The 72,089-nt window shown below is 43.5% G+C and overlaps 2 protein-coding genes across 2 annotated transcripts; one reads left to right on the forward strand and one right to left on the reverse strand.

The window, feature by feature from the left end:
• Positions 1 to 16,868: 16,868 nt before the first annotated feature.
• Positions 16,869 to 26,495, forward strand: RPL7L1 (ribosomal protein L7 like 1). The gene is made up of 7 exons (XM_053257731.1): positions 16,869 to 17,023; positions 17,657 to 17,765; positions 21,881 to 22,044; positions 22,717 to 22,854; positions 24,596 to 24,705; positions 24,853 to 25,067; positions 25,790 to 26,495. Exons 1-6 carry the CDS (start codon positions 17,010 to 17,012, stop codon positions 25,059 to 25,061), a joined length of 744 nt encoding a protein of 247 aa, XP_053113706.1. The 5' UTR covers positions 16,869 to 17,009; the 3' UTR covers positions 25,062 to 25,067; positions 25,790 to 26,495.
• Positions 26,496 to 30,653: 4,158 nt separating this feature from the next.
• Positions 30,654 to 42,543, reverse strand: MAD2L1 (mitotic arrest deficient 2 like 1). Its single transcript, XM_053254365.1, has 5 exons — positions 42,258 to 42,543; positions 41,286 to 41,432; positions 36,714 to 36,834; positions 31,983 to 32,086; positions 30,654 to 31,686 (listed from the first exon to the last, which is right to left on the reverse strand). Exons 1-5 carry the CDS (start codon positions 42,328 to 42,330, stop codon positions 31,514 to 31,516), a joined length of 618 nt encoding a protein of 205 aa, XP_053110340.1. The 5' UTR covers positions 42,331 to 42,543; the 3' UTR covers positions 30,654 to 31,513.
• Positions 42,544 to 72,089: the final 29,546 nt, after the last annotated feature.

A 72,089-nucleotide genomic window follows, 5' to 3' on the forward strand; every position in this document is an offset into this window, starting at 1 on the left:
ATTCTGATGTGGGATATTCTAGGAAGAAAAAAGCCTTGCGGACTCCATTTATACCCACTTTTGGTTATTAGGAAAGGCAAGTTTATATAATTTGGAAGGAGATTTACTGACAGCTATATACACAGTGGATTAATTGAAAGGAAGGCTGGGAGGTCCACATCTCTGTTTACAAGAAGAAAACAATCATAAGAAGATGAAATATCTTCTAACGTAAACCTTCCTGCAAAATGTTGTGCATTGGTTTTTTTTAAAACCAGAGTGATTATAACTGAGTAAAGGCTCAAACATCTCCTCAAGTTCTCAGCAAAAGGAAGGCGGTCCTTAGACCTGGAAGAAAACAAAACTGACCCACCATTCCAAAGAATCTCCCCCCCCCCATAAATATGCCATTTCACAACTGCATTTTCATCAGACCTGAACCCATGTAATTCAGGTTCCAGTCATTTTCCCTACTGTTCTTTATCATCTGTGCCACAGATGACAGCTCCTGACATCTTAGTGATGTGAGTGTGCTTCAAGGGACATCAGGGACACAACTTACACATCTCCCTTGGCTCCCAGCATGCGTTCTGTTGTCCCAGAACCGTTCGAGTTTGAAACTCCTGCATGCTGAAGTCCAAGGGTTCTGGCAGAACAGCATGCATGCAGGGGACTGGGGGACTTGTGTGAGGGCTCCCAAGGTGTCCCCAGCACAGTCCCTCAAAGCAGGCCTGTTTCTAGTCAAGAGATCAGCTGCTGAAGACTTGAGGATGTTAAACTCCTTCATGATGAGCCATCTGTATTGTTGAATGTCCAAAATTACCTGAATTGTCCCAAACCCAGGACATTCTAAAAAGTGCAAGAGGCGTCAGCGTTGACTATTCATTTGAGGCCCCCTTTCCTTCTCTTAGCATCTGAAGTGTATTGTTAGTCAGTGGGCTGGTTCAGATGATATGCCTCAGCCAGTGCCACCCACACAAGAAATGCATCTGCTTCAGGTTGAATCAGGCCCAATTGGGGGCCTGCTTTGCTTCCCCTCACTTTGGCCTCTCCTTCTTCCCCACCTTGCCAGTCCCTCAACCTCTAGACTTACCAAATACGGGCAGGAAGAGACATGCTAGCTTTCCTTTACTTTGCTCCCAAGAGGAGAGAGAGCCACTGCTGTGACTTAACTTAAAAAAAAAAAAAATTAGTGCAGGGGAAAAAATTTCATGCACTCCTGGGAAAGGTACAGAATGCCTTGGGAACTATAGTTCCCCTCCACTCCCACCCCCAAGGTTGCAGCCATTGCAACAGTTCTTGAAAAGACTTTAATTTTCAAGATAACCTGCATGTTTCTCAGACCTCCAGGATTTTTTTTTTTAACCTTCTGGAAGTTGTTTTAATAGTGAAACATCCATCTCGGCTGCTACTCCTTTGCTGTCAAGAATGACATAAAGGGAAGCTAGCCGGTCTCCTCCTGCCCATACTTAGTAATTCAAGGGGTAATGAGATTAGCAAGGTGGTGGGCTGGGCTGACGTTTCAGTCTGATTTGAAACTAAACAAATTGGACTGCCCCTCCTCTTGCAGCTTAAATCAGGGGCCCCTCTGAAGTGCCAGCAGTGGTCCCCAAATCAACGTGATGCTGCTTCACTGAGCCCTGATATATAACAGCTCCTGCAGCTTAGGTGGCGCAGCTTTAATAAGCTGACCTGATAACAGCTCAGATATGACTCATGGGAGACAATGATAACAGGTACACATCGCCTGAGATTACTTCTCAGATTCACTTTCTAAAAATAATTGCCTCTCTCCTCACTCAGACCCGTGTAGAAATATTCTAATAGACTGTAACAGCCATGTTGAAATCCACTCATCGACTGTACCTAACTTTTGTCTATGCAGTGGCAGAGGCCACCTATTCAAGGGGCTATGATTGCACAGACAAAGCTTACATGCATATAATTGGTATACAAATGAGCTTTTTCACACCTTCCCCAGTATGAGCATAGGGGGCAAAGCCAGAGGCTATAAGCAGCCATGGTCCTGGTCCCTTCTATACATGCGTTCAGTGGAAAGTGTTAAAAGGGCTTAGGTCACTTTGAGAAAATATCTTCAAAAGTAAAAAGAATATCAGCAACATACTAGAGTTTAGCCTAAAGAGAGAATTATCCATAAGGCACCTTTTCATGTAATTACGTTTTTGGATTTGTAAAACAACACAGTATTAATGACTACAGTTTAGAGGTGTAGTAAGCACTTCTAATTAATCCTCTCTCCTAGAATGTCGAATACCAGCATGTCCTCCCTACTCATTTCCCTTGTTAATTGGCACCAAACTGTTAGTGATGAGGAAAAAGATGCTTCCCAAAGTATCAAAATCAAATAACAAGAGAAGAGAGCTGGTCTTGTGGTAGCAAACATGACTTGTCCCCTTAGCTAAGCAGGGTCCACCCTGGTTGCATATGAATGGGAGACTTGATGTGTGAGCACTATAAGATATTCCCCTTAGGGGATGGAGCCGCTCTGGGAAGAGCATCTAGGTTCCAAGCCTCCTCTCTGGCAGCACCTCCAAGACAGGGCTGAGAGAGATTCCTGCCTGTAACCTTGGAGAAGCCGCTGCCAGTCTGGGTAGACAATACTGAGTGAGATGGACCTATGGTCTGATTCAGTATATGGCAGCTTCCTATGTTCCTAACACATTTTCCCCTTCATCCATCTATTTCCAAATAACAGTGAGTTTGTATTTCTGGTGCAATATTTTTGTCTCTGTCTCTCTGTAGTTTGTTCTGATCTGATCATCATTAAATTGATTTTCTGCTTCACTGTGAGTTGGATTTTCTTGAGATTGGACTTGCTTTCTGCTTGGATTGTAGAGCTATTGCCCTAATGACCTGATCACAAGATGTTATGCACCAGCACTGCTTAAGATAAGATGTACTGACTGCTTCTCAAACGGAGGACTTAAAAGGATAAACCTTCAAGTTAATTACTGTTCTCTTTGTAAGTTTCAGTAGATTAGGCCTCATATACATTACAAAATACTACCAATAATGGTATTGGAGACACACAGTCAAACTCAACCCGAGCCTAAAAACAGTTTCAGAGATTCCCCCGCCCCCAGTGAATCGAAGCTGAACCAAAACCTAAACTCTTTTGGTTGTCTTTAATCTGAGCTGTCTTGAACCAAACCCCTACACCAAAAAAACCCCTGTGATGCAATAATCAGACACTCTGAATATTCTTTTAGGGGGTGGTGAGGGCTCCTCTCTGGTTTGGCTGGCCAATTCTGACTGAAGCTATTCCTGCAGATTTCCCTCCCAGCCCAGCATTTTGCCAATATTTTTCACAACATCAAGCCACTAAAATCTCCAGGTTTGCTTCTGATAGTCACCTGGAGATTGATGCCAATTCCTGGAGACTCCAGAGTCCAGACCAATCCTGGGGGGTTGGCAACCCTAGGGGGAAAGGAGCAGAAGAGATCGGTAGGCAGAGGATTGGAAGTCCTCCTACTGCTCTGGAAGGGGCTTACTCACCTATAGGCTGTTATCTAGCAACCGGGCCTCAGGGGGCTGGTTCTCATGATCAAAGTGCTGCTGAAAGTCAGGTGGAGGAGGCATGTGCACTCTCATGGCACTTGTCATGAGAACTCGGGCAAATCGCATTGATCTCAGTAGGAGCTCACGTCAGCCCATGCTCCTAGATTACCGATCTTGGTAGGAGACTGGTAGGAGTGTGGGCTAGCGTGAGTTCCTACCAAGATTGGTACCATTTCCCCAAGTTCTTGTGACATGTGCTGCCTCCTCCCTCCACCTCTGGACTTTTTACAGCACTTTGATCGTTAGAATAAATCCAGGGTAGAGGATTCCTGAACTGAGCCTGGAAGCTCCTTCTCTTTCCATGGCACTGCAGTTTCTCTTTCTTGCCTTCTGCCATTTATCCTAAACAAGATTCCTTGGTGTTTGTTTGTTTTTTTAATTCTTATAACATGTTGTTTGTGAGAACCTGTTTAAAAATTCTTTTTAAAGTTGGAAATAATAAACATTTTTCTCAAATGTGAAATTATTTTAGTATTCATTTTGTAGGGTTGCATTGCAATTGAAATAATTCTAAATTATTCTGCATGAAATACAACTAAGCCAATTCATAGTGTCTGAACTTGTTCCCAAACCACTTTTTAAAGTTAGTGTCTGAGCCAGAACAGAATCGGACAGTTCAAAACTACTAATGAACTAGAACCTAACCCAGATTCTTAATGGTTTGACTTGCTGATTTAATTTAATATAAATGTAAAATATAAATGTAAAAATAAAATAATAATTATTATTATTATTATTATTTTATTTTTAATAATATAATTTTTATATTAATAATAATAATAATAATAATAATAATAATAATAATAATAATCGACATAGCAATACCAGGGGATAGCAGAATAGAAGAAAAAGAAATAGAAAAAAAATCACAAAATACAAAGATCTACAAATTGAAATTGAAAGGCTGTGGCAGAAAAAGACCAAAATAATCCCAGTGGTAATTGGCACCCTAGGTGCAATTCCAAAAGAACTTGAAGAGCAGCTCAACACCATAGGGGCCACAGAAATCACCATCAGCCAATTACAAAAAGCAACTTTACTGGGAACAGCCTATATTTTGCTACAATATCTATAATAACCAACAGTATTGATGATAAAATTCAGCCATCCCGGGTCCTTGGGAAGGACTCGATGTCTGGATAAAACAAACAAGTCAATAACACCTGTCTGACTGTGTAAATAAGAAATAATAATAATTTGATGGGTACATAAGAACAGCCTTGCTGGATCAGGCCCAAGGCCTATCTAGTCCAGCATTCAGAATCTGACAATTTATGAAGATTTTCAAACTGGGCCTTTCCTGTGTGCTCCCAGCTGCACAGTTGGTGGTTGGCTAGTGGAGAGAGGGGCTTCTCTATGATGATGTGCTGATTGTGGAATTCCATCTGCAGGCAATTCCACCTGGCAGCATTACTATCTTTTAGAAGTCAGGGAAAATGTTCACCTGTACTTTTAACACTGTGGTTTGCAGTAATTGTTTTAACTGATTTTCTGCTGATGTTTTAAATATGCTTTTCAATAGTTTGTTTATTGTAGTTGCATCACTGACCTGAATTTTTTTTTTGTAATCTTCTTTGAATGCTATTTTAAGGGAAAGGTGGATTAGAAATTTCTGTACTAAAACTACTAATGATGATGATGATAATGATGATGATGAAATATTTAGTTATCTAAATGAGTCTGCAAACTTTTTGCTACAGAATTTCACCTCTTGGCTACAACATAGAAGTCAACCTCTCTTATATTGCTGCATTGCCCTTAACACAAACCCCTGACCCACACACACTCCTTCTCTACATGGCAGTCTGGTAGGCAGAGAAACACAGTATTTGTGTGAATTATACTTGCATTATATAACCTCAGAAAATGTAAACACTGCAGATGTTATTATACTAGTGCCACAACTATATATAGTCATAGGAAAGAATGGGGAAAAGGTTGCAAGCAATGTTACTAATTTAACTGGATTTGAACTAATAAAGAGTAGAAATCTTGATTAGTTTGAGTGCAAGGAAGAAATGTCAAATGTCTTTTATTTTCCCCAAAGAAATAGAGTCGCCCTCAATATTCTCTGCTGAATGTGTGTTTATTAAAGCAGTGCTGAATTTATGGTGTTGAGTTTATATAACTAAGCAGCTGCCGGGTGATCAGTTCAACCGGCTGTAGCTTCAGAGTGGTTTCTGGCAAGGAAAAAAAACACCCTTTAAGCTATCCAAAGAATTGTTTTGTATATTAATCAAAAGAAACTAGAAAGTATGACCATTTTTGGAGAAAGACAAAAGAAAGTGTATGGGTAAGAACCTAAGATCTGCTTTGCTGGGTCAGACCATCTAGCCTTGCATCCTGTCTTCAAAAGAGCAAGCCAAATACATCTTGAAAGTCACAGTCGGAGCATGCTGATGACCATCCCCTATTAGTTGTTCCCAGCATCTGCTAATCACAAATACACTGGTAATTTCAGTTTTGGTTGGCATAGCTGATAGCTATTGATAGCCCTATTCTCTGTGGATTTGTTTCATTCTTAAGAAGCCATCAATTACCATCACATCTTATAGACATTGGCTGACATGTCTGCAATGAGAAAGCAACCTAACAGAACTTATCAACTCACTGCACCAGGACAGTGGAGAAGTGACAATTTTTGACACCATCCTCTGTGCCACCCAAAAATATGACCCTGAGAACTCCGCAACCTATGCAGATGGAAATATTGCCCATCTACAATATACTACATTGGACAACATACTTGGCTGCCTCAAGATGGCACACACTCCCTACTAGGTACCCAGTGGTGGAGCAGGTTAAGGGAAGGAGGTGGGGGGTGGAGTGGCTGTGATCCATCAGTGTAACATCTCCCTTACCAGGATCCATGTGAGACAACTGGACCATACTGAGTGTGTGTGTTTTGGTCTGCGAACGGGATAGACTGGGGATTCTATTGGTGTACCAAGCACCCTGTTGTCCAGTGGAGTCCCTAACTGAGCTGATGGGAGTTGGTTGTGGAGCCAGTTTTGTACTCGCTCAGGCTTTTGGTGTTGGGTGACTTCAACGTTCACTTCAGGGCTGGCTTGTCTGTTGCAGCTTGGGAGTTCATAGTGGCCATAAGAACTATGGGCCTATTTCAAATGCTCACTGGGCCAACACACAGTGCTGGTAACACTCTCAATTTGGTCTTTTGCTCAGATCAGGGTGGTGTTCTGTGAGTGGAGACTCCTAGAGTGTCTCCATTGTCATGGACGGACCACCACCTGGTTAAGTTTGGTCTCATGGCCACAACCCACCTCTTCAGGGATGTAGGACCTATTAGGAGCTTACCAGGGCAGTTGACACTATTTCCCCTAAGTAACTTCTCCACTCTGCTTCGAAACTAGCTCTATGGTATACTGAACAGCTATGGGAGCTGAAGTGGCAAGGGAGAAGACTAGAGCATAAGTGGAGGAAGACTAAACTTGAATCCAATAAAACACTGCACAAAGCACATTTAAAGGCTTATTCTGCGGCAATATGTGCAGCGAAGAAGTAATTCTATTCTGCATGTATTGCATCCACACATCCAGTAGAGTTGTTAGAGCTGTGATGGGATTGACTCAGGTTCCCTCTTCTCTGAACATAGATCTGGATTTTTCATTATCCTGCTATGATGTTTTTAAAGGGGTTTTTTTGCGGATAAAATCTCTTGCATTTGAGCTGGCTTGGACTCCACAGTTATGGCAAGGTCAACTGCAGAGGTTTCCAGTATCTCCTCTGGTTCAATTAGAATGGATCAGTTTAAATTTGTGACTCCTGAAGATGTGGACAAATTCCTTGGTGATGCTTGGCCTACCACTTGTCCTTTGGATCCATGCCAAATGTGTCTTATAACATCTAGCAGGGAGGTTGTTAGAGATGGCCTAGTTGACATCATAAGTGCCTCGCTGAGGGAGGGTAGAATGCCTCCATGTTTGAAGGAGGCAATTGTGAGACCTTTGCTTAAGAAGCCTGCCCTAGAGCCCTCTGTGATGGTTAATTATAGTCCAGTCTCCAACCTCCCTTGGGTGGGCAAGGTAACAGAGAGGGTGGTAGCTGATCAACTCCAGGCACTTCTGGATTATACTGATTATCTAGATCAATTTCAAATGAATTTAGAGTGGGCTATGGGGTGAAGACAGCCTTGATTGGCCTGATGGATGATCTCTACCAAGGAATGGACAAAGGGAGTGTGACTCTGTTGGTTCTTTTGGATCTTTCTGCGGCTTTCAATACTATCAACTATAGTATCCTTCTGGATCGCTTGGGGGATTTGGAAATAGGTGGCACTGCTTTGCAGTGGTTCCGTTCCTATCTCTCTGGTAGATTCCAGATGGTGTCGCTTGGAGATAGCTGTTTTCTGAAATGAGAACTATTGAATGGTGTCCCTCAAGGCTCCATCCTATCTCCAATGCTTTTTAACATCTACATGAAACTGCTGGGTGAGATCAGAAGATTTGGAGCAGGGTGTCATCAATATGCTTATGACACCCAAATCTATTTCTCCATGACATAATCATCAGGAAATGGCATAGCCCCCCTAAATGCCTGCCTACAGGCAGTAATAGACTGGATGAGGGGTAATAAATTGAAGCTGAATCTAAGCAAGACGGAGGTACTCATGGTAAGGGGTCATACTTCGAGGGAGGTGATAGATCTTCCTGTTCTGGATTGGGTTGCACTCCCCTTGAAGGAACAGGTACACAGCTTGGGAGTGCTTCTGGACCCAGACCTCATTCTGGTTTCCCAAGTTGAGGCTATGGCCAGGAGCGCTTTCTATCAGCTTTGGTTGATACAACAGCTCCTTGAAGATAATGATCTCAGAACTGTGTTGCACTCTCTGGTAACCTCTAGGCTTGACTACTGTAATGCGCTCTATGTGGGGCTGCCTTTGTATGTAGTTCAGTAACTTCAGGTGGTTCAATATGCAGCGGCTAGATTGGTCTCTGGGGTTTCTTGGAGGGACCATATAATTTTTATTTATTTATTCATTCATTCATTCATTCATTCATTCGATATTTATACCGCCCTTCCAAGCTGGCTCAGGGCGGTTTACAATTAAAAAACAGAAATCATTAAAAACAATTAAATAGAAATACAAATATAAACATCAAATTTAAAAACATCTTAAAAAACAATTAAACTATCAAAACAATTAAAACCCTGAAAACCAGGTTAAGATTAAAACAGTTAAAACTAAATTAAAAACCCTGAAAGGCCAGGCCAAACAGATAGGTTTTAAGGGCTCTCTTGAAGGACAGCAAAGAATTAAGATTACGAATTTCTGCCGGGAGTGCATTCCACAGTCCAGGAGCAGCCACAGAGAAGGCCCGCCTCTGAGTCGCCACCAGACGAACCGGTGGTAACTGGAGACGGACCTCCCCAGATGACCTTAACGTGCGGTGGGGATCATGTAAAAGAAGGCGCTCTCTAAGATATCTCGGACCCAAGCCGTTCAGGGCTTTAAAGGTAATAACCAGCACTTTGTATTTTGCCCGGAAACATATCGGCAGCCAGTGTAGCTGTTTCAAAACAGGCATCATATGGTCTCTCCCGGTTGCCCCAGAGACCACCTGGCTGCCGCATTCTGAACTAACTGAAGTTTCCGGACTACGTACAAAGGCAGCCCCACATAGAGCGCATTGCAATAGTCAAGCCGGGAGGTTACCAGCTGATGCACCACTGTTCTGAGGTCATCCTCTTCGAGGAATGGGCGCAGCTGTCGAATCAGCCGAAGCTGATAGAAAGCACTCCTGGCCATGGCCTCCACCTGAGATACCAGGGTGAGGCCTGGGTCCAGGAGTACTCCCAAGCGGCGCACCTGCTCCTTCTGGGGGAGTGTAACCCCATCCAGCACAGGAAGATCTAACTCACCCCTCAGATTCTGAGCCCCCATAATGAGCACCTCCGTCTTGCTTGGATTCAGCTTCAATTTGTTCTCCCTCATCCAGCCCATTACTGCCTTCAGGCAGGCGTTTAGAGAATGAGTGCCATTATCTGAAGATGAAAAGGAGAAGTAGATTTGGGTGTCATCAGCATACTGATAACACCCAGCACCAAACCTCCTGATGACCTCACCCAGCAGTTTCATGTAGATGTTAAAAAGCATTGGTGACAGAATGGAGCCCTGAGGGACTCCATATAACAGCTCCTGTTTTGAGGAGCAACTGTCACCAAGCTCCACCATCTGGAATCTACCCGAGAGATAGGAACGGAACCACTGCAAAGCAGTGCCCCCTATCCCCAACTCCCCCAGGCGATCCAGAAGGATACCATGGTCGATGGTATCGAACGCCGCCGAGAGATCCAGAAGAACCAGCAGAGTCACACTCCTTCTGTCGATTCCCCGGTAAAGATCATCTATCAGGCCGACCAACGCTGTCTCAACCCCAGAGCCAGCTCTAAAGCCAGTTTGAAATGGGTCTAGATAATCAGTTTCCTCCAAGACTGCCTGGAGATGGTTGGCCACCACCCTCTCAATCACCTTGCCCAACCAAGGGAGATTGGAGATTGGCCTGTAGCTATCCATCGCTAAGGGGTCCAGGGAAGGCTTCTTTAAAAGTGGTCTAACCATTGCCTCCTTCAGGCAGGGGGGCACCCTACCCTCCCTCAGCAATGCATTTATGATTTTAACTTGGCCACCTCCAACAATCTCCCTGCTGGATAGAAGCAGCCAAGTCGGGCAAGGATCCAGAGAACAGGTGGTAGGCCGCACCGCCCCAAGCAGCCTGTTTATAATGCCTGTTTTAAAGCAATTGCTTTGGCTGCCAATAGGTTTCCGGGCAAAATACAGAGTGCTGGTAATTACTTTTAAAGCCCTAAACAGCTAAGGACTGGGTTACCTGGGAGAGCACTTTCTTCTGCATGATCCCCACCTCACATTTGAGATCACCAAGAGACGTCTGTCTCTATATACTGGCAGCTCGTCTAGCAGTGACTTGGGAGTGGGCCTTCTTTGTAGTCGATTCTGGGCTGTGGAATGAGCTCTCTATAGACATTTGTCGCTTAACATCTTTACCAGCCTTAAGACACATTTTTTGGCCATGCTTTTCGTAATCTCTGAATGTTTTAAAGTTTTAATTGCTGTTTAAATTTTTTAATTGCTATAATCTTAGAATGTTTTAATTTTTTAATTGAGTAATAGTTGGTTTTTATTCTGTTTCTATTGTGCTTATTTTTGTGAACTGCCTAGAGCCTTTGGAGTCAGGTGGTATATAAATTAAATAATAAGTAAGTAAGTAATAGTTTCGGAACCAGGCAAATATTTATATACCGCTTTTCAACAAAAGTTCCCAAAGCTGTTTACATAGAGAAATAAAAATAAATAAAGATGGCTCCCTGCTCACAATCTAAAAAGAAACACAAGATAGACACCAGCAGCAGCCCCTGGGGAGATGCTGTGCTGGGGCTGGATAGGGCCAGTTGCTCTCCCCCTGCTCAATAGAGAATCACCACTTTTTAAAGATGCCTCTTTGCTTGGTTAGCAGGGGAAGCTAAGGATACTTTACAAAACTAGTGGGCTTAGTGATGGACATTGTAGAAGGGGAGAGTATATGGGCTTTTCTTTGTCCCCTTAGAACAGCAACATGGTTGCCTGGGACAAATAAAGAGGTTATTAAATAACTCTATCTCTAAATATCCTAGTTCTAAGCCCCATGGTTAAATTTCTAGGTGCCATGGCTCCCTGCCGGGCTGGGATTTATCAAGCCTAGTTCTACATGTGGGAATAATGTGACATTATGGCATTTGTTCTTTTATTTTCCATTTATAGTTGACCATGTAGTGAAACAGTCATTTGATGCTTCATGATGTGCTGAAATGGTGTCAACAGAGGGGCAGGTATAATACACATTGCTGTGGTTATTATCTGCTAAGGGCCAATTTGTGCTTGCATGAACAGTCTTTGTGTGTGCTCATCAAACTAATGGCAAAGCAAAGTAGATTTTTTCAAGGTGTCTCATCCTTCCTAGGGAGTACATGTCCTAGGTCTGGACATGCAGCACAACTACACAATGCAGATGGCACATGCGGACAGATGAAATTGCCTTATGGTTGGTCATTGGTCTATCAACACTGTGCTGTTTACTCTGACTGACATCATCTCTCCAAAGTCTTTCCTAGTCCTGTGAGATGAACGGAGGATGCCAAAGACTAAACCTGAGACCTTCCATATGAAGAGCTTTCCCTTCAGATATAATTGTCTATCTGCAGTCTCAGTGGTACACATTTGATTAGTCCTCCATAATATAAAAATAATTCACTGCCTGCACATAGAAAATAAGCCGGTCAGGGAAAACACACATACAAGCTTCAAAGTGTACAATTTTATACACGGTTTAAAGTTTTGGTTTATGCATGGTCACAGTGTCAATATTTATATAATGTGGGACCTCCCTAGGGTTTTAGATAAGCTGCTCTATTTTTACATAAGCATGGGAACCCAACTGGATTTGAAAATATGCACAGCATCATGGATTAATTACTTTCAGTTTACTTCTGGGAGTAGAATATTCAGCAAGCATGTCAGACCCTGTTCTCGACCCTCATTCATTTCAGTATCGCTTTTAGATGTGCATTTTATTTAAAAGCTGAACCCAATTAATGAGGGAAAATCCTGTAACTACCCTGTGATCTGCAGAATCTGAGCTGTTGCTCATGGATACTATCTTGGTTTCTCTAAAAATATGTCTGTTTTTACACAGGAGAAACCCGCAAATTGACTTTGGTTTTTGCTTTAGGTGGCATTTCAGTGTTAATTTTAGTTCTTGTTACTTCTGGTTGACACAGAAGAAACTAAGTGGACCGGAGCTCATTCAAGTGAACAAGACAACCCATTTGTGGTGCACTCATCCACAATTGTGGCATGTTGTGATCAGAGTGATTTGGACTGGGGTCACTAATTTTATACAGTGCTTATTATATAGTATCCTCAGAGGTGGTGGTATTCTGAAAATGCACTGACTCTGATGCTCTCTTCTTTTTAATATTGTTACATTATTGTACTTCTTGGTATCTTCTTGGCACCTTAATACTGTGGTCAAATTCTGATGCTCATAAAATGAATGCCATGAGTTTAGAAGGGTTAGGCTTTGCCCATGCACCAGTGGAGTATGTTTAAAACAAGGATGTTAACAACAGCTACATAAGCTTCTGAGTGCTGGCCAGGTACTATTGACTGTTGGGTTGTCTTGTGAGTATGGACTTGTGTTCCCTCTAAGCTGTGCGCATGCCCAAAGAAGGTTTTTTTATGTCTGCTCAGTTAATTTTAGATCCTGCTCAGGTTAAATCAGGAAGGCCCCACTCAGAATGCACATGTGCACACACTGCTTTGATACTGATGCCCAGAACAAAACTCATTCTGCACATACATGAAAGCAAGTTAAGAAGGAACCCTGGTCTAGACTTAAGCTCTTGTCCCACAGAACAAAGGAGGGATCACTTGTACAGCACATTGTGAAAGAACAGTGTAGGCTTAAGAAAACACAAAGCAGACTGAAAGCATTACTAATAATATGGCACATTTATTCCTAGGCCAAAATTTCCCTTCAAAGAATAATACCACAGACTTGTTGGAAAGAGCACAAATATATACACAGCTGTTTAAAAGATCTTGGTTCATGCATGGGTCACAGTGTCATTATTTACATTATATTATAGAGTTTGTTTCTTAGGATAAAGCAATTTTTAAATGCATCTGCTGTTTCAGATATGTGAATGCAAACTGGCATTAATGAATTGAAGAGGTGAACAATATGATCAGAAGAAAGTGTTGCTGTGGGCTTTTGTTGGAAGCTCAGAGAGCATTTCCCTTCCTCTTACAATTGTGTTAGACGAGGAAGAGAAATTCTCTCTTGAGCTCCCAGCAAAAGCCCACAATGGTTTGCAAAATGGCGTCTCCACTACTTCTGAATTACCACAAGATGGGAGTTTGGAGACAAGTACTGAAGAATGATTAATGTTGCTGACTAAAGCCATATTCCAACACAGTTTTTAGATAATTTAAACCCACTCATTTCAATTGGCTTCAGTGTGTGCTTAACTCGGTTTCAGATTGTGGCCTTTGAGACTGATGGTCCCTGATCACAAACATTTAATCTTGCAGCATGAGACTAACTTGGTCACAATTACAGAGTTCCAAATTATACTGGAAAATGGGCTTTGCAGGGGCCAATTTAAGAATAGAGAACAGCCTGTAGAGCGAGACATTGAACTTCTTGAGCATTTGGAAAAGAAACAAATGCTAATCTAACAATCTCTGTGTGTTAAGAAAGGAAAGGAAGGAGCAAACACACCATCCCAGCTTTCTTTTGCCAAAAAATAAAAACCCACCCTAATTAAAAAGGTGTGGCCATAACTAAAATAAATGCCCAGGAAAAACTTAACAGCAAAAGCAAGTCAGAGTTAACTACATAACATTTTATGACTGATGTCTGCAACACTTACTCATATTTAGTAAAACACATATATCCCACCTTTCTATTAAGTGTGCAAGGCAGCTCACAATCACAAAGTTTAGAAAAACAACTTTAAAACAGAAGCAACTCTAAGAGCAGCCACAAGAGAAAAAGTGAAAGTCAGTAATGAGCAGCAGCAATTAAATGCTATCTTAAAGGGCCAAATTTTAACTGCCCAACTGAAAGGCAAGTGATGAGGTAAGCAGACAAGCCGCCTTGGGAAGGACATCCCACTAAACATTTGAAAAAGCCTCATCACATGTGCCCACTGACACCAGAGAGTGGGGAGACCATCAAAAGGATTTCACTTGTAGGGCAGGCAGGCTTTTAGAAAAGGAGGGTCTATGAGATACTGGTCCGACATTATTTTGGACACAGCTGAACAACAGTTGAGTTGCAATAGTCACCACAGTGAAAGGAAACACATGCACAATGTATTAAATTCTCAAGGGAGAATTCTATTTTTCTGATCCCAGGCAAAGAATTTTCAGGGAATGTTTTATTAAGTTGAAGTTTTCTCAGTTAAGCCTGCATGGCCATGGTTCACAGTTTCAACTGTTTGATGTAATCTAAGCCCTGGATATTGTCACATATATGATTTTATTTGAAGTCACACTTCTGCATGGGTTTCATTTTAAAGCTTAGTTAAAAATATAGCTGATCTTGTTCATCTTTTGTGTGACATTGCACTGCATAACCAAATTTCTAGCCTTAAAGCTGTGCAAGAACGTGCTTATCTGAAGGATTCATGTTTGTTATTGTACAACACACAGGAACATAGGAAACTGCCATATACTTTGTCAGACCATTGGTCTATCTATCTAGACTGGCAGCGGCTTCTCCAAGGTTGCAGGCAGGAATCTCTCTCAGCCCTATCTTGGAGAAGCCAGGGAGGGAACTTGAAACCTGCTCTTCCCAGAGTGGCTTCATCCCCTAAGGGGAATATCTTGCAGTGCTCACACATCAAGTCTCCCATTCAGATGCAAGCAGGGCAGACCCTGCTTAGCTATGGGGACAAGTCATGCTTTCTACCACAAGACCAGCTCTCCTCTCCTGCGACCAGCTCACCTATGAACACTTCCTGCTCCAGAGTGAACTTGTATCAGATTTGCCAAAAGCTGATACATTTTGGCATGTACAGTACTCAGAATTTCCAAGAACTGTCATTTTCAACCCAAATGCTGATTTTTATAAATGTTAGTGGCAAATCTACAGAAAATAGTAAAATACTAAAACATATTTATATACATATTAAATAAAATGTATTTATATTAGAGCTTGTATTCTGTAGTACCTAAAGCTTCAAGTTATAAAAGCTCCAATTCAAGTCTTATCTCAGTCATGAACTCACAAACAGTCCAATCCTACACATAGTTAGGCACACCAAGTCAAATGAAATCAGTAGGTGGCACCCTGACTAGCACTTGCATGAAGGGGAGGTGACCCTAGTCTTAATCCTAAATTGCACCTAGGATTTAGCGCAAGATGTAAATATTGTTGAACCAACAGGGATCAGTGACCATAATGCAATCAAATTCAATGCAGAGGCAAGTGGAAAACTGCTGAGGAAGTCCAACACAGGCACATCCGACTTCAAAAAAGTAAGCTGCTCAAAAATAAGATGAATGATGAAAAGGAAAGTCAAATGGAAAGTCAAGCAAGTCAAATATCTCCAGAACCCATGGAAGTTATTTAAAATCATGGAATATTATTTAAAATCAACAATATAAGGCCAACTTCAGTGTATATAACAAAAGAGAATGGATAGCAGCATGTCCAAGAAGATGCCCACATGTCACTGAGTCAAGGAAACTAAAAAAGCAGAAAGTATCCTACAGAACCTATGAGAGCCAGCGTGGTGTAGTGGTTATAGTGCTGGACTAGGACGGGGAGACCTGAGTTCAAATCCCCATTCAGCCATGATACTTGCTGGGTGACTCTGGTCACTTCTCTCTCAGCCTAACCTAACCTGGACTAGGATGGGGAGAGTTGAGTTCAAATCCCCATTCAGCCATGATACTTGCTGGGTGACTCTGGTCAGCATAACCTAATTCACAGGGTTGTTCTGAGGAGAAACTCAAGTATGTAGTACACTGCTCTGGGCTCCTTGGAGTATAAATGTAAATATAATAATAATAATAATAGTAGTAGTAGTAGTAGTAGTAGTAGTAGTCTTGCCCAAAGGAGGAGAACAAGGAAGACTACAAACTCCGGCAAAAGAAAAGTGACAAGTTAGTTATAAGTTTATTTGGTCATTGACCAGCAAAGAGAAAAGTGACAATAAGAGATGTGTTAAAAATGGTTTTTTAGAAAGGTCAAGGGAGTAAAATGGATGTGGAGACGGATATGGAGAATAGAAGGATATGGCGCATACAGAGAAGCGGAATTCTTTGCATTTATATTCACTACAGAAGAAACAAGATTGCTGTCCCTGCCAGAACTGACCTCAGGAAAGAAGAGATGAGGTTCCTGTGAGAGGCTCTGCTGGTTCTAATCCTTGCTGCAGAATCCTATGCACTGACCCGGGAATAAGCCCCCCAGAAGTCAGGACTCCCGAGCAGACTTGCCTAGGATTCAGCTGCAAGGATTCCGCTAGGCTTGCCTAGGTTGCAGCTGCAAGGAGTCCAATCGTGCACCCTTGCCTGGAAGCAACTCCCATTGAACTAAGTAAGACTTGATTCCGAGCAAACGTCCACTCCACCGATCAAAGTGCAAGTGGACATGTTCTAATTCGCGCTCACTTGTTAAATAACGTTCTAGAAATTGGAACAGAAAAAAACAACAGTTTCCTTTTTCACGGTAGAGGTGAAAGACTTGCTCTTCAGCCGCCACGATTCCGTTAACCATAGAGATCGCACTGCGGCTAGGCGGTATCTTGAGCGAACACACGAAAACCATAGAGAGGGAAAGTGGGCTTCCGGGTTTCCCATTGACGGACGGCATGCGCACGCATGCGCAGTGGTGTAGCACAGATCCCGGTGAAACGGCAACATGGCGGACCTTGAGTGAGTTTTGCTGGGGATGATTAGCTTGTGAGAGAATCTGTGTCCATCGGCGGTTAGGGCGGGCTTTTCTGGGTTTCGATGTGTTTGTAGAACATTCGAGTGGCCAGAGGTTTATAAGGTCATTGACTGCGCGCTGTGTTTGCTCGGTGGAGGAAGAACCGTAGTGTAAGGAGAATGACCGGTTCGAGAACATTGCGTGTATATTTACCAGGACACATGGACGTGGGGGTGAGAGAGAGCCTAAGTAGGCGATGTTGTGTAGTGCCAGTAGGGCTGTAAATGGGATGGAGAAGACGTCCCAGAAGCCGGAAAGAGACTGCCAGAGATTTGGGGTTTACATTGAAGTAGACCGTTTCTGTGTTGGAATGCCAGAAGAACTGTGTTGGTTTATACAGGAAGAAGGCAGGATATGCTGTTGCATCTCTGAGTCTGGGAAACTATAATGAAAAGAAAAAGCCAGTGATCACCTCCAAAAATAAATCTGTGTGTAATGATTCCCACTTTGATAGCTTGCTAACATCCATCTGGAAAATGTTATGTATATGAATGAATGCAAAATTAGGTCAGCCTTATATTAAATATATTTTTATATGTTATAATATTTTGCCTAACCCATAATAACTGTGTCTTTAGACCTAGAAAGAAGATACCTCTGGTGCCAGAAAATCTACTGAAGAAAAGAAAGGCTTACCAGGCCATCAAGGCCACTCAAGCAAAGCAGGCACTGCTAGACAAGAGAAAGGTATTGGGGTGGGGGGCTTAATGTGGAATGGGGGCTGGGCATCCTACACTTCTTTACGTACTAATTCAGTAAAATCTGAAGAGACCTTGATCCGTGTTCCCTCTAATAGGGAATCCCAGATGATGTTGACTACAACTGTCATGGACAGATCATCATCTGGTGGGGTTTAGTTTGATTGCTCCGTCTGCCCTCTGCAGGGGTGGTGGGCCAATTAGGATGGTCTGCCCTCGGAGGCTTATGGATCCGCTTGGTTTCCAGACGGCCCTTGGGGAGTTTCCAGTGTCCAGAGCTGGTGACCCTGTTGAGGCCCTGGTTGATCTCTGGAATGGAGAGATGGCCCGGGCTGTTGACACGGTTGCTCCTAAACGCCCTCTCCGGCTTGGTGGAGCCCGATCTGCTCCTTGGTTTTCCTCGGAGCTTAGGGCAATGAAGCAACTCGGGCAACGGCTAGAACGACGCTGGAGGAAGAGTCGTCACGAATCTGACCGAACACGGGCTAGAGCCCATCTTAGGGACTACGCCGTGGCGGTGGGGGCTGCGAAGAAATGCTTTTTCTCCTCCTCCATTGCATCTGCTCAGTGCAGACAAACAGAGCTGTTTCGTGTGGTAAAAACCTTGCTCCACACATCCCCCCAAACAATGGGGGAGGAGTCATCTACAGCTCTTTGTGATCAGTTTGCCTGTCGCTTTGCAGATAAAGTCGCTCGCATCCGTGCTGACCTGGACTCCAGAGTTTTGGCAGTTCCGACAGATGTGCCTTTGGTACCATCTGGTCCCGTTGTGTTGGATTCTTTTCGGTTGGTGCGGCCTGAGGATGTGGACAAGATCCTGGGCAGTGTGTGGGCGACTTCGTGCGCTCTTGACCCTTGCCCTTCATGGCTAATAAAAGCTGCCAGGGAGGGGACAGGAAGATGGCTGGAGGTGATCGTTAATGCTTCATTAAGGGAGGGCAGGATGCCATCGTGCCTCAAGGAGGCGGTGGTAAGACCACTATTAAAAAAGCCTTCCCTTGATTCCTCCAACCTGGATAACTGTAGAACTGTGTCTAACCTTCCCTTTTTGGGCAAGGTGATGGAGCGTGTGGTGGCGTCCCAGCTGCAGAGGGTCTTGGATGATACGGATTATCTGGACCCTTTTCAATCTGGCTTCCGCCCCGGGTATGTGACTGAGACTGCCTTGGTAGCTCTAGTGGATGACCTACGCTGGGAACTAGACGGGGGGAGTGCGTCCCTGTTGGTTCTGCTGGACCTCTCGGCGGCTTTCGATACCATCGACCATGGTATCCTTCTGGGCCGCCTCTCGAGTATGGGAATCGGAGGTACTGTGTTGCAGTGGTTCCGGTCCTTTCTTGGGGGGAGGGTCCAAAAGGTGGTGCTGGGGGACTACTGCTTGGCCCCGTGGCCATTGGCCTTTGGGGTCCCGCAGGGATCGGTCTTGTCCCCCATGCTGTTTAACATCTACATGAAGCCGCTGGGAGAGGTCATCCGGAGATTTGGACTGAGTTGTCAGCAATATGTGGATGACACTCAGCTCTATCTCTCCTTGTCATCGGATCCTAGAGCAGCGGTGGATGTCCTGAATCGGGGGCTGGAGGCTGTGATGGGTTGGATGTGGGCTAACAAACTGAAATTGAATCCGGATAAGATGGAGGTACTGTTGGTCAGCAGGAGAGCCAATCGGGATGAGGAGATTTTACCGGTTCTGGATGGGGTTGTACTCCCCCTGAAGGAGCAAGTACGCAGCTTGGGGGATACTACTGGACCCGGCTCTGCTTTTGGAAGCTCAGGTGGAGGCGGTGGCCAGGGGTGCCTTTGCATGGCTTTGGCTAGTGTGCCAGCTGCGTCCCTTTCTCGAGAAGGCAGATCTGGCCACGGTTACCCACGCCTTAGTCACGTCGCGGCTGGATTACTGTAACGCGCTCTACGTGGGGCTGCCCTTGAAGAATATCCAGAAACTGCAGCTAGTGCAAAATGCAGCAGCGAGGGTTTTATGCAGAGCTGCCTGTTGGGAACACATCACCCCCATTTTGAAAGAGCTGCACTGGCTGCCGGTTCGTTTCCAGGTCCAATTCAAGGTGCAGGTTTTGACCTTTAAAGCCCTTAATGGTTTGGGCCCAGGGTATTTGAGGGACCACCTGTTTTATACTTTGGCAAAAATCTTATATAGTAAAGGTAAAGCGTGCCGTCGAGTCGATGTCGACTCCTGGTGACCACAGAGCCCTGTGGTTGTCTATGGTAGAATACAGGAGAGGTTTACCACTGCAGTCTCCTGCGCAGTATGAGATTATGCCTTTCAGCATCATCTTATATCACTGCTGCCCTATATAGGTGTTTTCCATAGTCTGGGAAACATACTATGGTGAAACATACATCTCATGAGGATTCTTTCCACCCTTTCATCTAAATCACTGATAACAAATACTAAGCAATACCAGGTTAGGACAAGGCCCTGTGGAATCACTTAAAACAAAAGGTGTTTCCCATAGTCTGGGAAACATACCAGCGGGGATTTGAACCGGCAACCTCTGGCTTGCTACTCAAGTCATTTCCCTGCTATCCCAGGAGCCATGATTAGCATATTCAAAAGTAGAGGTTTTAAAAATAAAATCTTTCTTTGTGTCAGGCAGCTCTGTTTCTGTACTAAGTATGTTACTTGTAAAAGTAATACTCCAGTGTCTAGCATGAAGTCTGGTAATTTTGTCAAGTGTCCAGCTCCTAAATTTTGGTTCCTAGATCCAAAGAAAATGTTTGGGATGGGGGATACCTGGCCTGGCAGTAGAACATGTGAAAGTTACCTCAAACTAGGGATGTGCACAAAATGGATTTTGAACTTGGAACATAAAATCCCCAGGACGTTCCATTGGAACAACCAATTTGAGCCATTTGTTTTGACAGAATTAGCACATGAGTCGGGATATTCTGAGTGTCATTTGGGATTTTTTTTTTTTTTTTAAACCCAACTCTTCTGGGATCTGCACATGCACCGCAGCCATTGGTGTGGTGGTGCTGAGCTGACCATGAAAATGGCTGCCGCATGTGTGCGGAGGCTAGAAGAACACCATTTTGGAATGCAAAATGGTGCTCTTCTGGCCTCCGTGCACATGCGGCAGCCATTGGTGTGGTGGCGCTGGCCGTGTAAATGGCTGCTGCACATATGCGGAGGCCAGAAGAGCACAATTTTGCATTCCAAAATGGTGCTCAGAATGTTCCAACTCAAAATGGGATCATTCTGTTTTAAGCTTGGAACAGGCCCTTCATTTGAAGGGTGTTCTGTTCTGAACTTGAAGCACATGAAACATCCCATTTTGAAGTGGAACGTTCCAACCGCAGAACGTTCTGCACATCTCTGCCGCAAACCTGGAATCCATCACAAACTGAAACTGAATTAGCAGTGTAATGCAGCTGCAGTTTTTTAGGTTGCATTGACAAAACCATAGTTTTCATGTCATCAGTTATAATTACACTTTAAGAAGGTAGATTTTGGTTGAACATTAGGAGAAGCATATTAATGATAAGATCAGTTTGACAGTGGAACCCATTACCTAAGGCGGTAGGAAGGTGTTTCTCTTGCTAGAGGTCTTCAAGCAGAGGCTGGACAGCCATCTGCTGGGAATGTTTTAGTCCTAAGTTTTCTGTAGTAGGCAGGGAGTTGGACTAGATAGTCAGCAAAATTTCTTCCAGCTCTTTGATTCTAGGATTCAAGCAAGCTGGATGTGATTACAAAAGTTATATGTATTTGTGAAATGAAAATAAAATGAACTGAATAGTAAAAGGTAAATACAAAGTTCAAGTAAGGCTGTTGGGGGGAAAAGACAGAAGCTATAGAAATAAAAAGCAGATTAAGTCTTAACATTTGACAGGGGCACATGCTCCCTGCCTCACTTGATTTCCTCAGAAATGCTGTCATGTTTGGCACCAAATCTTGGGCAAGAAATGCACCACTTCTGAGTTCTGTAGAGCAACCAACATATCACTGGTGTGATATATTGGTTACTAAAATATGTACTAAATAGTACTAAAATATGTTAAAGCTCTTCAAACATTACATAAAAATATGTAACACATGCAAATAGCGATGGAATAACTAAAATAAGCGATGCCTTCTTTAATTCTTAGCACCAAAAAGGAAAACAGATTAGATTCAAACGCCTTGAGACATTTCTACGGGACTCGCATCGGAAACATAGAGACGATGTTCGCCTGCGGCGCATGGAAGAAAAGCCAGGGGTGATGCTGATGCCTGAGGGACACAAGTTGGCGATTGCTGTACGGATTGCAGAGTAAGGAGCAGATCATAACCTGTGGGCTGACTTGCTCACCAAGCTGCTGGTTCTTGCTTCTAATTTGTACTGATCATATTAAATGTACGCTAGTGTGGTGTAGCAGTTTGGACTAGGTCCAGGGAGACCAGAGTTCAAATCCCCATTCACTCATGGAGCTCACTGGGTGACTCTGGGCCAGTCACTTCTCTCTCAGCCAAACCTACTTCACAGGGTTGTTGTGAGGATGATCATAACCATGTACACCACTGGGCTCCTTGGAGAAAAAGTGAAGTGGCAGAGTAAAAATTAAATTAATAACAAATGGGACTATTAATAAAATTATAGACCCATTGAATTCCTGCTGCTCTTAAGAGATTTCAGTTTATATACCACTGTTAAGTATTCTTTGTAGTTCCTTCTTTCATTACAATCTTGTAATGCCATTTATTCATCTGAATTGAAGCTAAAAGATAAATACACATTGCATTTGGCGGTCCAAGGAGTACATGTCTGAGCTCTGGTCTGTGTATTTTAGCTATTGAACTAAAATAGTTATATCTTTGTTAGGAGAAAACATCTAAGAAAATGCATGCGGATTGTTGTCAGAATCATATCTTGTTTTTATGTCACAGTGGTGCCCTGTCGCCTTGGATTGGGTTTCTGATAAGACTGATTTCTCTTTTGATTTAGAATTAAAGGGGTGAGTCTGCGAGTGCGGCATGTCATACAGCGGCTTCGACTGAGAAAGATTTACAGTGGCACGTTCGTTAAATTGTCGCCAGGATCACTAAAAATGCTACGGACTGTGGAACCTTATGTGGCGTGGGGGTTAGTATTCCTTGGATTTTTGTTGAAAGTGCATGCGGTGGGGAAAGAAAAGGAATACAGCCCAAAATGCAGCCTTTGAACGAGTACAAACTAGATTTTTCTTCCTTTTTTGCATCCTAGCCCAGACAAACCTCTCTGGCGGGGGGGGGGGGGCAGAGATTTCTTGGCTCAGCTCCACTCTGTGTTCGCTCACAGCTGATGGTTTCTGCCTCTCCTAGTTCCAAACATGGTTCTGTGGGTGGCAAGCTGCTGATTGTCCCTGATGTCATGCTGAAGCCCTGCGTAAGGTCAGGGACAAACCAGCACCGTTCTAGCCCTGTCTGCTTGGCAGTAATTCCCACTGAATTTCTGGGTCCTACTGTAAATGTATACTATGAATATTTATGTGGGAGTAAGCCCCACTGAACACACTGGGACATATTTCTGAGTAAGCATGCATAGGGCTGCACAGGCAAAGCCAAGGTCCTGGCTACCAGAACTTCTGGCTTGGCATCTAAGGCGGGCCAAATTTTGTGGACCCCTGCCTATAGGAGATCACAGATGCCTTGAAAAGACTACACACCTTTCAGGTGCTAGACGTGCCCAGTACAGAGATCGGAATATTAGATGTTATAAATTAGAATCTAAGCACTGGGAGCAATGAAATTTGCTTGTGATTCTCTTACTTCATTTAGACTGAGGGATTGTCCATAATAAACTTAGACATTCAAATGTGTAGTCATGGTTATAATTGGACTGTTGCCACTGATCTGCGTACTTGGTTGTATATGAGATTCCAGAAATTAGACATTCAAATGTGCAGTAATGGTTATCATTGGACTCTTGCCACTGATCTGTGCACTTGGTTGTATATGAGATTCTTGAGATGTTGCATATTCATAGACTATAGTTACAGTAAAACAGTTGTCTTGGGCTCTGGGATATATTAAGAAAGAGATTGTGCAGTCGAGTCAGTGTTGACTCCTGGCAACCACAGAGCTGTGTGGTTTTCTTGGCAGAATACAGAGGGGTTTACCATTGCCTTCCTCTTGCGCAGTATGAGACGATGCCTTTGCTGTTGTCACTGCAAGTGAGCATTTGCCTCCAGCACCTTCCTGTATCGCTGCTGCCCAATATCGGTGACTACAAATACATTTACTAGGCACAGTCTGGGAAGCACACCAGCGGGGATTTGAACTAACAGCCTCTTGCTCCCTAGGCAAGCTGCTTCCCCACTGTGCCACTGCAGCTGATTTGGGCTATATTAAGTGACATTTTTTTTGGGCTCTTGCCTGGTTTGATTTGCAGACTCAGCTCCTTGGAAGGCTCTGCTGTATCTTTTTGAAGTAATCTAGTAAACTGTCATAATTATTCATGATTTAAATGAAGTATAAAATATACAGGGTGATATCTTAGCCCTCTTTTTGTTAGTTGTAGGAATTCATGCAGAAATCCCTGCTGTCTTGGGCCAGCTATTGGCACAAATCATTATTAGTTGCTGTACCTTGTATCTCAAGAGGGAGAAGTCTGTAGTGGGGATGGGGGAAATCAACCCTCAGAAATCTTCAACAGGTAGACTGTTGCACACTGGTGCTGTAAAATGCCACCAGTAGCTTCAGCATTGTAGCTCTTCTGTGGGTGCAAAATATTTCACAGCTGGTAATTTGTCATTACTCAACAGAACAATAAATGCCATTTCTGTAGGTTCTTGCACTTTCAGTTCTGCAGCAGCAGCATCACCACCAATTTTGTATTTATGCAGCTATCCCAACTTGAAATCTATTCGAGAACTGATCCTGAAACGAGGCCATGGAAAGATCAACAAGAAGAAGGTTGCTCTGACTGACAATGTTCTGATAGAGGAGCATCTGGGTAAGCCATGGAAGCTGGTGAAATGGTTTGGGGAGGACATTGTATTGTTGAGGCAATTTGCTTCATTATGATCTTGCAAAGTAGTAGTGAAGCATGATTGAACAAGAAATTATTGGCCTTCTAAACATGTTTTTTTCCCTTCCTTAGGAAAATATGGTATCATCTGCCTGGAAGACCTTATTCATGAAATCTATTCTGCTGGGAAATACTTCCATGAAATCAATAACTTTTTATGGCCATTCCACCTCTCAGTGGCTCGCCATTCAGCACGTAATAAAGTGGGTTTCCGCAAAGAGGTTGGCAATACTGGATTTCGAGGCAATGGGATTAACCAGCTCATTCGTCATTTGAATTAAACCCAGGTGTGTACTGTTGTGGCCAGTTTTTGATAAAGGATATTTTTTCAAAATCCACAATCTTGCTGATAGGTTCTTTTTGAAGGCTTGGCAAATTTCAGAAAAGTGGAGCACCTCTTAAGGAGTGTTCATTGCTGTCATGCAACTGTGGAACTGCTGGGTAGTGAGAAAGCAAAGGAATCTAGGTAAAGCATGAGGAGGGAAGTAGAGGGGAAACTGGCAGCTTGACCTTTTGACGTTAGGTAACTTTGTGATCTCCAACATTGGTGACCAGTTTAGATATTTGTGTAATATAAAAGCAAAACTCATTGATGATGTGTAAATCCTGTTAATTTTAAGTGAACTGAATTCCAAGTTGTGTAGTTAGAATCTTAGTGTCTCAGTATTTTTTTAAAAAAATATTCTTTAAAAGCTCTTTAGGACCTTGCCTCTAGTTGTGGACCTCTCCAATATCTTAAAGATAGCTTAGACTATTGGGACGGCCAGTTGTCATTTGCCAATCATCTTACCTTCATTTTCCATAGCACCTGTTACCAGCATGGTTATAAAAGCTACTATAATTTGGGTAGAAAAACAGACCACCCACTTTGCTTTTTACCAGTCGAGCTATTGATAATGTGTGCGTGCATGTACACCCACCCACCCAATTGGTCACCAGTGTTTCCAGAGAGTTCTTCATCATTAGGCATCAAGCACAATTCCAATCGTTCTTAACTTTTCCCCCCCAGAAGTCTTTATGAACATTTTTGAAGAGGTTCGGGAAGATACTTGTCTGTACTCTATGATGTACATCTGATCTCCAGAGACTCCTGGGACTATGCAGCATGACATTACATCTGTTCATTCTCTCTCTCTCTCTCATGTTGTGTGATGAGAACAAAGGCGATGGCACAACAGACCTCAAATGAATGGGAAGATATCCAATATGTGACTTAAATGCTGCAATCAAATGGTTATCCTGTGCATTGCATGCAATGGGGAACTAATGGGAAAAGGGACTCGTAAAGTTTCATTTGTGAGGCCTCTGTTTGCAACCCCTGCCCCCCAATTGAACATATACCTGAAAAGACAATGTGAAAGCATTGCCAAATAGCTTCTTGTGTGGAGTTTCATTATCATTTTTATTCATAAGTAAAGTGGAAACATTTGGGCCTCTAAGTTGTTTTCTTTAATACATTTGGAGTCAAGGAGCAAATTGTTGGCATATACCCGGAAATAAGAAACCAAATACAACCTAAATCTAGTGAAGTGCTTGGGCGGCATGACTGAACTAAGCAAGTCTTTTCCCTTTTCCTCAGTCTTTGGTCAGCTGATGCCTTAACTTCACTTACGCTGGACTTCTCAGTGGCTGGCCCCCTTCACTAAAAGAATGGTAATCTTGGCCCTGATTTTTTTTTCCCCATGTAAAGACTAAAATAAAAAGATTTAACATTTGGTTATTCTGTGGCTTGTTAATTTATAAGACATGTAAACAAAACTGGATTCAGGAGTAAAGGCTTCTGTAATCTAAATGTTTCCCTGTTCAAAAAACCCCAAAAAACCTATCTATCTATATTTTATTTATTTATTTATACACTTCTAAGCTGTTGGTTGAAGAAAAAGAGGCACTTGCTCCTGTTGGTGCTAGTGGGACCTGTTTATAAGAAAGCATTGCTAGTAGTGGGTCTTAGTTTAGGATTTTGTAAAGGGGAAGGGCTGGCGTACCAGAATGTCAGACTGAGCTGGGAATCAGGACTTCTCCAGTTGGAATGTGTCATGAACTCACAAAGTGGCATTGAGCAATCCACACCTTATCAGCATCATCTACAGTTTGGTGATAATACCCTACTGGCTGGAAAGAACATCAACAGATGAGAAGTGTTTCACAAATACTAAGCATTGTTTTATAAGCAATGCAGCTTTAAAGAAGCTACAATAAAAACACCAAAGCCATTCCAAGGTAAACCTGTACTGACTTGGTGTATACATCATCTTTAGTGTTTTATTGCATTGAATGCTGAAGCTGCCGTGGCTGTTCTTTCCTGAATGCTTTTTTGTGTTCCAGTTGAACAAGGTAAGCCATTATGAAATATCTTTAGTTCCATGTTTCAGCTCAGTGGTTTTGAGTGCTTATTCAAGTAGAACTGCCAACTACTTAATGAAATGTCTCAAACTCTTTATAAGCCAAGATATATGTGCTATATGCATTGCAGTAGACATCTCCTACACAGGTGTACTTGTGTGAGAATCTTGCAAGGGCCTGCTAGAATAGAATGCAATCGGGAAGATTCTGGAATGCATGCAAACGTGAGTCTTCCTCATGCCACATTCAAAGAGATGTCTGTCTAGGCTCAACCCAAATCAAGATATAGAAACTGGATCCTTGCAGCCCTTCATTATATGGTGTTGGTGGCATCTAGTGGAAAAGTCAAGAACTGCAGCAATATTGATGACATTCATTTATGTGTAGTGTGACTATCAAATTTGTAGGCTGCCCCAAATTTCCATCTCTGGGCACATAATCTTGCTCATTACTTGAATACTTATGTAAATGAACAATACACTGTTAGAATGCAATGTACTAGGCTTAGTCCAAAAAGTGACTTCTTTTCATTTTTAAGGCAAGCCCAGAACAGGTTGAGCACATAAGAGTAGGCAACAGTAAAGGCAAAATGGTCGTAAGTCATAAGATGTAGTTCTGATGTTGAGCAGGCCAGACCCTGTATAACCAGCACAGACAGCCTATGCAACATCCGTAAGCCACTTTTTTTAAAAAGAGGAAAAGTAGTATATCTGTAACAATATTGCTGGCACCAAGTATTCATTTAAAGAACAGTTGTGAATTTCTGAACTTGTGTATGGGCTAGATGTTGACAATAGAGGCCATGATATAGGACAGCCATTAGACAGCACTAAGAAGAGCGCAAAATTAAGGTTTCTCCAGTCTGATGGATTGTTGTACCAGAACCACCCACTATTATCTCATGAGACTTGAGCTCTTACTTTGACCTCAAATGTTATAAATGGAGACTGTTAATGCTCTGGTCACAGAGCAGTTGTGACATCAGTGGAATCACAAGCTGTTCTAGAGATGGGTGCTAGAATATCCTGCCCACGCTAAAGCAAAGATAGCTTCATTACTGCAACCCTACTTTTCCCCTTACCTACTCATAAGCATAGGTAGCTCAGCTTTATTGTGCTAGCCACAAACCCATGGAGCGAGGTTTAAGTAAATATACTGTTCAAGGGGTGGTGATTCACAAAAGCTCCAGGTTTTACAATCACACAGAGGCAAACATTTTAACTTAGCCTAACTCAGCGGTTCTCAAACACAGGAGGGAGCAGGGGCCTTACCCAACACATCCAAGCTGCTGAGAATGTCAGGGACAATGGGAGGCAGCTGGAGACAGAAGCCAAGCACTACTTGGCTCCTCTACCACTCACAAAGCCAAAGGCAGATACAGTAGTGGTCCTTAGGAACACAGGAAGCTGCTTTCTACCGAGTCAGACCATTGGTCCATCTAGCTTAGTATTGTCTACACAACTTGGCAGCTGCTTCTCCAAGGTTGCAGGCAGGTCTCTCTCTCAGCCATCCTTCATTTGCCAGAGAGGGAACTTGGAATCTTCTGCATGCAAACATGCAGATGCTCTTTTCAGAGCAGCCCCATCCCTAAGGGGCATATCTTACAGAGCTCACACATGTTGTCTCCCATTCAAATGCAAACCAGGGTGGACCCTGCTCAGCAAAGGGAACAATTCATGCTTGCTACCTCAAGACCAGCTCTTCTCCTCTCCCTTGTTTGGCTGACGGGCCAGAGGAGAGTTCCTTCTTGGGAGACACTAGAACACATCTAGCAAGTAGCCAAATGAGTGCCATCATTGGTGTGCAGCTCTTGGTTTTGTGAAGAGCAGAGGATGCAGGTAGTTTTCAGCTTGTATCCCTGTCCAGCCCCCCTGGTCTGAGAGCAGCTATTTGCTTTACGTTTTTGAGTGTCTCTTCCTGAATTTTGGATTAGTGTGCAAGCTGAGTACAAAGAATTAAGCGAGAAAGAAACATTGGTCCTACCGTGAAGGGTTCTTTCTCCTCTGAAGTAGGAGGTCACGGCTCACAATGGGGTAGTCTTCCACTCCTTGCTCCATATAGACAGGAAGTCTCAGGTGTTTCAGATAGGTGATGATCCGCCCCCTTCTCCCAGCATGCCCAGGTGCACTTCCCCAGTTCCAACTGTCGTGCCTCATGACGCCTGGCTTTTCCGCCTAGCTCCAACAGTTACGGACAAGAGATCGGCATGCAAGGGGTGAAGGACAGCGAGGTGGAAACCTGAGACCTTAGGATTGTTAGTACTGAAATTGAAACATTAGTAGTACTGATATTGGATTACTTTAGAATTGCCTCCAATACCGCCATCTATTGCTGAGGTCTGTGCCCGATCCACGGGTGGGCCGCGTGACCTCCTACTTCAGAGGAGAAAGAACCCTTCACGGTAGGACCAGTGTTTCTTTCTCCCTCGAAGCAGGAGGTCATGGCTCACAATGGGACCTACCAGAGCAGTACAGGTACCCATGGGGGCAGGAAGTGGATCGATTTCAGTTGTGTACTACCTGCTGCAGTATAGTCCTCCCAAAGGCTGCCTGTTCTGCGACCAGGGAATCGATTTTATAGTGTTTTAGGAAGGGAGAGGGGGAAGACCACGTGATTCGGGCAGGAGCCTGCCCAGATGTGTCTATATAGGAGCTAAGACAGGAAGGAACTGGGGAAGTGCACCTGGGCATGCTGGGAGAAGGGGGCGGATCATCACCTATCTGAAACACCTGAGACTTCCTGTCTATATGGAGCAAGGAGTGGAAGACTACCCTATTGTGAGCTGTGACCACCTACTTCGAGGGAGAAAGCCATGAAAATACAGACTCCCTTTTGCTTCATTCCTATTTCTGTGGATCAGTTTTCAGCAGTAGCTGCTATAACAAGCAAATCTAACCTGAAGTTAGATTGGCAGTCTCAAACATAAAACTCAAGCCTGGAGACAAAAGGAGCAAGTATGCTCACCCACATTTAAGAGGTAAATGTGCTTGCTTTTTTCCTACCTAAGCAAGTCAATGGCTGACATCCTAACAAAGAGTGTGTGTGCTGCTAACATCAGTAAAGCACTAGCCCCTAGGCTAATTGTCACACTTCCAAAGCAGAGACACACTTCCACTCTCGTGCAAGAGTGCAAATACTTTTGAGAGCTTGCCTGTGCTCTGGGAGTGCACATTGCTTGATCCTCAACAACATATTGCTGGTCTACACATTGTTAGAATGCCACCCACCAGCTTTAAACACAGGGGTGGGTGAGGTGTCACACAGCTTTATATACTTTAGGAGGTCACCATATCAAGTTTGAGAACCACTGGCCTAACCCATTTCTCAGATCTATTTTCCCGAACCAGAGTTAAACTACCATTCCCAACAGCTTCGCCCTCCTCAAATAAGAAAGCAAACCTCTGGATCAATAAGGTACCAAAGATTTCCTACCTACAGAGGCCAGTCCTCTCATAAGAACATTGAGGTAATGAGAGATTGTGACAGGCATTTCACTAGTAAAGGTATAAGACCAGTTGAAAAACAGAACATTGTACATGTTAAACTTTTATTCTACAAAAAGACAAACAATTAAAGACATGACATAAATGTTACAGCTTCTGTTTTGTAGAGACCAGTATGAGAATTCAACTGCATGTTAAAAGATTTAAGAATTCTTGGTAAAGTAGCAACAGTATAATTTCTAACATCAGATTTGATGTTTGGTATTCTAGAACTGTGTTTTACTCTGGGGAAGTTTTATTATATGATCCAGGTGGAAAATCATAGGTGTTTTCAGAATATAACTGAAGATGGCTTAGTTTTTTAAAAAAGAAAGGGACAGCACTGACTGCCAGATGTGGAATATGTACAGTGTGCTTTTTTGCCATTGTCATTCAAACTGGACCATAAGGCTATGCACACAACCAGGTGCTGAACTTATCTTCCCCGACAATCCTCTCATGCTGTTGGGATGTGCAGATTGCGCTCCCACACGATCTAAGCAGCACGGATCTCCAGATCCTGGGACCATGCTTGCTTCTGATATCCCACAGTGCACTGCACAATGTGCACGGTGCATTGGAGGTTTCCCCCAGGAGTCCGGTGCTTTAGGTGCCCAACTCTGTGCGCAGCCTGAGCACCCACATGACCCTGGTGCCGGGGTTAAGGGTGCACTTCATGCCCTTAACCCTGGCAAAAGGCCAGGGTTCAAAGGTTAGGTGGGCGGGCAGTGCTGGGATCGGCCCCGATCCCAGCGCTGCACACAAATAGCCTGACCCAGGTTGGGCTGCCCTAGCCTGGGTTAAGCTGCTTTTGTGAATAGCCTTAGTGCAAGGATCTATTCTGAATGTAATTATGGTTGGATAAAGTTAAGACAGACTTATATACAATCGTGCTGGTATTTGTCCAGTCAAGGAAGTGCGTCTTTTTTGTAGGCCACCACACTGTTGACTTTGTGAATAGTAGTTGTGAAGGAACGAAGACGGACTTCTTCAGAATTAGCAATGAACTGTGGGCCCGACTCTTCCCACTTGTCTGGAACTTCCAAGTCTTTGTCTGTGAAAATTAGTAAGTCAAATGCACCTGTAAGGAAAGAAATGCACACACACATTACTGCATTTTTATGTCAATGACTTCCTGTAGTAGCAGATGCAAGTTGTATAATTCTTAACATGATAGTAGATAGCTGTTAGATTCAGCCCTGTGTGCTTGTTATGAAAACCACGGACACTATAGCCAGGTACAGTATCCACAGCAACAGCAAATGCAGTTTTCCGAAAGTGTCCACCACAGATATGACTTCACACCACAGATCTAGGTCACTGCAATACTACTATTTGAACCCTCTATAAATAACTATAAATTGATAAGATACTTACAGGTAGTTTCCAACAAAGGAAGAAATGTCACTGTAGCTGTTATTTGTCTGATAACAGATTTAATTTCATCCTGTATAGCTTTCTGTGATTTCTCTCTTGGTGCACTAGAACAGCAATAAGAACTTGTCAGTACAGAAGTTTGACAAGGTAAATGGAGCACACTTCTTAGTTAACTGCATCTGAAGTAGGTTCAGGTTTACAAGAGTTCACAAGACAAATGTCAGTCTTTAAGGTGCCACATGATTTCTTGTTTTTGCTACCACTCACTAACATAACTACTATACTGTGGGTACTTGATTACTTTAACTGAGTGGGAAGTTCCTGTACTTTATTTTTATCAGAGTGTCTGCCAGAACTTAATCACTAAACACACTTGTCAGAGATCAGTTGTCTCATTTAGTCATATTGACTTGTGTATAACCCAGAGCATCACCCATGAAAGGGCTGGGCATGCACACTGTCTGTTCACCCCCAATCACATCCTCACAGAGCCTCTGTGGCTTCTAAGAATTATGCCAGCGCTTAAGCAACAAGCCTCATATTGGCAATGGGAGGCTTGTTGCTATAGCCACTGTGCAATTCTTAGGAGCCATGGAGGCTCAAAGTCTGCTAGATGCAATTTGGGGCTGAATAGAGACAGCATGTGCACCCAGCCCATCCACTATACATTTGGCTAACTTCCATTTTTCACTTTGAATTGATTGTTTATATCACCCAGGCAAGCCCTTTACTTGCTGACTATCATATGGCACTATTAAGCCATTTTCCCCAAATTTCATAATAGCATATACATTCAGTGATACAGCAGCCAGGTAACTGGGAATTGCACTTTGCTTCCTCAGAAGCATGCACAAGCATTTTCACATCCATGGTCAACAGATTTATGGGAGATGGGCACTACTCTACATGGCAGATATAGTGAAACTGTATGCTATATTCCCTGTCACATGGCACCGAATGATGGATTAAAATACTCAGTTGTGAAGAAAAGGATTGCTCTTATCACCCTGTTCCTCTCAGGCTGTTCATGAAGTGGTTTCATATACAACCCAATAGAACATTAGTGGGGACCCAAAACCCATTTTTAAAGTCAAACACTTTCTTTACAATTTTTTCTCCCGAGAAGAACCGAATTTAAGAACTTACTAATGTTGGTTTGCATTTCTTGCTTTCCAAGGGGATGAAACATATCCCCCCTCCCACTGCTGTTTAATTGATATTAGCGGATAAAAATCTAAATCATGACAAAGATTGAATCAATACAGTAGTTAAAATGAAATAAACTTCACGCAGTATTGTAATCTATATATTTAGTTCTCCTGGGTGCACCTTAGAATGTGTGTCCTGGCACCCAGCTGATAGGCTGAGGCGCACCCAGGAATATTGGTCGTCGCAGTGGTCAGGCCATCCCGGGTAAGGGAGAGGAGGCGGTGGCAAAGCCCAGCCTGGCTGCTGGAGCAGGTAAGGGAGTGAGTGGGAAACAGGCGGTGGGGTGCAGCCTCGGTGCCCTTTGGAGGCCGCGGCAGGAGGGAAATGGGCAGTGGGACTTCCTTGTTTGCCGCCCGGGGGGAACGGGGACGGCAGGGCCCTTTTCGGCCACCTGCCAAGGAGGGCCTGTTGCGGTGGTTAGGTCCAACCAAAAATCACCACCCACTGAGGTAAAATGCTCAGTGCAGGTTTGGGGGGGGGGGAGGAGGGAGGGAGGGAGGAACAGCCGTCACCAAAGAGCACACAGATGCTGTGTGGGTTGGCTAGTATATACTGTTCTTGGAACTAACTCTGGAAATTGTATTGTACTTTTGCACTGTACTTTATTTGTACTGGATCAGGCAGGATCCAAGGGTGGTGTTTGGGGACTTCAGCTCTGCCCTGTGGGATTTGTCCTATGGGGTTCTGCAGAATTTGGTCTTAGGAACATAGGCAGCTGCCATATACCAAGTCAGACCATTGGTTCATTTAGCTCAGTATTGTCTACACAGACTGGCAGTGGCTTCTCCAAGATTGTAGGCAAGAATCTGTCTCAGCCTTATCTTGGAGATTGCAGGGAGGGAACTTGGATATGGGATGAAGTGTCACCAGTATGTTGATACTCCATTGTTTCTTCTTTTTAGCAATCCGGTATGGTAGTGGAAGCCTTAAGCATCAATGATGCACTAGATAAGAGTGAACACATGAAACTAAATCCAGACAAAATGGTGATGTTAACGGCAGGCTGTCCACTTGATCTGGGAGTTGTGGTTCACCAGTGCTGTATGGGGTCATACTCTCCTCAAAGACTAACTACAGGTGAAACTCGAAAAATTAGAATATTGTGCAAAAGTTCATTAATTTCAGTAATGCAAATTAAAAGGTGAAACTGATATATGAGATAGACGCATTACATGCAAAGCGAGATAAGTCAAGCCTTAATTTGTTATAATTGTGATGATCATGGCGTACAGCTCATGAGAACCCCAAATCCACAATCCCAGAAAATTAGAATATTACATGAAACCAATAAAACAAGGATTTAAATAGAACAATATCGGACCTCTGAAAAGTATAAGCATGCATATGTATTCAGTACTTGGTTTGGGCCCCTTTTGCAGCAATTACTGCCTCAATGCAGCGTGGCATGGATGCTATCAGCCTGTGGCACTGCTGAGGTGTTATGGAAGACCAGGATGCTTCAATAGCGGCCTTCAGCTCTTCTGCATTGTTTGGTCTCATGTCTCTCATCCTTCTCTTGGCAATGCCCCATAGATTCTCTATGGGGTTCAGGTCAGGCGAGTTTGCTGGCCAATCAAGCACAGTAATCCCATGGTCACTGAACCAGGTTTTGGTACTTTTGGCAGTGTGGGCAGGTGCCAAGTCCTGCTGGAAAATGAAGTCAACATTCCCATACAGCTCGTCTGCGGAAGGAAGCATGAAGTGCTCCAAAATCTCCTGATAGACGGCTGCGTTGACCCTGGACTTAATGAAGCACAGTGGACCAACACCAGCAGATGACATAGCTCCCCAAATCAACACAGACTGTGGAAACTTCACACTGGACTTCAAGCAACTTGCATTGTGTGCCTCTCCATTCTTCCTCCAGACTCTGGGTCCTTGGTTTCCAAATGAGATGCAAAAGTTGCTCTCATCAGAAAAGAGGACTTTGGACCACTGAGCAACAGACCAGTTCTTTTTTTCTTGAGCCCAGGTAAGACGCTTCTGACGTTGTTTGTTGTTCAGGAGTGGCTTGACAAGAGGAATACGACATTTGAAGCCCATGTCCAGGATCCGTCTGTGTGTGGTGGCTCTTGATGCACTAACTTCAGCCTCAGTCCACTCCTTGTGAAAGTCCCCAACACATTTGAATGGCCTTTTCCTGACAATCCTCTCCAGGCTGCGGTCATCCCTGCTGCTTGTGCACCTTTTTCTTCCACACTTTTCCCTTCCACATAACTTTCTATTAATGTGCTTTGATACAGCACTTTGGGAACATCCAACTTCTTTTGCAATTACCTTTTGAGGCTTTCCCTCCTAATGGAGGGTGTCAATTGATGGTTTTCTGCACAACTGTCAAGTCAGCAGTCTTTCCCATGATTGTGATTCCTAATGAACCAGACTGAGAGACCATTTAAAGGCTCAGGAACCCTTTGCAGGTGTTATGGATTGATTCGCTGATTGGAGTGGGACACCTGGAGCCTAGACTGTTGAACCTTTTCACAATATTCTAATTTTCTGGGATTGTGGATTTGGGGTTCTCATGAGCTGTACGCCATGATAATCACAATTATAACAAATTAAGGCTTGACTTATCTCGCTTTGCATGTAATGTGTCTATCTCATATCAGTTTCACCTTTTAATTTGCATTACTGAAATTAATGAACTTTTGCACAATATTCTAATTTTTCGAGTTTCACCTGTAGGTGCACAGATCTGGGTGGTGTTGGTGCTGCTCCTTGATCCAGCATTGCTACAGGAATGCCAGGTGGCAGTCACGGCCAGCAGTGCCTTTTACTAACATAGGATGGTATGCCAGTGAAAATGGTGAACTGGCCACAGCAATGCATGTGTTAGCAGTCTCCAGTCTGAATTACTGCAACACATTCTACATAGGGTTACCCTCCAAATGATTATTTGGAAACTTCAGTCAGTGCAAAATGCTAGCAGAAATGGACAGACAGAAGCTTGCAACACCAGTATTGAAACAACTGCATTGGCTCCTAGTTGGTCTACTGACCTTGTCCCAAGGTATATTAAGGAGTGCATCCTCACTACAATTTTCAAAGACCCTGCTCTATTTCATCTTGTTCTCATTGGATAGGTACTTTTCAGTAGCAGCACCCTCCTTTTGCAATACCTTTCCCAGAGAGGTCTGACAGATCAGCAGACATTCAGGGTGTAAAGTAAATGACTGCCACTATATTGCTATTGTTTTAAACATAGTGATTGTATTAAATTGCTGAGATGATATACCATTGTGGGGGTTGTGTTTTCTCTTCATTAGCTGCTCTGAGAACTATTGCACTGCATGGCAGTGTATAAAATTTCAAAATAACCCATTTAATGCTAAAGCTAGGCAATACTTGCAACAAAAAGCTGTGGCCAGGCTGTTTGCCTGAGACATCATCAAACAGGAGCTCAACAGTTACGCTTCTTTCTCCAAATTTAGTTTTATAAATATTTTGGGGTACAATTTTTTAGAAGCAGCAAAATTAAACCCATGCTTCCCTCGCGCTGAAAGACAGGATGGTTACACTTACTTTTCTTCCTTTGCAGTTTTGTCACATTCAATATCAAATTGCCACCTTTCAAGAACTTCACTGGTTTCCTTACTGGAGATCACCACCACTAGACGCTGAACTAGGCACTCACAGAGCCATTCTGAGGAGGCCAAGAGGAAAAATGATCTTCTAGAGGTTCCAAGGCTAGAGACTTTTAAAACATGTTTAACACTGTATAAAATTCCTTCATTCAATCAACACACCTATAGACTTTTGATAAACTGACACCCAGGTAGACAATATGCAACTTGTATAAGTAGTTTAAATGGTGCAGTTGAATGTGTACGTTAGTGCAGTGCAAAAGATATTACATCAGGATTCCCAGAAAACAAATCCAGAAAGAGTAACCCTGTGCATGAATGGGCAGTTATGATTTTATACTGGTCTTGTCTCTAATTTGCAGTTATTTATTCGATTTCTATACCACCTTTCCAAAAATGGCTCAGGGCAGTTAACACAGAGAGAAAAACAAACAAACAAATAATTAATAATAATAATAATAATCATAATAATAATTCAATTTCTATACCACCCTTCCAAAAACAGCTCAGGGCGGTTTACAAAGAGAAATAACAAACAAATAAGATGGCTCCCTGTCCCCAAAGGGCTCACATTCTAAAAAGAAACATAAGACACACACCAGCAACAGTCACTGGAAGTACTGTGCTGGGGGTGGATAGTGCCAGTTACTCTCCCCCTGCTAAATAAAGAGAATCACCACGGTAAAAGGTGTCTCTTTGCCCAGTTAGCAGGGATATAGTCAGCTGGAATTTGGGTTGGGCAAATGACTAGAAGAAAAACCACGAGGCAACTGGCAGCAGCTAGTATGAGGACAGTTGAGTGTCTGCCTGTCAACCTTCCCACTGTTCTTGGTCCCAGTATCTTCAGTTTCAGGTGGAGTGGAGTGGAGTGGCTTTGGCACCATTGTCTCCATCTGTCAAGAGCATGTTTGTCCATGCACTTGTGCCATTTCTCACGCACCCCATAGTTCAAAGCCTTGTGCCTTTGCCAGCAGCATCCCCATAGTCTCAAATTCTGGGCTGAGGCTGTTCCTGATGCTTTTGCTGCTCACCAGCCCTGAAGCATACAGAGCACGACAAAAGCAGGAATCCTTCTGATGAGCTCCACTGCCATGAATCGAGTTGTTTATTTATTAAAAGATTTAATATACTGCCAAATCCACAGACTCAGGGCAGTGTACAAGGCAAGAGCAGCATCAGAAATTTAAAAAGAGAGAGAGATTTAAAGGGCAAATGCTGTTGTCCAGGAGATAGAGGTTCCCACAGCTGGCAGTTTTCCGTGCTTACAGGCATTATTGAAGCTGCCCCTGCCCACATAGAGGCACAGCAAAAAGTTGGTTCCCCACACCAAAATTACCAAAGCAGGCATGTAATTCTCCCCCAGGTAAATTACCTTGCTGGGGCAAACTTAACAAGTTTGATTTAAAAATCAGGAATAGCCAACTGCTATTTTTAAAGACATCAGTCCAAGGCCCAGAAGTTCATTTTGTGATATAGATGGACCCCCACCACCAGGTGGTCCCCTCCAACATTAAGGGTTTCAGTTTGGCACACAACCACAGGGCCCCACAAATTTTTGGCTTCACCTACCAGCCAAGCCTATTATTTGTGTTTACATTAGCCCCCCTTTCTTCCTCCTTTCTCCCATGGAGAATGGGGATGGAAAAGAGAAGTAACTTATTTTCTATAAGCAGGGTTTTTGCTGGAAGAGCGGAAGCATTCACCATCGGCAAACAAAGTTATGGAATTCCATGTGCCTTTGGACACAGTGCTGATCTACCATGTAGCCTCCCACACGAGCTGCTGCATCTTCCTAAGGGCAGTTATGAAAGCACATGCTTGTGCAAATGCTGAAGTTGCACAAGGGAGCTAAATGATCACACAGCCATTGGAAATAGCTGTGCAATCATGCAACTCTCTCACACAATTTTGGTATTAGTACAAGTGTCACAAATGTCAATAGAATAGGATTCACCACTGTGATTAGGAAGAGGAAGCGGTGCCCATAGTGTGCAAAATGTGTGTGGGAGGCTGTGTGTTATGTCAGCCATTTGGAACTTTACATACAATGCACAAAAAGAGGTTTAACATTAATGTGTTGCATCCGTTTTAAACCTTTGACAATTCTCTTTCCAATATGAAATAGTGAGCAGCTTTTAAAAGCTACATCTAGATAGATACACACATGGACAAATTTGTTGGTACCCTTATAGCTCATTGAAAAAGCATTTTATGCCTCCTGAAAAGCCATTAAATGAAAAGCAATTGTCCCATATATACCTGTATGCCTTTGATATGTCATTGAGTAAAGCCAAGCAAGTGTGAAAAGAAATAGAAGTATTGCTTATTCTACAAAAATATTCTAAAGTGGCCTGGACACATTTGTTGGTACCCCTAGAAAGGATCATAAATAATTGGATTAGAGTGATTTTTCAAGTTAGCTGTTTTCTTTAATTAGTATCACACATGTCTCCAATGGTGCAATCAGTCATTCAGTCTATTTAAATGGAGAAAAGTAGTTAATCTGCTGTTTGGTATCATCATATGTCCCACAATGAACATGGACCAGAGAAAGCAAAGAAGAAAGTTGTCTGAGGAGATCAGAAAGAAAATTATAGACAAGCATGTTAAAGGCAAAGGCTATGAGACCATCTCCAAGCAGTTTGATGTTCCTGTTACAACAGTTGCAAATATTATTAAGAAGTTCAAGGTCCATGAAACTGTAGCCAGCTTCCCGGAACGTGGCGGCAAGAGGAAAATCAACCCCAGAATGGGCAGAAGGATTGTGAGAATGGTAGACAAAAAGCCAAGGACAACTTCCAAAGAGATACAAGCTGAACTTCAAGGTCACGGTCCATCAGTGTCTGATCACACCATCCATTGCTTTTTGAGTGACCATGGAATGCCGCTCAATGGAAGACCACCCAGGAGGACTCCAGTGTTGAAAGAAAAACATAAAAAAGCCAGACTGGAATTTGCTAAAATGCATATTGACGCTTGTCAATGCTTCTGGGAGAATGTCCTTTGGACAGATGAGACAAAACTGGAGCTTTTTGGCAAGTCACATCAGCTCTATGTCCACAGATGAAAAAATGAAACTTTCAAAGAAAAGAACACCATACCTACTGTGAAACATGGAGGAGGCTCGGTTATGTTTTGGGGCTGCTTTGCTGCATCTGGCACGGGGTGCCTTGAGTCTGTGCAGGGAACAATGAAATCTCAAGACTATCAAGACATTCTGGAGCGAAATGTACTGCCCAGAAAGCTCTGTCTCAGTCACAGGTCATGGATCACCCAACAGGATAATGACCCAAAACACACGGCTAAAAGCACCCAAGAATAGCTAAGAACAAGACATTGGACTATTCTGAAGTGGCTTTCTATGAGCCCTGATTTGAATCCTATCAAACATCTATGGAAAGAACTGAAAGATGCAGTCTGGAGAAGGCACCCTTCAAACCTAACACAGTTGGAGCAGTTTGCTCAGGAAGAGTGGGCCAAACTACCTGTTGACAGGTAGTGGTGTGCTTGGTTTTGGTCCGGCCCCATTGGAAAGACCGCTGGACCGGTCCGGAGGTCCAGCGGTCTGGACACTGTGACTTTAAGCGGGGGGGGGGGGTAGTACTTACACACACACCCCGCCGCTCTTCCCCCTCCGGCGCTTGTCCGTTGAAAATTTTTCTTGGGGTGGCAGAGTTCCCCCTGCCACCCCTGCCCCCGTCGTCGTTTGTATTAGGCTGAAAAGAGACGAGCGCTCGCAGCGCGCATGCTCGTCTGACGCTGACGCGGGTATGCGGCATGTGCACAGCAGCGTCAGAGACGAGCGCGCACGCCGCGAGCGCTAGTCTCTTTTCAGCCTAATACAAACAACGATGGGGGCAGGGGCGGCAGGGGAAACTCTGCCACCCCAAGAAAATTTTTCAACGGACAAGCGCCGGAGGGGGAAGAGCAGCGGGGGGGGGGAGTACTACCACCCCCCCGCTTAAAGTCCCAGTCCTCCCCTGCCGGACAGGGGGGGACTCCGGAACATGCACACCCCTATTGACAGGTGCAGAAGACTCATTGAGAGCTACAGGAATCACTTGTTTGCAGTGACTGCCTCTAAAGGTTGTGCAACAAAATATTAGGTTAAGGGTCCCATCATTTTTGTCCATGCCATTTTCGTTTGTGTTTGAACTTGTTCTGTTGCATCAAAACTCTAAAGCAAAATCTGATTTTTGTTAAATGCGGAACAATCAATGACGGGTGCCAATTACTTTTGTCAGTTTCAAGTTATTTCAGAGACAATTGTGGGTGGTTCTTTTTTCATAGAGGGGTATCAACACATTTGTCCACATATGTATAGGCCACAAGGGGCAATGACAAATTATATCAGTTGATTGTTCCTATTAATACATGTTAATGGCCTCATGCTAAGCTACGTTATTCAATACTGCGTGGCAAGTTGAATTATGGCAAGTTATGATACTCTGGTAGTTGAGCAGCAAGCCACCGTTTACAATTTACTATTCATAAGTTTAGTCTCAGGTACCTTTTAGCTGTCCCACCACATTGTTCAGATAGTTTTTAAGTTCCACATCTGCAGTTACAAGCATAGTGAGTCCATATTTCTGAACATGCGTAAAGGTTTCAGCAGGATAGATCCCACGTTGGTATAAAATACTGTTGATGCCAAATGCTGAAAGACAAGAACATTACTGTTCTAATGCAAAGGTCAGTCCTACAATCTCTTTCTATTCCATCAGTTATTTCCTGAAGCAAATCTAGCATGCATGTATTTTTATAAGTAGCAAAATGAAACTTGCGACATATATTCCACAGGTCACAGAGAAAGACAGGTACTTAAGGGGCAAGGCCGAGTCCAGAGCCCACAGCTACCTCACCGGCAGTAACATTCTGCAAAATGAGATGCATAAGTACTTTTCTTATAATTACCAGTTATAGGAATGATGTACATAACCCTGGATTATGTTTAAAGGCAATTTCTTTTTAATTTTAGCCACTACATCTTCCACTACAGTGCTACTGTGGTGGGTAGAACCACATCTTATTTTCCACTTCAACTACTTAAAAAACACACTCCTCCTCCTATTGAACCAGACAGCACTACCACAAATAGACTGGGAAAGACTTCAGCCTGAAACCTTGGAGTGTTGCTGCCTGTCAGTGTAGAGACAATGCTAAGCTTGAAGGACCAATGGCCTGACTCGGAAGAAGGCAGCTTCCTAGGTCTTCTAGTTCACATGTATATAGACTCCTCGAGACAGGGCCCCGCCTCGATTAACTGTTAGAGGAAGAGAACGGAAGCGAAAGCGACTAGAGAGGAGGAGACCAGAAGAACCCCGGTCTGCAGGAGGCCAGGCAGACGCTTCAGGGGGCTGACGTCTCCCTCCACACGTTCAGAACAGCGGCCCGCTCGGGCTCGGAGGCCATTTCCCTTCTCCAGCCGCCTCCCCCTCTGAGAAACGTGGCTTCCCACCCTGCCTTCCTGCCGGCCACTCACAGAAGAACTCCGCCACAATCTCGGCGCTGCCCCGCAGGGTGATGCCCTGCTCCCGGCTCTGCTGCTTCGCCATAGGGAAGAGAGGAGGAGACGACAGCGCGGGCGCCCAGCCGAAGAAGAACCCCAAAGCCTCTTTAATCCCTTGCCTCCTGGCGGACTTCCCGCCACCGGATTCAAACTCCGGCTCCGCCTCCCTCGTGTCACGCGGAAGAAAAAGCTACGCCTTACGTAGGGGGCAGCCTAGTTTTCTCAGGTGTTTGTTTCTGGTGCAACCCAGCATGCTGGGCGGCGCATGCTCCGTGCTTCAATCAAAGGGAGCCCGTTTCTGTCCGCAACTGCTATAAAAGATGATTTTCTTACTTTCTTCCAAACGCGAAGAAAACAAATCCAAATTCTGCAGGAAAGCGCCAGATTCTGTTGCTTGGGTTGTTGTGCAACGAAATAACTCTGAAAGCCAAAGAGGAAAGGACTACAATGCTGTATAAGGCAAATTTGAAGCGCTGGGAAATGCCGGGAGAGCCGGCAAGAAAAGAGCATGCGCAGTCACTCCGTTTGTAGCCGGTGCCCGCCCCTTACCCTGATATCAGAAACCCCCTTACCCTTTATCTTGCATAGCAGTTTTGAATTGCTCCTATTATATCTTATTGAATTCCAAGCTGCATAAATATTGCATAAAAATTCATTTTTTGGGGGAAGTCATTTTGTTCAGTCGCTATTGTCACAAGCAGAGCATCCTAATTTTTGCCTGTGGCTAGACATTTGATTGAAGGATTCCTTTGTCCTGACAACAAAGCCTGTGTGGTGCTTAAAGCTCACTAACTTCACAGTTCGTGAAGATACTTGTGTAATCCACAAATTTGCAAGTGATTGTCTGTAAGCCTATCCAAACTTTTTTGAAACTGCTTTGCCTGTTAGAGGATTGATTATTAAAATCAGAAACAGTTTATAATTATGCTTCCCTTTTTAGATTTTAGTGCTGAGGTGCCCTTTACTGTTTTCTGAAAGTAAGTTTTCAGGACTGGGGGGGTGGGCTGCAGTTCTGTGATGCAATGGCCATTACGGAACAGTATCTTGTCAGAACTTTTTGCTGTGGAAATTATTTTATTTTTAAATTTGTATCCTGCTTTTCCTCCAAGGAGCCCAGAGTGGTGTACATGGTTATGTTTATGTTATGTTCATCCTCACAACAACCCTGTGAGGTAGGTTAGGTTGAGAGAGACACGACTGGCCCAGAGTCACCCGGTGAGTTTCATGGCTGAATGGGGATTTGAACTCTGGTCTCCCTGGTCCTAGCTCAATACTTTAACCACTACACCACATTGGCTCCATGTGGCACATATTTATACCCTAAATTCCTGCCTCTTACAAAGTAATGCAAGAGGAGGGAGTTTCAAATGATGCCAGCCCATCATAACTTGTTGCAAATCACCGCACCACTGCGTTCACGCCTGACACAGCAGTGGGGTGCAATTCATCCTTCTCTAGTCAATCAGCTTGGAGATTGGACCCTGCTTTCTGGCCAGTGCTGACCTTCAGCAATTCTCCTGCATCGGTCTGCTGCTGCACAGACCCTGTGAGGAAGTTCCAGTTCATTATTCTCCCTCAGAATATACCTGTTCATACACTAGCAGAGAGAATGGAGATTAATGCTGCATGGGCCTCCATTTTCCAAGGGACATAGAATGGTGGTTTAATTCTTTAAGACATACTTTCTATGGCACACTAGTATAACACCCAAGGACAGCATTGGGGAATACTAGGCTCTAACCAAACTACTGTATGCCAGCAAATTTGGAGAATGACACAGTGGCCAACAGATTGGAAGAGGTCAGTCTACATACCCATACCAAAGAAAGGAGACTTAGCAGATCACCCAAACCATCGCACAATATCCTTAATTTCACATGTTAGCAAATTAATGCTCAGGATCACCCAATGCAGATTAGAACCCTACATGGAAAGGGAACTGCCGGATGTTCAAGCTGGTTTCAGAAAAGGCTTGCTGGATAATTGAGAAAGTAAAAGAATACCAGAAAGAAGTCAATATGTGCTTTATTGACTACAGAAAAGCCTTTGATTGTGTGGACCATGTCAAGTTGTGGAATATCCTTAGGAAAATGGGCATCCCAGAACATCTCGTTGTTCTCATGGGAAACCTATACACAGGACAGAAAGCCACAGTCCCAACAGAACATGGTGAAACAGACTGGTTCCAGATCGGCAAAGGAGTAAGACAAGGCTGTATACTTTCTCTTTCTTTATTCAAGATGAGCATGGTTTTAAAGTTGGCGGAAGAAACATCAATAACCTGTGCTACGCTGATGACACCACTCTGATAACTGAGAATGTGGATGTTCAGCAAGCTCGGGTAATGAAAGTCAAGGAGCACAGTGAAAAAATGGGGCTACGACTAAATGTAAAGAAGACTAAACTAGTGACAACAGGTACAGCAACCAGCTTCAGAACTGACAGTGAAGACATTGAAGTGGTGGATAGCTTCTGCCTTTTAGGATCGACCCTTAACGGTAAAGGATCCAGCTGTCAAGAAAGACGCTACAGACTAGCACTTGGTGGGGTTGCAATGAAGGCCTTGGAAAGGATATTAGCTGCCGTGATGTGTCTACACCTACAAAGATTAGGATCATTCGGACTATGGTTTTTCCCGTTGCTCTCTATGGATGCAAATGTATCTTGTAAAATATAGATGTACAGTGAGAAGAAAGGGAAGGGGAAAAATGATTTATGATTTCAAAGTAATTCTGCAGAATTCTGTTAAGAACATAATGACAAAAGGAGGCTTTACACCTATATTGTAATGAGCTCTTAATTATTTCCTTGCGATGATGAAGGGCATCTTTCTTTTCTCTAGTGGTGACAGCTGAATTTCTAAGCATTTCCAGATCCATGATCTTGTGAATCAGTCTCTTCACCTGAGTCAGGGCAATCTCCCATTTCAGGCATCATTAAATTAAAAGAGTCATAGGTGTTTAATAGTTCTTCGAGCCACTGAGTAAAATGTATCTTCATGTGAGAAGATAATGTGAAAAGGAAAGCCCCATTTGTATTTAATTTTGGCTTCTTGCAGCACGATTGTGAAGGGATGAAAAGCTATTGTCTCTTTGGACTCTCTCTGCTGATAGCTTGAAATTGATATCTTGGCTTCTTGAACCTCACTATTTTTTCAGAGAACACAATCTAGACCATATATTTTCTTTTACCACAAAACTGGAAACATGCAATTATATCTTGAGGCTTGTTAGGGTCCATTGGCTCCAGTGCCCTGCATCTCTTTCTATATCTGTGCTTTGAAGATGTCGCTCTGGTATGCATTTATTTATACAGCCAGTTAGAAATGTGGTAACATCTTTGGTCTCTTCTGTCTCTTTAAAACCTTGAAATCTTAAATGCCTATGGCACGCATTGTCCTCCAGATTTTCAAGCTTATACTTTAATTCCTGGTTGGATTTGTGCAGTTTTTGGATAGCTGCATTGTGTGCAGGGCTTAAATCAAGCACTTCATTGGCAGTGTGTGTCTGCAGTGCCATTCAGATTCATTGTTATTGTGATTTTCTGTTCAAGTGGATTGAGACATTATTTCCACTCTTACTGTGTTCTTACTGTGGGAAGCAGCCCCCCACCCCCCAAAGGCCCCAGTTACCCGCGAGGGGTGAGGGCGAGGGCGAGTGATCCAGGAAGCCCTCCCGCTGAGAGCGGGGCTGCGGGAGATGCCATGGCAGGCACAGGAGGAGTCAACAGCGGCACAGACTGATGACACGGCAAGAGCTGCCACAGATGAAGTGGCCGCAGCGTTACAGCCCAGTCAGTGCCGACAGACCCAAGCCAGGCTTGAGGAGGGGCGGTGGGGAGAGGAAAAGTTTGGGAGAGCAGGGAGAGCCTGGGGAGAAAGGGAAACCATGATGAGTCTATATGGTGACATAATAAAGGCCTGGGTGACAGGAAGGTGGTGGAACTGGTGGGGAAGAGATGGGGGCTTTTCCCCTTTAAGAAAGAGGCTGGCAGATTATGAAGACTGGCAAGGAAGTGTGATTGGGACCTCCGGGGAGAGCCCAGGCCAGGACAACACCAGCAGGCATTCTGAGGTCATCTAGCCCTACCTCGGGAAGCCCAAGGAGCAGTCAGCTGCCCTTGCCAGGACAGGGAAGGGCTGGCACTTACTTAAACCACAATTGTTCAATTTTCCCCTCAATGAATGGAATCTGAAAGGAGGGTGGCGACTGAGAAGATGGTGCACCTTTATATTGTTTGGGGGGCTTTGGTGCTATTTCTTCCTCTACAAGAGCTGCGAGATGCACTGATCTCATACTCTCCTTTCCTTCAAAATATGCCCTTAGGCTATGTTCTTTTCAGGATAGTGAGTTTTGCTACATTCCCTTCTTTGTTAATCCAGCTTGACATACAAAAGTATAATTTAAAATAGTTAACTTGGAGCTCTTGAGTTAATTGTCCATCCTGCCTCATGATGCCATCTTCCACCTCATACTGTATGTTTTGCCCCCAAAGTTCAAGATACAAATGTTCTAAAACATAATGTTTCAAAGTGGAACATTTTCTGAAGTTTTTTTTTTTTTTAACTATAGAACAGATTGAATAAACATCTTCATTTTGCAAGGTCATTGCTTTGATAGAAAGAACTGCTTCTACACAATGTAGGTTGTGTATTAATTCTGAAAATGCTTCTTCATTCATGTGGAATATTTACAACTAAATTTGCTATTTCACTGAATGAGGGATTTGTGTTGTTGCTTTGGGTGTGGGCTACCACAAGATGGCAGTGCTTGCATGAGAATGCCACCCCCACCCCGATTATTATGGGATACTAAGGGCCAAACTACTATTAGGTACATTTTGCTTTGTTAAATAGTCCACCAGGTATTAAATGCTTGGCACTTTGCAACAATAACAAAAAATAATTTTTTAAAAAAATAGAAGCCACAATATAATATTTTCAGTTACACATTGCTCAAAACAGTGGTGGCTGATGGCTCCTGGGACTGGGAAACGTGGTGCTAGGCAGGGCAGGTGATAGGTGGAGCCAGTAGGAGCAAGAGGCGGAGCCAATTGTGGGTGGTGCTGGAGGTGGAGCAAATTGAAGGATTAGGTGGATCCATTAACAATATCTGGCAATTTTTCATTGAAAGCACAAACAGTTCTCATTGCTGCTTTACTGTTCTGATGAACAAGTAATGCTTTTTTGCAGGAGGAACAATCTGGATTAATAGTCTGCACCAATGCTGAAGCTGCCAACCCTCCAGGAGGCTTTTCAGATAGCAGGCTTTACTGTGGGTTTACTGCAAGGCTTTACTGCAGGTTTGGGGCCTAATGGATACTGCATTGCAAAAAGATGATTTTTTTTCCACCCTGGACATACAGTAGATCGGTCTGTGTTCCAATACAGAGGGAAAAACCCGAATTGTGTGTGAAGTGCTCTCTGAAATACTGTATCACACAGACTTTGGGGTAAATCTGGCTAATATGTGAATGCATACCCACCCTCCCAAAGTGAAGTCGTGATAACATCACCATCTAAAAATGCTCTAGGATCACTAGCAATACATGCCATTCAGAATCAGCATAAATATCCAGGTTGCTGTTGAAAGCAATCCAGCTTTCATGGCTTGATATTATGGAAAAAAATTGGAGGGAGCAAGGAAATCCTTTCCAGAATAACTACAGTCAGTTACCAACCATTTGGAAATAAAACAATTGAAAGAAAGGTATTGAGGCCTACGAGGACACAGAATACCGTTTTAGATGCTGCAATGAAATTACTAATATATCTTAACACTTGAGGGTTGGTTTTGTAAGGCAAGGTGAGGCAATTATTAACTCCACACTGAGGTGGTGCAGATGTTTTTTCATGCCACCACACTTTTCTCTCCCCAGCCCCACAAAGTCAGTGTTTCTGTGCAGTTCAAGAGAACCTCAGTGAAGAGACTAACATGACTAAGGCCAGGGCCATAACACCTGAGCAAGAGAAAGGCACCTGGAGTTTGTTCTGTGTTCCTAGTGAAAAACAGTCTCTTAGAAGGCAGTGAAGAAAGAACATTCTATTAACCCTCTTCTCTCTCCACACGACAGTGCTCCCTGCCTGCTCCCCCATCTCTCAGCAACTTTTCCACTTTGCAGTGCACCCTCATTTCTCACCTACCCCTTTCTCACTCTGCACTTCCACAGCTCTCCTTGGGGTTTGTTGTAGTCCTACAAAATACAGCATGAGAGAGGGCCCAAGAACTCTGACATCATGCAAATGGCACAGTTGCAGTTTGTGTGGATGCAGAGTTTTGCCAGTTAAAAAGTCAGAAATACTCTTGTTTTGTTTTGCCTTGGTGAAATCCATATTTGAACCTGATCAATTCCATTACCACAGCCAAGCACACATTATGTGTACATAAGTTACTTTAAGATCTTCATCATCATGAGTTTTGCTTACTTACTTGTATCAGGAAGGTTGCTTGGGTGCATCTCAAGTCTCAGATCTCTCTCTCTCTCTCTCACACACACACACACACAGGCACATACACTTTCCACAGGATGGAGAACCAACAGAATGTAAATGGTGCTTGCTGCTTCCTGTTCAGTCCCATTCAAAAACTACACCTGCATTCAGGCACTCTCAATTGGCTGTAAGGTTCAGTTATTGCTGAGCCTTCCCTTATTGGCTCAGGGCACCTGGAGGACCCGCCCACCCACTGCCAACAAATAAAAAGCTGCTTATTGGCAATGAGGTTTTAAAATATTAAATTTGGGGAGGGAATTCTTATATTAATTAAGTCCATAGAGGGCGCTGACCCTGGTGCCCCTCCCAGCCTCAAAAAACCACGTCCCGAGGAGTAGCAACTGGCGGAGGGGGGGGCAGAATTGCACAAGTGATGCTGCCAAATTCAAAATGGTGCCAGACATATGAGTAAAACTGCAGCTCCAAGCTGGAAATGTTTCAGGGGGCTGAGTCCACACTGCCTGCACACAGGACTCGCCCCTGGCTGAAAGATAAAAAGTTATTGGTTCTGGCAAACTAGAAGTGATAAACTGAAATAAAGGAAGATTAAATGTTTGACTGTGCCTGTAAGTGGTTTTTGTGTAAGCAAACAGCAGCAGGAGGGAGTGCATCTCAACTACCAGCATTGGTAGGGCAGAGTAATGAAAAGGCTGAGATTGGTAGTGCACATGCACCAGGCACTAGTATAGCTATGCCCGTGCGCAGTGTGCCCAGAAAAAAATAAGGCATGATAAGCTTCTGTGCCCTGCTCATGCACCTCATATCACAGTAAGTCCCTCTCTGTACACTCTCTTTGCTTTCTCCCCTTTCTAGAGTCTGCGAGATGGCAGCTATTTATACATTATTCCGCTGTCTTTCCCCCACTGAAGTTCCATCCTGTCCAACCCATCATCATCACAACAGATATAGGAAATGATATGGATGTTCTATGACTCATGCAATAGAAGTGTGCTAAGATATGTAAACAAAGGGCTGATTCCTGTAACTTTAATAATGGAAAAAGGACTCATGTAAAATAATAGCTTCTGTAACATGTCATTGTTTGACTAGTATAAAATCGCTGCAGTTCTTTAAAAATCCTTATTCTTTTTGAGAACTAAATGTCTGAAAGTATATACAACCTTGGTCCATATTTGCAATAAATTAGCACCTTCTCTCTTACAGTTTTATAGGGAGATATTCTTTTTGTTCCTGGGGAGCTGAAACACATCTTCTGCTGGGCATTTATTTGCATGTCTCAAAGTGGGATAGTTGTGTTAGATGTTATTTTCATTAGCATGTCTGCTGATCTTGTTACTGCTAATTAAAGACAGCATTTACAGCATTATAAACAGCATTTTGTTACTGGATTTAAGGTAGAAAATTAGTATGCATTCTTTTTTTAAAAAAGCAAATTCCTTAGAGCCCACTGAGAAGATTTTCAGTCCTGCTAGCTGTGCTTAGAAGAGACTTCTTTGTGAAACTGTAAATAGTTCAGTTAAAATGAAGGATGGAAAACAAAATTAGCAGTGTTAAGAACATAAGAACAGCCTTGCTGGATTTGGCCCAAGGCCCATATAGTCCAGCATCCTGTTTCACACAGTGGCCTACCAGATGCCGCTGGAAGCCTACAGGCAGGAGTTGAGGGCATGCCCTCTCTCCTGCTGTTACACCCCTGCAACTGGTACTCAGAGGTATCCTGCCTTTGAGGCTGGAGGTGGCCTATAGCCCTCCGACTAGTAGCCGTAGATAGACCTCTCCTCCATGAAGTTTTCCAACCCCACTTAAAGCCATCCAGGTTGCTGGCTGTCACCACATCTTGTGGCAGAGAATTCCACAAGTTGATTATGTGTTGTTTGAAAAAGTACCTCCATTTGCTGATCCTAAATTTCCTGGCAATCAATTTCATGGGGTTACCCCCTGGATCTAGTGTTATGTGAGAGGGAGAAGCATTTCTCTCTATCCACTTTCTCCACACCATGCATGGTTTTATAGACCTCTATCATGTCTTCCTGCAGTCATCTTTTTTTCTAAACTAAATAGCCCCAAGTGTTGTAGCTTGCCTCATAAGAAAGGTGCTCTAGGCCCCTGATCATCTTGGTTGCCTACCTCTTTGTTTACATCTTTTTTCACTGTCCTTCAAGCCAATAACTTGTACCATTCTGTGTAAAATTATCTGAATTAATCCAACCATAAAAGCTTTCTAATTAAAGCTTTTTCATAAAAGCTTTAATTAGATACTGTTTTAATTATGTTTTAATAGTTTTAACTTTTTAATTTTAATTGTTGAAATGTTTTAATCTTTTATTGACTGTTTTTATTGTCCTGTAAACCTCCCAGAGAACTTGCGTTTTGGGCGGTATATAAATGTAATAAATAAATAAATAAATAAATAAATAGCTTCTCTCCAACATTTTTAGATGGTTCTACAGAAAGATAGCCAGTGGATTAGAATCCCTGGCTATTTCCCTCAAGAAAAAAAAGAGAGAGAAACAAGTTGTTCTGATAAGAACTAGTCTGCTTACTTTCCTTTCACTATAATCTTAATTAATAATTACCATCCTCACAAGTTAACCCACTTCAGCATTAAACGTTCACATGCCCACCATCTTGAATTGAGGTGGATTACATCATCACAAACTATGCTGTTGTGGTGTCCCTCTGTGTCACTCACTACAACTACCAAATTTGGTTCAGATCGGTTAGGTGGTTTACAAGTTAGCCTACTTGTGCCTCAAATGTTTACACATCCGCCATCTTGAATTGGGGTGGATGACATCACAAACTACGCCATTGAGGTATCCCTATATGTCCCTACAACAGTACCGAATTTGGTTCATATTAGACCAGGCATGGTGAAGTTGATTGGGACACACACACAATGCCAGGTGATCTCGTAAGTTTATTTTCCTTAAGGAAAGTAGGCTAAAAAAAGGTGGCAGAGCCACATGGTTTTGAAATAACTTTACTTTTAAGTAAACAATAATCCAATAAGCTTTGAAGGTGACTATGTGGGTAAAAAAGAAAGAAGGCAGTCGGAAATAGAAATCTTTTTTGTGTTTAGAAATATACATCATTCAAGAAGTATATTGAAATAGGAATGTTAAAGCATGCTTTTTACAAGAAAATTGCAATTCATCTTCCACTTGCAGCAAAAACAACATAGAAAGGCTATTCTCATGTGCACCCTAAACCAGGCTAGGGAAGCCCAGCCTGGGTTAGGCTGCGTGTGAGAACTGCCAGAATTGGCCCTGATCCCAGTGGGGCAGTACTGCCTAGCCCAGCTTTTAAATCCAGCTCTTAGCTGGGGAGAGCCCTTAACCTGGGTTCCGGGATCATTTGTATGCTGGAGCTATGTTCTACCCCAGCAGACACAGAGATGGGTGCCTAGAGCGTCTGTCTCCTGTGGGAATCCCCCAATGCATTGTGTGTGTGTGGGGGGGGGGGTTGAGTTGTTGTGGGGTTTTTTTTTACATTTTATATTCCACTCTTCCTCCAAGGAGCTCAGAGCGGTGTACTAAATGCATTGTGCATATCACACAATTAAGTGTGGGGTATCTGGAGGCTGGGACGCATCATCCCGACCTCTGAAGCTCCGCACTGCACCACACAGCGCGGCTTGTCTGGGAGTGCACTCCGTACTCCCACCAACAGTCGAGCGCTTTTGTCTGGTGGGGAAGGTGATTTCAACCAGCCTGAGCCTCCCCACCACTGCCCATGTGAATGACCTTAGAGTTTTGTTGCACCTTTAAGACTTTTTAAGACATTTATTGCAGCAGCACCTTTTATGGACTTCTTAGAGCTTACAGTTTTTGTCTTAAATTGCTTCTTTTCATTGTTCATATACAGCCAAAGTTTCAGTAGGGTAGCCAAACACTTATCTAGCCAATTATGACATGACACATACATTGGAAGGTCTAGGGGTCAAGAGATTTACATTGGAATACCAACCAATTACTGAAGGATCTCTAATAAGATGTGTGTGATATAGCCATTCTGAAAACTTAGAATTTTCATTTACATTTGGCAAGATCTATAGAATCCTACAAAAACAAGAGATGATCATCTAGAGTCCAAATCCTGGCCTAAGGCAATAGCTTTCACTTGCAACACCTTTACAGATTAAACCTCATCATACAGATTTTAGTGAGGTTTATGGAAAGCAGAAACCAACAATATATTTTATGCCAGAAATGCCTAAAGAGAAGAAATAGTCTGATAAAACAAATCACTTAAATGGATGGAGCCAAGCCACAAATAAAATCCACAAAATAAAACTTGAGTTAGAAAGAGCCTGAGCTTTGCTGCTCCCTTTCATTTGTGAGAAGACATGGTGATAATCACAGTTTCTCTAAAATTCTGGATTTCTTCATTATTTTCTATGGACACCTGTCAGTTCCATCCCACAGGAGAGGGGATAATAAGAATCTAAAGAAACCAGCAAGTCCTATTTTCAGACAACTGAGTTGTCACTCTATCCTTTCCTAATTTTAAGCAATTCACACATACTTGGGAAAAAATTACAAATATGTTAGTGCACCATGTAAACCATGAGCACATTAAAAATAAAATAAAATAAGGATTTTAAAGCAATGCTCTGTCCTTAAGATGTTCTAGGTAGCTGGTATGAATGTATCCTTGCACTGGAAATATGTTCCAAAATTGCAAGGCCTGAATGTTAGAACATTGTTCCCAAGAAATAATATTGTTTAAGGTTACAAAGCAAGCTAATGAGAACCTGCTGCTTAGTTAGCTCCTCACACACATGCAAATATCAGCCGTATCAATTGTGAAGAGCATATGGCTGAGAAGGTTTACCTGTAATGTTGCATGAATATTTCCCGAAGGAATAGCATGTTATATAAAATACACAGGGCCTGAAAAAAACTGTGAGCAAATCTAAAATATAAACTAGGAAAGATTGGTGGGATCAGGGATTGGTGTATGTGTGTTGGGGGCAATAACATAGGGGGAAATCAAGAGATAAAAATAAACCTAATAAGCATTTGCATTGTAAAAGAGGTAGACTATTAATACAAGTACCACACCTCTGTTTCAACAATGCTATGTTTACCGTATCTCTAGCTAGCTATCATATTTATATGCTGCCTGATGTGTATATCTCTAGGCGGTATACACAATTAAAAAGAAAACAAATATAAAACAGAGTAAAAATAATTAAAACAATTTCACAGAATAAAAACAGTTACAACAATTTCATGGGATAAAAACAATTAGTTTAAAATTAACTTCAATTAAAAGCCTGAGAAACCAGGTGTGTCCTGAGGGTTTTTTTAAAAGCAATCAGAGATGGAGATGCTCTTATTTTTACAGGGAGCATATGCCAAAGCCCCGGGGCAGCCACAGAGAAGGCCCAGTCCCGAGTCACCACCAAACAAGCTGGTGGCAAATGTAACTGGACCTCCCCAGATGATCTTAATAGGTGGCAGGGTTTATGACAACGAAGGCACTCTCTTAAGTAGCCTGGACCTAAGCAATAACATTGGAAGCTCCCAGACTATTCACTGGGCTCAATTTATTATTTGGAAATAAAGTAACTTTGGGTGAGAACTCTGAAATAAAAAAATAAAACCAACTTGAAGACTTAAAAGCAAAGCATGATTTGAGTCATAGCAAAGCGTTGATCCTCATTCTTTACACCTAAACTTTCTCAAAAGAATAAATCAACAATTGTTGCTAGCAAGTTCCGGTGACTGGACCTGACTTGCTTACACATACTATGCACAAGTCTCACTGTGATGGATGCATTCGACTGGGTGCTTGCCAGACAACCTTGGAACCTCCTTTGATGGGTTCTAGCCATGCACCCAAGGACATGATTCCACCTTGGTGACGGCCTTACTGTGGAATAGATCCTTTGATTCCCTCTGCCTAGGATCCACCCTGTAAGATAGGTTAGGCTGAGTGAGAATGAGGCGAGTCTCACAATCAGTGAGACCTGCCTTAAGGGGGTTTGCAGGGAGACAATCACAGTTGCAGCCCTGGGTGGCCGGATCGGCTGCCCACACAACTGCCGGCTCCGTCATGGAGCGGGCAGGCACTGTGGGGATCAGGGGCCGCATGGCCCCCGGAAGTCCCAGGATGCCCCGTGTGAGCGCACGGGGCATGCTGGAGAGTCCCCTGAGCCAAAGAGGCTGCTTGCAGCCTCCTGGCCAGGGGTCTCCTCATGTGTTGCTGTGGCACAGAGACGCAGTGCGGCAATGCGTGATCAAAAAGACGAGGTTAACCAAGTGCTCGCTCCATTAACCTCGGCGAAGGAGATGGATACTTTGGGAGGTTTGCTGCCGGGAGCCACACGGCTCCTGTTGCAGCACAAAATAGACTGAAATCGGGCTAGGCTCCCCTTAGCCTGACTTCGACCGATCCTGAGAATAGCCTCAGTGTCATTTAGTAAGTTTCATGGGGTGAGTGGGGATTTGAACTTGGGTTTTCCAACTCTTAGGAAAAAGGCCATGCAAGTTGCACTAACCATCCCAGTGAGTAGCTGCGGCTATAAAGATTGTTCGGAATGTGAAACTATTTACATACCTGGCTGAGAATCACAACAGGACAGACTAGATTAGGCACCTTTCTCTCCTTTCTTTTGAAAGACTTGATTTCTGAGGATGCTGTGATTGACCTCCTTGCAAAGATGCATGATTGAAGATGCTGATGTAAGACTGTACAGTGGAACCAAAAGCCGGGAGGGGGGCGCTTTGTTTTATTTTTTAAAGCAAGCCGCTTTTCTAGTTGTTATAGTAATACCTTCTTTATTTAAAGAAACTTTAAATAAAGTAAATGAAAAGTACACTTTTAATTGTTAACGTATAATTCTATAAAATACGGAAAGAGTTAAGGTTATTGCAACAGATTAAATGAACAATAATACAGCCATAGGCCACATCTTCACTTAACAGTACAGAGGCACTGCATGCAGAGCACCTCACACCATTGGTGAGGATGTCCTAGCATAACCTTTGAGTGGAAGCTCCAAGAAAGGGTGCATACTATTGTTAGGTAGACATTAATCCTCATTATGTACATAAGACTTCAGTTCCCTCATCATCCCTGTAGATTTGGAACATAGATTCATAGACAAGATAGAATGTAGACTGTTATGCTGATGTGGGTATTTTGTTCAGTGCACCTTGCTATGCAGGTGTGAGAAAAACTCTTATCTTTTGAATTTCCCCCTTCTACAGTTTATTAGTAATGTCCTCATTTGCATTGGTCATATATTTCACAGACTTTACATTTTATTCTCTGCTGTCAGGATATCACAATAAAAGCCAAAGAGTGGGGCTAATGTTCAGATTTGTCAAACACAGAATGATCAAATTAAAGAAAAGAAATGTCTAGCTGTATCACTGTTGCATACTTCGTAATAAATAATCCAAGAATGACACTGTATTTGAAAGCAATTATCTCATTTTAATGCAAGTTAGTTAAACCCTCATCTTATATTATGGAGTAAATGCCGACCTATATGTCACTGTGGATCAGGGATGTGTGTCCACTCTAACAAGGGCTTCCAGAGCACTGGAAAAGCTCCACAGTGTTTGCACTCTTATGCAAGACCATTTGCACTTTGGAAACATGGAAACAAGCATGGGGGCTAGAACTGTGTGTGTTCTGGTGTTTGGAGCACATACACAGTGTTAGTCAGGATATCAGCCATTAACGCTAGCTAGATACATTTTTCTTACCAGGCAAAGCTATGATGAAAGCTTCATATGGAAAGACTGGGGAGAATGGAAGCCAGAAGCTCAGGATGCTAAGGCTATGGCATTTTGGTCTCCCATGGTGCCCCATGAATGGTAACATGCCCTTTGGCTGGCATAGTGGGTGGCATTGGCTGGGGGATTCCTGGCTAAACAAATTCACCCTTTGTTTAGCCCAGAAGCAGGGCACATGGGCATCACTGTAGACTTTGGTTGATTGCTAGTTGAAAGGAGCAGGGAAATATTTTGTCACTTCTGCTGATCAGACATGCAAGTATGGGTATTTTTATTGCTTCCATTCATTGTCACAATTGATTCTAGAATGTTAATTTGGATTAAACATGGATCTGGTCTTACAAGAGATAAAGAGCCCTTTCTCACGACCGCATAAGAGGACTTGAGGACGGCGGTGGGGAAGGCAGCAGAAGCTTGCCTTCCCCGCAGATGATCCAGGTAGGGAGGTCTGGGCACACGGATTGTGCGCCCAGACAGCCCGCAGCTGCCATGGTGCAGAGGTCAGGACACATTGCCCCGGCTCCTGGAAATTCCACTGTGACTGTGTGGATCTCCTCAGCGACAGGCAGGCTCCCGTCAGTGCTTCAGTGCCAGCTGAAAGCAGCTGGCACTGACACACGGTCAGGTAAACAGGGTTAAGGGAGTGCTTGCTCCTTTAAGAGCCCAGCTTCTTAGCCGGGTTTGCTGCCAAGGCACCGCAGGATAGCTGCCCTAGCCCAATCATGGCTGCTCGTGAGAACAGCCTCAAACAGTATTATTTATTGCTATCATTATTATTATGACATTTTATATCCCGCTCTTCCTCCAAGGAGCCCAGAGCAGTGTACTACATACTTACGTTTATCCTCACAACAACCCTGTGAAGTAGGTTAGGCTGAGAGCAGAGGCGTATCAAGGGGAACTAGTGCCTAGGGCAAGCACTGAAATTGCGCCCCCTGTCCAAACACCTGACACCCATCTTTCAGATAACTTTAGCATAATATCAGTTCAAAAATACAAGTCAAGCTTGTTAATCTTTTAATATTTCAAAAACTATTTAGCAGTGGACGTAGACAGACCAAGAAAATGCTGGAAAACTACAAGTTTCAGTGTGTTGGGGCTCATGAAATCCCCAAATATTATGCGGAGGTGTACTTGGAAAAACTAAAAGAAGTGCCTGTCTAATTCTCTGCTATGCATTGTAGCATCACGATTACATAAGTTTTAAAAATAAACTTTCCCCAGATTTATTTATTTATTTATTTATTAGATTTATATACCGCCCTTCTGATACGGCGCAGGGCAGTTCACATACTTCAGATACTCTGAAAATAATTAAACGATATGCAGAGTAAACTGTGTCACTGCTTGGAATATATTCTAGTATTTCAGAAAGACAGTAAAAATGAGAGAAAGAGCAAGAAACTCCCAGTGGGCCTTAATACTAAGGATTTCACATTGATTCAAAGACAAACTCACCATTAATAGCCATATTATTAAGACATCACATTTAACTCGTTTATCACAAGAAGCAAAGTAAGAGCAAATGGATACAATCTTAGCTCATAAACTTCAGCTCAGTATTCACAAGCCCTGATTCTCTGTACATAGTGCCAATCTGAATATGTGTACAGTGACATATTATATTAATTTTTTAAAAAAATTACCTGTAGCCCCTTTGGGGGACTTCTTAAAGGCTGTGGGGGGTCTGCAAAGTTTCCCCCTCCTCCCACTGGCCTCTAGGGCCTCACAGGCACCATTTGAGCATGTGCGGTGGTCATTTTTTAAAATAAGTTTAAAAAAAAATGGCTGCTGAAAACAAAATGGCCACTGTGCATGCTCAAATGGCCTCTGAGAGGCGTGGCATGCCCTAGGGCCTCACAGAGGCCATTTGAACCTGCCCAGTGGCCATTTTGTTTTTGGTGGCCATTTTAAAAAATAATAATTTAATTTTAAGAAATTGCGCCCCCCTTCAAGTGGTGCCCAGGGCACGTGCCCTGCCTGCCCCACCCTAGATACGCCCCTGGCTGAGAGAGAAGTGACTGGCCCTGAGTCACCCAGCAAGTCTCATGGCTGAATGGGGATTTGAACTTGGGTCTCCCCGGTCCTAGTCCAGCACTCTAGCCACTACACCATGCTGGCTCTACTACACCACGCTGACTACACCATGCTAGTAGTAGTAGTAGTTGTAGTAGTACTAGTAAATGTTCCTCAAAAGAAAGAGATGGCCTTGGGACCTAAAAGCACCCAAACTGGTCATGTGGCTGGAGAAAGAAGTTATACTGCCAGGGGTTAGGTAAGCAGAGCAGTGTCTTATGCTCCCTCCCAGGCAGGATAAGTAGCATGTGGGCTGGATAAACCTATGTGGATTTTATGCCTAGGATTGCCAAACTGTTTTGACATATTTACAGTTGCGAGACGCTTGTGGCCGTCATTAATCCCAGTTCTATGGCTCTAGTTTATTGCTCCCCACTTGCTGCTCACTCTGGACACAACCATCTGAAACCATTAAAATCTGAATCATGATAAAGCTTGGACAATCTTATTGGAGTCAGATACTATCTATTCAATAACTTAGAAGCTGGATTTCACAATATTAAACTTTATCAGAAATACTTAATATTTTTACATGCTGCATTCCTTGCACAAAATTTGTGACCAAATGTGCATGTTTCATGAGGCTAGTTAAGGAAGATAAAATAGACAATTATGCTCTTGTAGCAGCCCAACAAGAGAACACTTATAGTTTATGAACTGTTTATACTCTTCCTGACAGTTGGCAACACTGCAGCCTAAAATGAAAACTGAGCATGAAGTCTTGGCTAAAGCTTCCTATTGTTTTCAGAGTGTGTCCAAGAAAGATTGTGCCAGAAATGTTGTATTTTGGTGATTCATGAGTTTTGTAAATGAACAATAGAAGCCTACTTGTTAGCCAATATTAAAAATAATGCAATTTGTTGGCAGAAATTTGTTTAGTTTAGTGAAAATTGGGTGCTGTGGGAGGGGGGAATACTGTTTGTAAGAATGCCTAAAAATAAGAATGTAAATGTTGGAAGAAATACCAAACCATTAATCCAGTTTAAAGGAAACTATGTGGTTTGAACACAATCTTCTTTTATTCACAGCTGTACTAACATACCTAACTCCCTGAAGATATCATGGTTATACTTTGCAGACCCTAGCGAATGTGACAAATAGTGTTTTTTAAAAAAAGATTAACATTATCATCATTTCTAAAAGACACCCAATCCTCTAAGGCCTCTGGGCTCATGCATTCTATAAAATAGGTAACAGATAACTTACATATGTATAAAAAATCAGATTAAATCCACAAGTTAAAATTAAATTACAGAGATGCAAATCCTAGACATGAGCACAGGCCAAAAAAGATGTTGCACCATTGACTTATGAAAACAAAATGGGTCTCTGATCAGAGTAAGAGGTTCCAAATACATTGGCATGACTTCAGCTGACTTTAATGAATATATATTGAGAGAAAGAGAGACTCTAAGGCCAGGGGCATAGCTATAATTGAGTGAAAGGGTTCAAAGAACACGGGCCCCCAGCTCCCAAGGGACCTCCAGCTCCACCCCTCCCTATTTTCTTTATTATCTCCCTCACTCTGGGGGGCCGCCAGAGAGAGAGGGATGAACACGGGCCCCCTCTCCCCCAGCTATGCCCCTGTCTAAGGCAGTGTTTCTCAAACTTTTGATAAAAGGACAACCTTTTTTGACTTTAAAATATGCTGCCTACTTCATTCTTACCTCACATAAGGTTTATATGTGATCACAAAATATGAAGACAGAACATCATCATTATTTCTTCGTATATGTAAGCACAAAATTACACAAAAAGCACAAAAGTCTGAAATATGAGCTGAATTCCTGAGCACACAAAAGGTTAAAGCAAGACCATTGACTAACAAACACATATTTTCCTAACATACATAACATTCTACCTACCTACCCACCTACCATTATGTAACACACACAACATACAAGCCATTCATGTTTCTTGTGTTAAGGCAGATTGCCTGAACCCTTCATTTCTCTTCCCTCACAACACCCCCCTTGTGTTCATGATTTGGCTCCAAAAACTGGAAGTCTTTGGAGTACTGATTTGGTCTTTCTGTCCCAGAGTGAGAGCAAGAATCGCACAGGTCTAAGAAGACACATACCAGTTTGAGAGCAACCTGGAGACATGGCTAGCTAAATAACAAAAACTAGCTTAACCCACGCAGAACATCTGCACACTAGTACTTGATTGGTCCCCTTACTCCCTGCCACAGCTCTCTTTTCCTCAGAGATCTCTCCAACTTCGCCTGAGCCACACTCCTCCTCCTCCTCCATCTGGTTGTTTCCATCCCCCTCATCCCTCTTGGTTCAGCTGCAGTGTTGTTGGCGCCTTTTGGCCAAGCAGTTTGGAAGGGTGGTATAGAAATCGAATGAATGAATGAATGAATGAATAAGCAAGCATATAGATAGGGTTAGGTCTTTCCTATCTGAAGTGTACTTCACCAATAAATCTACTTAGTATTTTAATTCTACAAGAATCTCCATGTGTCTTCTCTAAATAGCTGCAGCAACTAAACTCTGCATTCTACTCTGTAACTGGAGTGGCTAGCTTCCTTAGTGTTGTGCTAATTAATCACAAAACTCATCATGGGTAAATTACACCCTCCAACAATTCTCACGACCAACCAAAACTGGGCTAAGGGAACCCTTTCCAGCCCTTTTGCAGCAGCAAGCCCTCTTAAGTGGCCTGTAACTTAACCCAGGTTTTGGGCGCAAGCAGGTTAAACTATCATGTGTCAGTGCAGCGTGGCTCCGCACTGCAACTACTCATGAGTAGCCTCCTGACTGGGAGCCTACAACAAGCCTCCCAGTGTCGGGAGGCTCCTCAAAAGTCCCATAGGGCACACTTGCATGGTACCTTATGGGACTTCTGGGGGGTCAGGAGGCTCCCGAACCTCGCTGCCCCAACCGGCTCCATGACAGAGCCAGTAATCGCCTTGGTGGCCAATTCGGCCACCCAGGGAGGGCTCCCTGAGTCAAACCCACTCTCTTTGCAGACCCCCTTTCAGCTCTACATACTGCTCATGTGTAGCACCTCATGGTGAATAACCTAATCTGGTGAAGAACTAGTGAAGTGTATGTGTTTTGGTCAGTAGAGTACTGTCCTTGTGCTTTAACAGAAGAAACGTAGTAACAAACAAGCATAAACACCCTAAAGGTAGAGTGTCTCGTCAAGTTGATTTTGACTCCTGGTGCCCACAGAGCCGTGTGGTTTTCTTTGGTAGAACACAGGAGGGGTTTACCATTGCCTCCTCCCATGAAGTATGAGATGATGTCTTTCAGCATCTTCCTATATCACTGCTGCCCAATCTAGGTGTTTCCCATAGTCTGGGAAACATACCAGCAGGGATTCAAACCAGCAACCTTCTGCTGTTAGTCAAATGCTTGTTAGTCAAGCATTTCCTCTCTGCATCACTTAAGGTGACGATAAACACCCTACAGTTTGGTAATGTAAAGAAAGGCAAACAAACCTCAGTGAAAAAAATATGTTTAATAAACTTTATTCTAATTACTTGTTTTAAACACCAAACTGAGTAAATTTGTCAACTACCCCACCTACTCTTATGCTAGGCTATGCAAACCAATTTCAGTGTGCTAAATATAGAGAGGTTTGACGGGAATTTTAAGGTGGCAGCGAGTATAAAGTCTAATTAAAATCTTCAGGCACATGTATAAATCATAAATAACAGCACTGGAATGTGACAGGGCATTTTTGACAATTTTAGGAAAAGGTAGAGGCAACAGTACACAGAGTTTGTTACGTTCAACTGTACTCTGTGAACTATTATTCATTCATTCATTCATTCATTCATTCATTCTTAAAATGTTTATACTGCCCTTCCAAAAGGCTCAGGGCGGTTTACATGAAAACACCACTAAAATCAATTAACAATTAAAACAGAAATTATAAAACTGCATAAAATTATTATTATTGTTGTTAATAATAATTAACAATTAAAACATCATAAAACACCAGTTAAATAGCCAAAATAATTTAAAAACAAGTTTTAAAAAGCTGAGAAAGCTTGGTTGAAGAGATGTGTTTTCAGAAGTTTCTTAAACATTGCCAGAGATGGGAAGGCTCGTATCTTAGTAGGGAGCGTATTCTACAATCTTGGGGCAGCAGCTGAGAAGGCTCGTCTCTGTGTAGTCATCAAATGAGTTGGCGGCAACTGGAGACAGACCTTATCAAGTTACCTCAGTGGGCAGTGGGGCTCATAGTGAAGAAGACACCCTTTTAAATACCCAGGGCCTAAGCCGTTTAGGGCTTTGTAAGTTATAACTAGCACTTTGTATTTTGCCCAGAAACCTATTGGCAGCCAGTGTAGCTACATCAACAAAGGAGTAATGTGGTCTCTCCGAGATGACCCAGAGACCAACCTGGCTGCCGCATTCTGAACCAACTGAAGTTTCCGGACTACGTACAAAGGCAGCCCCAGGTAGAGCGCATTACAAAAGTCAAGTCTGGAGGTTACCAACAGATGTACCACTGTTTTGAGATCGTTGATCTCGAGAAAGGGGCGCAGCTGGCGTATCAGCCGAAGCTGATAGAAAGCACCCTTGGCCACCGCCTCAACCTGAGAAACCAGGGAGAGGTGTGAATCCAGAAGTACTCCCAGACTGCGAACCTATTCCTTTTTGGGAAGTGTGACCCCATCTAGAACAGGGAGATCAAGATCATCTCTAGAGTTCTGACCCCGCACAATAAGTACCTCCATCTTATCTGGATTCAGCTTCAGTCTATTCTCCCTCATCCAGCCCATTACTGCTTCCAGACAGTCATTTAGGGAGCATATGCCAACTCCTGAAGAGGAGAAGTAGTGGATGAATATACTGAGGCTATCTTTTCTTAGACTGTTTTGCTTGGTCTTTCTGCTTCCTTCTTCTACTAATGGCCAGCAATTCCTGAGCAATTAATCAAAGGTTATACTTTTAGCTTCTGTGAAAAGAGGGGGTTTGGACTGACCTTGAGGTCGTTCTCACAACCAGCTCTACCTGGGCTAGTGCAGCCCTACTTAGGTAGAGCTGCTTGTGAAAACCGCCAGGATTGATCCCAATCCTGGCACTCCTCAGCAGGATAGCCTGGGATTTTTACCTGAGCTAAAACTGAGGTAGGAGGGCATGCGCCCTCCTCCTTCACCAACCATTCATATGGGCAGCCATTTTAAAGACAGAGGCTGGGGGAAGGAGTGACCTGGCCTCTAGCAGTTCCACAATGTACCACACTGCTCACGTGGTGCATTGTGGGATTCCGGGAGGCTGGACTCCAATTCCTGAGCTTCCAGATCACCACACCATGCACTGCAGCTGTGTTCGTGTGAGCAGTGCAACTGGGAGGTAAAGGAGGCTGTGTGGGGGGAGGTAGGTGCGATTTTGCCTCTCCCCCCTCCACTACCCACAACCACACTGGTTGTATGAATGACCCTTTTGAGTCCCAGAGACTGTCATTATACCCAGACTTGGAATACTCCCTAAAGCAAAGGTGCCAACTTAATGCCAATGCCCTGTCAGACTAGTGTGGCATAATCTATCTATCTATAATTCTCTAAGGCGTACCCGTTGCTAATCCTGTGCATGGCAACTCTCACGGGAGTTCGCAAGCAGAAGCATCATGGTGATTGGGCAGTGGGGATTCCATATGCAGATAGGAAGGAGGAGCCTGTGGCACTGTGATGATTGGGCAGTGGGTATTCCATATGCAGATATTGAGGAGGAGCCTGTGATGGTTAAGGTCAGTTGGAATGCAACTGTCACTGGTCGGAAGATGTGCTTGATTTTAGAGGAGAGAAGGTTCTCTATGTATAAAAGAATAGTGGGCAGGGTCTGCGAAGAGAAGGGTCGTGAGGGAGGAAAGAGCCCCTTCAGGAGGAATATGCCATTGTGTGAATTAGATGAGGAAACAAGATGAACAAGATCTGTTAACACAGGAAGAGAGAGAGAGAGAGAAAGGAAGGAAGGAAGGAAGGAAGGAGGTGGAGGAAGATAGAGGGGAAAAGCGAGTGGAGCAGAGAGAAAGAAAGAAAAAGAAGGGAGGGGAAGAAAGAGAGAAGGAAGGGCGAGGGATGTGTCTGAGCCTGAAAAAAGGCTTCTTAAAACATTCATTAAAAATCAACTAATGAACTGATGTCATTCATTCATTCATTCGATTTCTATACCGCCCTTCCAAAAATGGCTCAGGGCAGTTTACACGGAGAAATAAACAAATAAGATAGAACCCTGTCCCCAAAGGGCTCACAATCTAAAAAGAAACATAAGATAGACACCAGCAACAGTCACTGGAGGTACTGTGCTGGGGGTGGATAGGGCCATTTACTCTCCCCCTGCTAAATAAAGAGAATCACCACATTAAAAGGTGCCTCTTTGCCAAGATAGCAGGGGTTAAACTTGAACTTCCACACATTTAAGGCTACCATCATGTGCTACTCACATATGAATTCCAATAACTTTATGTCCAGCTGTTCTGGAATTATAACATGGGGTGCAAAGGTTGGGGTACTCCTTTTATATCAAGACAAGGGGCAGATTCCTACAAATGAGACTTGAAAGATGGACAGAGTGGAGGATTATTCTCCAAAATATTATGTAACTTTCTGCCATAAAACAGAACAGTTATAACATTTTAAAATTGTTTTAGAAACTTTTTTAAAAATAACTAAAAACCAATGAATGAACAAATATCTGAATGATGTGTAACATCATACTTTTTGTTATGACGTTGTTGCTTGCCTAAGCTGATTGAAAACCATGCATTTCGTCAAGCCATTTCCTGCCAATAAAGCACATTGTGATGGTGGAGTCTATCATTTCGTAGGAAATAAACCAAACGGCTGCTTTCTTTAGCAATAAAGTACTTACCTCGGTGTTGGTAATGTTCATATCTAAAGTTTTTCACTTCCCTTTTTCTGAAACAGTGCAACAAGTTATATTCTTACCTTGCATCATTCCTTACCTTGTGTCACAAGTTTTGTTATGAGTTTATTTTCTTTATCTTGGTGGAAACTATTTTTTTACAGCTTTTCCAGATGATTCCCAAAACAAAGGTTGTCATTGTTGTAAATTTGTAGTTTCCTGTTCAAGTTGGTCTATTTCAAGGACAAAGGTACTACTCCAGGCAATGTAGTATCTTTTCCCCTACTGTCTATAGAATTAAGCCTTGGCAAAGGTTATTTATAGAACCAAAGAAAGGAGGTGAAATAATTGGGCATTTAGAGATCCTGAAATACTTGCCTCATTTGCTGGATTGTTTGGTTTCAAACTGCCTCCATCCATTACAAATTCCTGTTCTGGAACAGAAAGGTACTATTTACCTGACTGCCTTATCACACATTTGTATATTTTAAAGGAACACAATTGCTTTGCCATACTTATCCCATCTATTCTTGGGATAGGAGAACCAAGCTGCCCCTGTGAGATGCTGCTGCTTCTCCTGCATCCCCCACACCACTGAGCCTGACCTTTGAGTTTCAGCCATCTCCAAGGAGACAATGAGCGCATCATAACAGAGAAACAACAGGTGATGTCATAACTGCCATCTGCAGAGATGAGGGCAAAGTGTCATTCTTCAGTACTGAGGGAATATGTAGCTGATGGGTGCACACTGCCCTGCAAACATGTAGATGTTTTCTACCAGTCCTGTCCCAGAAGTTGTAGCTTTCTATCCAGCCATTCAGGAGTTCTTAACCTTTCCCCCACCATTGATCTCTATGTGGAAATTACCTGATGAGACCCTTGTTCAATTCTTGTACACAGGTCCCTTCAGAGTGTGTTACGCTACTGTTTTCATCTATTCAAAGGTCACAGATATATAACTCGGTGCACATGTGCACACACACACACACACACTAAAATATGTGCCTCTACTGCCCGTCTAAACTGCAAGTTTTCCCCTCCCCTTTTCTCCTCACAAACTTACTATAGAATATTCTTGGCATGTACAACTGAGCATGTACAAATCTGTTTTTATCACATAACCTAATGAGAGCACTTTTAATTTGTAGAAATTGAAAACATTTATTTTGACAAATCCATGAAAGGTCCTAGGACAGAAGACAGACTATTGAAAAAGTTCTTTCCTGAAGAAACTGAGTCAGTGTGTACTGTACTATTAGCAAATCTCCAATTATAAATATAGCAAGGTAGAAAGACCCAACCAGGGTGTAGGGGGTTATATATTCTTGTCAACTTCTGCTTCTTAACTTAGCCATTTTCCCACAGATTCATTAAAAAACTGACACACTTGTTCAGCAGGCAATTCTGAATTTAAAATGCTGGTTCTAGCATGAATAGTGCAAAAGGAAAGCTTTGACAAACTATGGAAGCTTGGGAGGGGAGGTCAGGTGAAATAACATGATAGAACGCTGTTTTATCTCTCCGCCCATAACACACAGATACTCCTGTGCCTGTGTAATGTAAATTACTTGATTAATGCAGCAGTAAGTTCCACATGTGTGAAAGAAACATCACAGTTAACACACCTGTAAGAGACTATACACATCAGTGTATCTCAGAAGAAACACAGAGGTCATGCACATGACCTTGCTGGGAAGGCAGGCGGACTGTGAGGCAGGCAGAAGCTCACCTGCCTTACTCGGCAGACAATCAGCCACAGTCCTCCCCCCTGCCGAGCTGTGTGCCCACATGAGCAATGGTGCAGCAAAGGGAGATGCTGGGAGTGGAAGGACTTCTCCCTCCTGCAGCCCATGGTGCCCTGGGACACAAGCATGGGGGCTGCTCTTGTTAGAGCAGCTGCTGCTCTTCCCCCAGGCTCACTGCTGGAAATGGCGGTGGGCCGGGGTCAAGGGAAGCCATTTAACCCGGCAGCGATAGCTCAGATGATCACTGGCCGAGATTAAGCGAACTACAGGTTTGCTTAACCTCGGCTAAACACCAGGTTTAAAAGTAGGGCTTGGCACGGGTGCAGTGCTGGGAGCGACCTCACTCCTGGTGCTTCACACACACAGACTAACTCAGGCTGGGCTGCCCTAGCCTGGGTTAGGATGCATGTGTGAATACCCTTATAATATATCTAGGTGGAGATAAACTCACATATATTTATTTGTAGCACTAGACTGGTAAGCTGAGCAACTAGCACATGCACTATCTAACATATCTAGTTCAGTTATTGGAATTTGGAACCTTCCATTTGCGCAAGTAGAATTGATATAATATTGTCATTTTCAACAAACCTCACACAACATCACAAATGTCATTCTAGGCTAATGTTAAGTGACTTGTCTGCGAGTTCAACTTGCTAGTCAGCCTAGTGTTACAAAGATTTGTCAATATAATTAATATTCAAACACATATCCTCAATATTATCTGAGAAGAAAAATCACTGAGTCATTGCAAGCTACTCTGCTCTTTATAAACAGTGCTCAAGCTCTAAAAGGGCAGGAAAATTGGTTTATTTGATGCAAATATCAAAGGCAGTATTTCCCAATAACAGCTTATTCAAATACTGGATCTAAACGTTTGCTCCAAAACTACCCAGCCAGGCACACATGCATCCAGCTACCCACGCCTGGAATACGTTTCTTCTTTGTAGTTGACGTTAATGCCAATATTTGATCAATAAATTATGTATTTTGAAAACTATTTTGAAACCTTACACAAAGTTGTACATACAACTAAGATTTGGAGGGTAGGGGGTGTGGAGAAATGGGGCTGCAAACCTTACCTCCTTAAAGCTGCCACACCCTCTCTTCCCATTTACTCCTTCCAATCTTGCATGCTGCCATCGCCTCACTGAACCGTCCCCCTTTCCAAGACACAAACAGAAGAACTTGTCACCTTGGGAATCAAGCCCCTCTAGTCTTTCCCACCCTTGGATGCCCAGAGAATAACATGCCCGAGTGACAGGCCTGTGGGAGAGAGTTAACTCCTCAGAGCAGAGGCGTAACTAGGGAAAACGGCGCCCGGGGCAAGCACTGAAATTGCACCCCCCCGCCGCCCCCTTAGCTAAGCAGGGTCCACCCTGGTTTGCATTTGAATGGGAGACTTGAAGTGTGAGCACTGGAAGATATTCCCCTCAGGAGATGGAGCCACTCTGGGAAGAGCATCTAGGTCCCAAGTTCCCTCCATGGCAGCATCTCCAAGATAGTGCTGCAAGAGACTCCTGCCTGCAACCTTGGAGAAGCCGCTGCCAGACTGGGTAGACAATGCTGAGCTAGATAGACCAATGGTCTGACTCAGTATATGGCAGCTTCCTATGTTCCTAAATACTACTGCAGCACACACACAAGACACCTGTCCCATCCTGACACTCAGCCAACTTCCATAATCAAGATCCTACACACACACACACACACACACACACACCACAACCGCCTACTCCTAGATTTACAAGGAATACAAGCCACACCTAATGGCACAGCAGGGAAGTAACTTGCCTAGGGAGCAAAAAGTTGTGGGTTCGAATGGAAACACCTATATCGGGCAGCAGTGATATATGAAGATGCTGAAAGGCAACATTTCATATTACGTGGAAGGAGGCAATGGTAAACTGCTCCTGTATTCTACCAAAGAAAACCACAGGGTTCTGTAGGTGCCAGTAGTCAAAACCAACTTGATAGCACAACAAGTCATACCAGGGCTACCAACTTTCCAATAAAGCTGGAAAGCTGACAGCTACAGAGGCTTATTGGAAAGTTGGTAGCCCTGGTGTGGCTTGTTGTGCTATCAAGTTGGTTTTGACAAGACAGGGTTGTTGTGAGAACAAAGCAGGAAGATTATGCAGGTGGCCCTGAACTTGGAAGAAGAACAAATATAATAGATAATGTAATCAACAAGCATCAAATAAATTGGGGTTTCTTCTTGCTGAGCCAAATTGTCTATCTAAATGAAATAATCTGTTTATAAACTCCCTTGTGAATAGTCCTACGCAAAGATTCATTGTTGCTGTTTTTAAATTATGTCATTTGCACATATTTCACACATTCAAACACAATCACTTACAGGGACATACATTGGGGAAGAGAAATCGCACCCATTTCCTTACAACATACAAATGCAGCTGGAAAGTGCTTGCTGGGCTGCAGTTCAGGCAGGGCAGGTGAAAAGGTCTGACTACTGCCGTATGCTAGTTGCATAGTTTCATGAATGCTAGTTTCATGCATAGAATGGATTAAAAAAATTGATTTGGAAGGTAGAATTTAAAAACCTTCCATCATTAAATGAAAGAGAGAACTGAGGCATGAAGCAGGGCAGGTTCAATTTGCTTAATGGACAGGACAGGGGAGGAGAGGCGTAAGGAAAACATTCACTTGACAGAAGGAAAACCTCAAATGGATCATGCATAACTTGAGAACACGTGTGTGTGTTCATGCACAGGAGTAAAATGAGAAGTTGAGCAAGAACAGGATAAAAGCACAGAGGAAAGAATTGGTTTACAGGAGCAGCTGGGAGGAGATGCAAGCAGAGAAGGTTCCCTCTTACCCTGACAACCCCCCTTCCTCATGCAAAGCGGCGGGGGGGGGGGCGGGAAAGCAGCCACCACATGCATCAATTGATCGCTCAGGTTTCAGAAGGGAATCCAAAGACAACAAGGAAAGCTTTTGCCTTTCTGTGTTGGTGCCTTGGGAGCTACAGAGCTGTTCCTCTAGTGCCTCCATTACAAAAGGGGCACGAAGGTGACCCGTGGCATGGCACTGTGTTTAGCAGGATAACCAGAGCAACATGCAACACATGGGGGAGAGGGGTATACAGAGCAGGGAAGGAAAAATCGGGGGATTCATGCATGGGGGGGGGGAGGCGACATAAGTTACTGGTAAACAAAAGGAAGCCCTGCGGGAGGAAACGCTGCACTCCAAAGCCCACCTCCAATCTGAACTAAAACTGAAACTAACTTCCACGCGCCCAGAAACGCCTCCAAAAGTAGAGACCTTTCGGAACCGTGCCCCGCCAAGCCTGGCTGCTTTCTTTTCCCAGCCCTCGACAACGACTAGCTCTTCGCTCCCCACGGCGTGTTCGCCCCCAACTCCCTGAGCACTGGAGGGAGAAGCTGCTGCTGCTGCTGCTACTCCTGGCCGGCTGCCCACCTTGCGGAGCTGCTTGCTGAGGATGCACTCGGCAGCTGCCTGGTTCAGCTCCCTCCTGCTCTGACTTGCCGGTAGCGGAGCCAGCATTGTGCCTGCAAGGCAAGAGGCCCCCCGCGCTCTCCTCGCCCACTGCCGTCCTCCCTTCGCCAGGCACAAGCGCGCGCCCGCCTGCTCCCCGCTACCCTTGCTTTGCTGTTCTGGTGCACATTATTTATTTTCAGTAAAAAGCAAAAAGCAATAAAAGTAATTATTTTCAGTAAAAGCAATAGGAAAAAGCCCAGAGGATAAGGAAGGAAGTGGCACCGCAGATTGAAGTGGCGGGGATTGATAAGAACGAAGAATAAGATTAAGGCACAATAAGAGAGACACACACACCTTTTCGAGTCACGAGTGCACGCTTTAATTAATCCAGCTTCCAGCCGAATCCTTCTACTTGTTGTTGTCTGTCCGTGCCGTGCCTGCCGCCCGCTGCGCCTGGCTCCAGAGTCCAGCCCCAGCAACGCTCTCCTCCGCCGCGCGCCACCACGTGCAGAAGGGGAGCCGAGCTGGGAGGACGCCGACGCATGCGCAGCGCGCCGACTCGGCATGCCGGCCGCGTCGCGCGTGCGCTAAAGACCTGGCTAGGAGAGCCCAGCCGAGAGAGAGAGAACGCTGCCGAGCGCCTTAAGAAGCAGCTTCTGCTGTGCGCAGCCGGCAAGATGGCCAACAGGTCGCCCCTAAAGTGCGGCGGCGGGAACCAAAAAAATCAAAGGAAATTAGTCAATAGGGGGGCACGGCATCAGAAGGGACCGCTCGTGGGGGAGGGGGAGCCATAATTTTTATTTAAAAAATTTTTTTTTGTGATCGGCGGGGGTCGTGGCAGCGCCCCCCACGTGACCCGCAAGGATGGCGCCGGGGGCACGTGCCCCCCCTGCCCCCCTATCGTTACGCCTATGCCTCAGAGTGCTCAAACATCAACAGCTCTCTGCAACTTAACAATTACATACCTGCCAACATATCCCTATTTTCCCATTAGGATCATGTTGGCAGGTATGCAATTATAATATTTTTATTGAAAAACCAAAAATAGGGGAATTAAGTGTTGAGAGGGAAAGTACAGGGATAATAAGATAAAACAGTTTCATCTAATTCCTGGTACTGACTTTAGACTAGAGGTTCTACCCACCACATGACCTTTTTTCCAGAGCCTCAGCCTTAGAACCTAAATGGTGTTCTTTCCTTCCAGGGTCAGGACTCCACTCAGGGAGTGAAGATTTCTTAATATATCAGCCCTCTGGGTGCTAGTTAGTTGTCAATCATAAATGTTACAATTTTACCTAGGCAGAGGAGCTTGCTGTACCAACCATTAGTTCATGCCACAGATAGTTTTTGAGGGAAACAGAAATGAATGGCTAACTAGAAGCCTCTTCTTCACAGGAGACAGAAAACCCAGCTAGTATTTCCCGTCAGACTGGGTAGGAAGCCTTCTGCTCAGGCTGTTCAAATGTGGATAGTCCAAATCCTTTACCTGA

This window comes from Hemicordylus capensis, chromosome 5, assembly GCF_027244095.1.
Source record: "Hemicordylus capensis ecotype Gifberg chromosome 5, rHemCap1.1.pri, whole genome shotgun sequence".
Classification (NCBI taxonomy): Eukaryota; Metazoa; Chordata; class Lepidosauria; order Squamata; family Cordylidae; genus Hemicordylus; species Hemicordylus capensis.

What these genes read in the sequence shown, in the direction of transcription:
- RPL7L1 (XM_053257731.1), top strand. An exon ending in CACTGCTAGACAAGAGAAAG is followed by an intron (nt 17,766 to 21,880) that starts GTATTGGGGTGG and finishes TTTAATTCTTAG; the next exon opens with CACCAAAAAGGAAAACAGAT. An exon ending in ATTGCTGTACGGATTGCAGA is followed by an intron (nt 22,045 to 22,716) that starts GTAAGGAGCAGA and finishes CTTTTGATTTAG; the next exon opens with AATTAAAGGGGTGAGTCTGC.
- MAD2L1 (XM_053254365.1), bottom strand. Translation starts at nt 42,330, where the DNA reads ATGGCGAAGCAGCAGAGCCGGGAGCAGGGCATCACCCTGCGGGGCAGC. An exon ending in GATTGTGGCGGAGTTCTTCT is followed by an intron (nt 41,433 to 42,257) that starts GTGAGTGGCCGG and finishes CTTGTCTTTCAG; the next exon opens with CATTTGGCATCAACAGTATT. An exon ending in AAAACTGCAAAGGAAGAAAA is followed by an intron (nt 32,087 to 36,713) that starts GTAAGTGTAACC and finishes TTGCTGTTCTAG; the next exon opens with TGCACCAAGAGAGAAATCAC.